Raw genomic sequence first — 72,089 nt, 5'->3', positions numbered from 1 at the left:
TACAGATACAAGATAGCCTGAGCTGCCAGCCAATTGCAAGTGAAAAATACTGTAACCATGAACTAAATATAATTATAAATTGAAATCTTCTCTTTTAATTCTTACCTTCTGTCTTGGAATCAATACTGTGTCATTTCCAAGAAAGAAGAGCCACAAAGGCTAGGCAATAGAAGTTAAGTGACTTGTCCAGGGTCACCTAGCTAGGAAGTGTCTGAGATCGGATTTGAACCCAGGACCTGCTATCTGCAAGTCTGGCTCTCTATCCACCAAGCTACCTAGATGCCCCTAAATTGAGGTTTTATCTGGCTCAATGATCCATCTAAAGAATGATCTGATATTCTCCTGTTGAAGTATATTCCCCTCTTCCTGCTCCTATCATTTTTGTTATTGTTGCCCTATAAGCTTGGGGAACCTTTACTAGATAATGGGTCTAACTTTTGATCTATACTTACACTTTTGTGGCAAGGCACCTGCCCCAACAAAATACTTTATCTGTAAAGCTAGTACTAATGAGGACACGAGCTCTTTGGGTGTTAGAAGCTAAGAGTACGATGAACAGTTTTGCTCCATTTGGGATGTACTTGGGAGCTAGTTTCCTTGTTCCTCTTTCTAGATCCAACCTAGGGAGCCTAACTTTTCCAGATACATTTCCTTCTGACCTTATTTGTTCCTTCTGATCTTATTTGAGACCGGTATTTTCCTTTAAGCTTCCTCCAACTTCTTTCCTAGATCAATTCAATTTGACAATCATTCATTAAGCACCAACAACACTGTGCAATGTAATACAATAGAATGCTACAGATTTCCCTAATAACAATAGGGGAAAGGAATAAGCATTTGTTAAAAGCACCTACTATGTGCCAGGCATATGACCTCATTTGATGCTCACAAGAACTCTAAGATGTAAATAATATTATGATCCCCATTTTACTGTTGAGAAGACCAGGCTAGACAGAGAAGTTAAGTAACTTGCCCAGAGTCACACAGCTAGTTGTATAAGTGGAGATTTTGTACCTTTGAGCTAAGTACCCCAGAATTCCTTAGTATTTCCCAGAATTTCTTTTGATCTCTCCACCACATTGCCTGGTCACATTTTGTATATAGTTTGCTCTAAGCGCTTCCTCTTCCTCTTTTTTCTAATGACCGTGGCTGGGTTAGCTAGCTTTGTTTTTTACTTTAGTTATTATTGATACATTTAATAAAATAGAGTAGTTATTATATATTAATTTTAATCTTAACATAGTAAATGTCTAGGGCCAAATTTTAACTCAGGTCTTCCCGACTCTAAAAATCTATCCACTGAACCATCTAAGTGCCCAAAAATAATAGTAGCACCTCTTTTCATAATATTTTGCAACCACATGTTTCTTTCTGTTTTTTAAAGACTGGGCCTAGGGGCAGCTAGGTAGCACAGCATATGGAGCATCAGGGCTGGAGTCAGGAAGACCTGGGTTCAAATTGACCTCAGCTACTAACTCGGTGTATGACCCTAAGCAAGTCACTTACCCCGTTTGCCTAGCCCTGGCCCTTCTGTCTTAGACTTGTTACAAAGATAGAAAGTAAGGATTTTTTCAAAAGGAAAAAAAAGGCTGGTGTCCCTGTTTCATGCAGGGTCGGCCTGCTCCCTCTCTGATAAACACAAGAGCTCTGACGTGTTCCATTTTCAACGTGGGCCAGTTCCCTGCTTCTTAGGAATCCTGGTGGCTCCCAGCTCTAAAGGCTCACAGTATTCATGCCAAATAGCGCAGGCTTCCCATCAGCACAGCTCAGGGCAGCTCAGAGCACTCAACCCCAAGAGATCAGCCAGCCTCAGCCTCCCAGGTAGGAGTGATTACAGAGAGGAGCCACCACACCTGTCTGCAATTACATGGCATTTTACATATTGCACAGTATTTTATCCGACCATCACAACAACCCTGAGGAACGGGAAATTTGAAAAGATAAGACTAATTCCCCAGAAGGTGGAGAGAACAGTTTCCGCACCATTACTAGGGGGCCTACTGTCTGCAGGTTTGGAAAACTGGGAAATTATTCCTCACTTTGGGCTGCAGGGCATAGTTTCCTCCAGAGCAGTTTGAGAATTCCTGTCAAGACTCACAAGGGAGGACAGCCAAGGTGAAACAGAATGATAGTGAACATGCCAACACAGTAATAAGCACATTCATGTGAGTGGCAATCTGAACAACGATGAACAGAGGGTGCCAGATCATTGAGAGTTCTCCTAGCTGGTGAAGCTCTCTTTTCCTTCCTTCTTCCACTTTTGTCAGAAAGCGGAGCTTTTTTAGAAAACATATTCTAGGGGAAGTTGGGTAGCTCAGTGGATTGAGAGCCAGGCCTAGAGATGAGAGGTCCTGGGTTCAAATCTGGCCTCAGACACTTCCTAGCTGTGTGACCCTGAGCAAGTCACTTAACCCCCATTGCCTAGAGAGCCTACTGTAGCTCTTCTGCCTTGAAACCAATACATAGTATTGATTCTAAGATGGAAGATAAGTGTTTAAAAAAAGAAAGAAAACATATTCTATATTGTGTTTCAGCTGTTTATTTGCTCTCTTCAATAGTATTTTAAAACCAGCTATTTCTAATTAAAAATAAGACCAATCTTAATTTTTTTTTACCTTTATATTCTGTCTTAGAATCTATATTAAGTATCCATTCCAAGGCAGAAGAGCAGTAAGGACTAGGCAATTAGGATTAGATGACTTGCCCAGGGTCACATAGCTAGTGTGTGGAGTGAGAAATTAGTGTTATTCTCAAGTTATTAATTATTAAAATCTCAAAGTAAGATTAAGTTAGTAAAAAGCTCTCCCTCTCCATCAAGCTCCCTTCAAGACAAGGTTACCCGGCCCCCTATAAATATGGGTTGGGTCTTTTGGAGTTTGTTTGGGAATTTGCCTGGGGCAGGAGTCCTAGGCTTTTTGGGGGGAGAGGGGGGTGAGGCTGGAGATTAACCCTTGGTCTAGGGAGGGAGCCCTTTCAAGAATGACAGGCTCTGGTGGAAACTCTTTAAAGATAGATTTATTTAGGTTGAATGGTCGAGAAGCAATTTGCAGGACCAACTGCCTCCCTGAACAGAGCAAAGTTCTGGGTTTTTATATCCTAAAGGGATGGGGAGGTGGATAAGTGGAAGGATGGGGAGGTGGATAAGCAAAGAGAACAAATAAGTGGGGCAAACAGGAGAGAATAGGTCATAGAATCTGAGGGCTTAAATATAAGCACACATCCTTTATGGCATCCTGATCAAGTTACCCATCTTGAGAAACCTGGGGATGTTTAGGAGATGTAGGGATCCTAACAGCGGGTAAATTATCTGGAGGAACCTAATGTGTCTGAGATGGAAACACGAGGTATGCCCTCATGCTCAGACCCTTATCTTAAGGCCAGTGTAAATAACATCCAAAGCTTGAGGTAGAGGATCCTATGTTTGTTCAGCTTCCAGCCCTACAAGGTGAATTCCTCATGTGATCTTTGACCTGTGGTGTGTCTGAGAATTTGGGGTGTACTGTTGGATCCTGGTGCCCACCACAGGCTGATAGTCTTAGACCCTGAAGTAACCAGGATCAAATCTTAAGTGCCAAGTGCCCTTTTGTCTTGGAAGTCTCTCTTAGTGTGTCTGAAGCTTCTTCCAGGAGGTCAAGCCCAATGACTGGGCTGATCCTCACATCAGCCCCTCCCAGATAATCCAGTCCTGAACTACTCCCCTCTTTGTATCTATCTCCAACTTCTGATCATTCCTTAAACTGCTTGAATGTAAAACATCTCCAACTTCTTGAAGATGTTAATAAGCTTGAATGTGTCCATTGTAAAGCTATTCAACATTCTGTCTCCAGTCATAAAATTTTATAAAACCCTTCCAGGAGGCTTGATTGTACCAGATTCTCCTATAAATAAGGGATATTTCTGTGCATTTGGGGGCAGTTGTCTTAGGTCCATGACTTGAAGCACAGCCTCCACTTCTCTCTCCCTCTCAATAAAGCATTATATTTTAAGTGATGGATTTCCCCTGTCAAATTTTTTAATAGTGGTTAAAGAGAATGTACAGTACTTTGGAATTTTCAAGGTCCCCTCAGTTTCCACTTCACATAGCCAGGAAGTGTCTGATTCATGTAAAACCCAGTAGAATTGCGAGTTGGCTATGGGAGGGGATGGAAAGAAGGGAGGGAAAAAACATGAATCATGGAATCATGGAAAAATTTTCTTAATTAATCACTTAAAAAATAAAAAATAGGGGGCAGCTGGGTAGCTCAGTGGATTGAGAGCCAGGCCCAGAGACAGGAGGTCCTGGGTTCAAACCCGGCCTCAGCCACTTCCCAGCTGTGTGACCCTGGGCAAGTCACTTGACCCCCATTGCCTACCCTTACCAATCTTCCACCTATAAGTCAATACACAGAAGTTAAGGGTTTAAAATTAAAAAATAAATAAATGAATGAATGAATGAATGAATAAATAGGAAGCATTGGAAGCCACATTTGAACCCAGGACATCCCATTTCCAAGCTTGGCTCTAACCACTAAGCCACCTAGCTTCCCCCAATCTTAATTTTTTTGAGTCATGAATATCTTTAGTTGCACATAAAAAGTACAAATGAAGAAGAGTAGGAGTGACTAGCTTGAATATTCATAATTTGAAGAGGTCAAAGATCTAAATCTCTGGCCAAATGTCAGGAAGTTCCCTGAGGACTGGATGAGCTATGTGGATATGAGACGGTGAGGATTATTTAAAACTTGAACTCTCGAACTCCCAAAAGCTCAGAGAAGGGGATTTCACAATCCCCAGGCTTTAGCCTGTTAGTATCTGTTAGTATCAGAGTGAGTGTCTATAGACTCATTGCCCCTCAGAACTCCAGCCTTGGAAGGAAAAGGTGATCTACAGTAATCTATAATATGCCCCAATCCTAGGCAAAAACCTTGAGCTCCTAGTTTACTTTTTGAGGTCACTTTAAATAAAGGAGCCTCAGAACAAAGCATCAACCTCCAATAAAAAGGGAGCAAGGAAGAAGGCAGTGATAAAAAAAAAAAAAAAAAAAAAAAAAAAAAAAAAAAAAAAAAAAAAGACAAGCCTCAGAGTAAACCCAATAGAAAGAAAAAGAAAAGGAAAGACACACTCAGGGAGGAATCATCACACCTTCTAGTCAAAGTGGACTCCACAGTGACACCTGCTGGTTACAAATGAGAATCTCATCCTGGATTTTTTGGGTTTTTTTGATATTTGAGTTTATTTTTTTCTGCTTGAAACCTTAAATACTATTATAATTCTTCACTTCATTTCATTAATTTTAAAGCAGAGTTTCCCATATTATTGATGAATGCATTGTAATCCTTTGTGAACTTTTAATTTTGTTTACATTTTAGGCTAATTGTTTACATGTTGAGTCCTTAAATTTCACCCACCCTGACTACATTTGAGGAAAATTGTTATTAAATTTTCTTCTTCATTTCAAATTTTAATTTCATTTTTTAAATGTTTCTTTAAATTTCTTCAATTCTGATATGCAATCTCATTTTTTTTTCACCTATAGAACAGTTGAATTTGTTTCTAGGAAAATCCCTTTGTCTATTAATGGATGAATTCAAAGACCATCTCACTAACCTGTTGGTTAACAGCATCACCACAGAGACCAAGGCTTGGATTGTCTTTTAAGCAGCCAGTGATTCTCAGCATTGATCTAGCTATTACTAGAACTGGTCCTTATGGACTCAGAGTGGGGAGGGAGAACTGGGTCAATTATCAATTAACTATTCCCAGTAAATTAATTGTCCAGATTGATTTCACTATTTTGAGTGAATATTCTAAGGTATCTCTAGGGAACTTCCCATTTTCCAGACTGATGAAAAATGTAGTTCAAAGGACTATTCCATTAGACTGTGAGCTTCTTGAGGGCAGATACTATTTATTAATTTCATGCCTAAAAGCATACAGTACGCATTTAATAAATAGTAGTTGTATTATATATTATATTGTATTGTATTAGACAATGGCCTGAAGCCATGTTGGCAGACCTATGATATGTGTCCTGGAGCATAGGGAAGGGGGCTGTTCCCTTCCCCCCTCTCCACCAGTGCCTGAGGAAATTTCTCACACAGTGGGAGTGCTTCCTTCCTCCCCGATCTGGGGCAAGGAGGGGGGGAGCACACATGCAATGTGAGGGTTGTAGTTTGGGCACATAGTCTCTAAAAGGTTTGCCATCACTGGTCAAAAGCTTTCAATTGACAAGTATTGGTATTTTACAGCCTCTGTCAAACATGTGGGTTACACAATATTGCTACAAGTTATGAGTACTGACCCTCCAAGATAGATTATTGGATTGAAATGAATGCCTCATATATGTGGAGCAACTAAAGAAGAAGGACCAATACCATTTCTACCTTCAGAAAGTCCTTAGTCTGATGGGGAAGATACATATGTGAAATGTATTAATCTATGCATGAAATATATATGAAAAGAAATAGAAAAAATAATATTTAAAGCGCATAACAAGTCAAAAGTGGAAAGTCTTTTATAGATGTTAGCTCCTCTTTAAGAAAAAGCACCATTTTTAAAAGTTCAAAATTATAAAATAAATAAAATCTTTTTGACAAAATGATTTTTTATTTTACAAATAATTCTGTACAGAAGGAACTCCCACTTTGCATGGAAACTATGATTTGATTAACAAAAATTTTAAATATTGTGAGATTTAAAATTAATAGACAAATATATTTTATAGGATTTATTTATAATAACTAAAGTAAAAAACTAGAGTAAAAAGGCTGCTAACCAAGTTGTGGTTGCGGGGGGAAAAAAAAGAGAGGACATGGCTTACGGCAAACTTATAAACAACACATGAAGACGAAAACGTAGGGGCGCAAGGAAAGGGATGCTAGGAGATGAAAAAGAATTCTGGGAGATGGATTCCAAGAGTTCAGGAATTCCTAATTTTCTAATATGTACATTATATACTTTTAGCAACACATATACTATTTAAAGCAAAAACATATTTATTTGGATACATGACCTAAATGTAAAACATCATATCAAAAATTAGAAGAGCATTAAAGGAAGTACTTTTCACAACTATGGATAGAAGGATTCTTACTAGCAAACGAAGGGCAAAGAGGATCATAGGAGATAAAAGACACAATGTTGACCACATAAAATTGAAGTGCTTTTGTACAAAATCAATGTAGTTAAAATAAGGAAAAATAGTTAACTGGAAAAATGTTTATAAGTTTCTCTGAAAAGGGTATGATATCCAAGATATATAAGGAACCAGTTCAAATAGATAAGAACAAGAGTCATTCTCCAATAAATAAATGATCAACAGATATGAAAAGGCAATTTTTAGAAAAAAGGAAAGCAAGAGATCAACAACCATATGGAAAAAAAAGCTATGAATCACTAATAGTTAGAGAAGTGTAAATTTAAACAAATCTGACATTTCATTTCACACCCATCAGATTGGCAAAAACAATAAAAAAAAAGGAAACTAATTATTAGAGAAAATGTGTTGGGACAGGCCCACTAATACTGTGTTGGTGGAACTATAAATTGGAATGTAAGAGCCATTATGGAAAACAATTTAGAACTTTACCCTAAAGACACTAGATTATGTATACCCTTTGATTCAGCAATATCACTATTAGATACAGATATAGATATATATTCCAAAGATGTCAGAGAAAGAAGGAAAGAACCCATATGTACAAATATATGCACAGCAACATTCTTTGTTGTAGAAAAACCTGGAAATAAGGAAGTGTGCATCAACTGAGTAATGGCTAAACATATTGTATTATATGCCTGCAATGGAATTTTATTGCAACATAAGAAATGATGAAAGGAAGAGATCCAGAGAAACCTGAGAAGATGTAGTGAACAAATGCAGGTTGAAGAGAACAGAAATGGAGGAACAATTTTTACAACCTTGTAAAGACAAAAATCTTTGAAAGACTTAAGAGCTTTGATCAGTGATCAATCATATTTCCAGAGGCCTGGGCATGAGGTATGCTTTCCACTTCTTGACAAAGAGGTAGTGAATGGGAGGTACAGAATGATACATATACAGTCAAGCATGGCCAATAAGTGGCTCTATTGTGTGTAACTATGCCAATTTGATGCAAAAATAAGATTTTCAGTTCATTTGCTTTTTTTTTAATTGGTGGAAAGAGAATATTGAAGGAAAGAGAGAGTCAGTCTGTCAGTCAATCTATAAATGAAACATTTTAAAACTACACAGAAGGGAACAGAAAGTTTATAAGGAAGTGGACAAAGTAGGTCAGCTTGTGTAACTGCTGAATTTAGTATGTACTTAAAAAAAAAACAAGCTGTACACAATGAATGATATTTGCAGTTCCATGTACAATACTCTTTTTCTCTTCTTTGTATGTTGAAATGTTCAGATTTATTGTTGTCTATCATGTTCAGAATAAGAAAAAAATTCAATTAAAAAAAGAACAAGTGAGGAGCTATAAGAATGGAAAAAACCAAATATGAATTTTTTAAAAAGGGAAGAGGGTGGAGTTTATCAACTACAGGTCAATGAGAATGCCTTTAATTCTTGGAAAAAGTCTACAATGTATTATTAAAGAGATGATTTGTGAGCAAGAGAACAGGTCTAGCAGACTAACTTCATTGTCTCTTCTTGACAGGTTATTAGACTGGTTGTTCCAGGGGATGCCACACACAAAGGTTTACCTACATTTCAGAAAAACATTTGATAGACTCATCCATGCTATCCTTATGGATAAAATGGAAAGATGTCAGATGGATGATGGGTCTGGAATCAGTTAAATGCTACCCAAATAGTAAGCATTAGTAGTATTGATGATGTTAAAGGCTACAGAGGACAAGAGGTTAAAAAGAGTGAGAATTGAGAAATGGCCATTGGATTTGATAATTAAGAGATGATGGGTAATTTTGGGAAGAGCAGTTTCAATTGAATGATAAGGTTGGATTTTCTTTACCTTCATTCAAAAGCACAGGTATACAAGGAAAGGAAATGGGTGGTGAGAATAAACCAGTGATTCCCAAAGTGGGCGATACTGCCCCCTGGTGGGTGCTGCAGTGATTCAGGGAGCGGTGATGGCCACTGGTGCATTTATCTTTCCTATTAATTGCTATTAAAATTTTTTAAAAATTAATTTCCAGGGGGCTAAGTAACATTTTTTCTGGAAAGGGGAAGGTAGGCCAAAAAAGTTTGGGAACCACTGGAATAAACCAAGGTTGGGACTTGGTAGGGCAAAATCAATAACAAGATAAAGAGGAAAAGGACTTGAATGAAGAGGACAGAGTAGAGTTCAATTGGTTCACCAAAGGATGAGATTGAGAAAGAGAGGAGAGTGTTTTCAGGACAAAGGTGATAGGCTGGGAAAGAACTAAGGGATAAGGGGTTTGGAGCACATACTGAAAAGAAACAATATGGTTGGAGATTCTAAGACAAAGGGAAAGAAGAAATAATTTTTTAAAAACATGATCTGATAAAAAAATTTCAGAGTTTATGAACATGGAAATGGAACACTTGTGGGTAATGGCAAGATCAAAATTATAACAATCTCTGTGACTCTAAGGTGAAGTGGAGGAATAAGGTATGGAAAATGAGTAAATTGAGAAACCAGGAAGTTTGAGTATTTAAGGAATATCATTGAGTATGTTCATGTTCCTAATATAAAGGCAGGAGTTAAGGGGGGAAAACTGTGAGCTAGACCCTGAACTTGTAAAAGAAATAATTATAATAATGATATAATAATATTTATATACTTATATATAAATTTATATATTTATTTATATAGCATATATTTTGTACCAGGCATTCTGCTAAGCACTTAAAAAATAGATATTATCTCACTTGATCCTCATAACAATCCAAAGAGGTAAGTGCTATCATTATCCTCATTTTACCATTGAAGAAACTGAGGCAAACAGAGTTTAAGTGACTTTTCCAGAGTCACCAGATAGGAAGTATACAAGGCTAGATTGGAACACAAGTCTTCCTGACTCCAGGTTTGGTGGTATATCCATATGCCACCTCAGAAGAAAAGTGTCCTGGAGGTTAGTAGATAATAACTACCACAATCTTGACTGGTTGGTCTTGTTTAATAACATGGATTGAATGAGCCTTGAAGAAGAAAAGGTTACTGAATAATGGTGGTACAGAGACTGGAAGCAGCAATAGGGAATAAGGAATATACCAGTATGTCCATATATAACCTGTGAGGGAAAGGAAGGTTGGAATCCAGATCTCTCAGTCAGTTCAAGAAAGATGGCAGGAGTGAGAAAGGAAAAGATTTAAAGTGAAAGCAAGTCACATAACTTTAGAGCAGTCATTCCAAAGAATATGGTGGATTGAGGAAAGATAGCTCAGTATTCAGAAACACTGAAATGATCAGCGTTTGATGAGGTGGGAATGTGTTTGTCATTGAAGAATGCATCAGAGCAGACTATAGTCCCCAGTGGGCAAGGGAGCCAGTGTGGAAATGAAGCAAACCAGTAGTAGAGAGTAAGCAGTGTGGCTGAGCCTTATCATGTAGAGGTTCCAGTTAGGGACTCACTAATAATTGAGTGACAGGCTCAAGGTGAATTCCTCCCAGGAGGCTAGTAGGCTAGTATCTAGATGGAGCAGGCTAAAAGGTAAGCTAGTAGTGGAAAGTGAGAATAAAGAGACAAATATTCCTAGGTTGAAAATGAGCAATTAGAAAAATGATTGGGCTCTTGACAGAATTTGAAACTTAAAAGGAGGGGTTATTTCATTGGGAAAGATCATGAGTTTTGAAAATGCTGAATCTGCCATATCTGTAGGTCACCAAGATGTTCAACCAGCAGCTGGAGATCCCCGAGGAGCGCTCAGGAGAGAAATAAGGATTGGGTATTCTCATTTGGGAGCCATATGCATGGAGATGACAGTTAAATTTATGGAAATGGTGATAAGAAAGGGAGAAAGAAAGAGAGAGAGAGAGAGAGAGAGAGAAGGGTGTAGGGGAAGGAGGAGGAGGACAGAGCACCGAGTTTTACCCATACATAGGTGGGGTAGAATATGAGTGATAAACCTGCAAAAAGAGGTAGAAATACCTATAGAAGGACATTGGTTAGTCTGGTTCTTTGCACCTCTTTCTCTCTTGCCCAGAGCACAAAATCATTTCATTTCAGAGCAGAAGGTATTGGAATTAGTAGATAACAAAGAGAGGAAGGGTCTCCTGTGGCAGCTAAATCTTGGAGGGAGTGGAGGTTGCCACAAATTCAGTGCTCTTCAAGTTCAAGGTCTCAATCTTGATGGTGCAAAAAGAACTAGATTTTCTGTCAAAAAGACTGGTTTAAATTCTGCTTTCTGACTTAGTATGTGACTCGCTAAAGGCTCAGATGATAATAAAATTTTGTTTTTCATTAAAATTTTGTAAATTCATTAAAATTCATTAAAAATTTGTAAATTAAAGTATTACATTTTTTAGATTGTACACTTAATAGACTACAGTATAGTGTGAACAAAACTTTTATATGCACTGGGAAACCAGAAAATTCAGCCAACTCACTTTATTGAGATATTAGCTTTATTTGGATGGTCTGATATCTCTGAGGTATGTCTGTACTCATAGGATTCTAATATTAATCCTGTAGTTTGCTACAGCTCCAAATACTTGCTCACAAGGCCCTCACCATTAGGGGCATTACTTTTAATCAGTAAACAGACTCAGTTCCTTAGTAAAGGCATTTATTCAAATGTCCAAAACTATTCTCATTTTACATCTGAATAAATGGAGGCAGGCAGAGGTTAAGTGACTTGCCCAGGGTCACACAACTAGCAAGTATCTGAGACTAGAAGTAGCAAGAAAAGTGCTACCAGCTCATTCTGTATATATGCGGTATATACAGCAAACCTTTGGAACTTGTTAGCACTGACTCTTATCTCTGGGAAGAGATAACAAAAATGTAAGTTTCACCTTAGTGGTCACCAATCATTTCACCAAATATGCACAGGCTTACCCAAAAAAAGAAACCAGAAAGCTTCCATGATCACTAAAGTATTGGAAAGTTTTTCTTACAATATGGAATCCCCATCAAAATCCATTCTGAGAAAGGCAGAGACTTTGAAAGCAAGCTACTCAAAGAAATGTTAGCTTTGGCCTGGATCAAGAAATCTTTTTAAGTACAACTTAACCATCTCTAAGGAGATGATACAGTGGGGTTGGTGTAGCTATCCCTGAGCACATCGTTTGATATTAATTCTAGCCTCATGGCAGAGGACAACCTGCTTCCTTGATAAACACAAAGTACTGATTTATACTAAGAAACAAGTTTTTCAAAGACCAGAATTCTTGTATTGGTCAGTACGTGTTCTTCCCAGGAGGATAATCTACCTTGAAGATGAAAAAAACATGTTAGTCACCCAAACTCCCAGAGCTGGAAGGGCCCTTAAGTAGCCCACAGTCCACAAATAGTCATCCTGCTCTCTAGCCTTCTAACTAGGGAAATCTATCATGAAAAGTGAAACATTGCACTTTTCAGTAGTGCCAACTCTGGGGACATTTTCTTACTTTTCCTTATAGTTTTCTCATAATTTCAACACAAGACCACAAGTCCCACTGGACAGCCCCAGAGATATAATTACAACAGGCCAGGTTGGTCACTTCTATCTGGATTTGGAAAATCACAGACTTTTTGTACCCAAACTGGACAGTTTTGTAAGCCCGTCAGGAGCAGCTCAGAGGAAATAACCCTCCACTTATCCACACAACCCAGCTGCCTACCCAAAAAATATCCTCAAGAAGCAGGAGTCTCATTAGTGTGCAGTCTCATGAAATAGCTTTAGGCAGCATGTCCTAAGGCGGCATCCAAGGTGTTGGCAGAGTAAGGGGCTTGGAGTGCCAACTGGGAAGGATAGGGCACCTCTTCATAATTCTGGAGACAGTCCTCTGGAACCTAGTTGCTCCATCTGGAATAGTTCCTGTTTTTTTTCATCCCGTCTCATACCCCTGTGACATTATTCTACACAAATGGCCTTTGACCATCCCAAGCTAACCCCTTCATGTGGACCCTTGATCCTATCTCCTCCTTACTTCTCCAGAATATATCCCTCACTGCTATTTGCAAATGTTATTATGCTGATTTCATCAAACCCCAAAACATTAGAAGGCCACTTAGTGAATCCCATAATTATCCTGACACTGCTAGAAAGGATCACTATCCTAGAGTTGGAAGGAACCTTAGAGACCTTCTAGGTCACAGCCTTCGTTTTACATATGAGAAAATTGAGTCCAAGGGAGGTTAAGTGGTTTGCCCAAGATCATGCAGGTGATGCAGTGTTTGAATCCAAGTATACCCACACTGTTCACCTCTGCACTGCTACTCCCTAGAGAAATCAGCTTAACGTCAGTCAGAAAAGGCTAAATGAAGGAAAAATACCTAACAACCAGACTATGATATGGAGCTGGAGGCCAATCTGTTGGGTTAGTACATCAGTTCCTGAATTTGGGATAGAGGCTCCAGATGGACAGTGAATCATGCTTAGAATTGAATAGAAGGAAAAATAATGATGGTGGTTTGCATTTGGATAAAAGCATTAGAAGTCCTTTAATTATCTCCAGTTGCTCAAGATAATACAGACCCATCTTTTTCAATACAAATGTTCTCCTGGTGATGGTTTGGGGTGAGAACAATGGTACTATTGTCTCTAGGAATCTAATTTGGAGGCATCATCAAAGGGCTATGGAAAGACACATGGAAAGGAAATACATTAACAGCATATGTCCATTGGTGATGGGGGTACCACTAAATGACATCAGCAAAGAAGGTGGGCCAGTCATGTAGCAAAAACAAAGAATAACAAATGGATGGCTAGAGTATTACATTGGTATTCACAAGATAGAAAAAAGATCAAAAGGGAGGTCTTCAGCATGCTGGGTGAACCTCTGGGGAGGAGCATGAGCAAGAATCACACGGGAAGAGAAGGCCTGGATGGGTTGTGATCTGTCTTTCATGCTTAAAGTGTTCTCTTGACTCAATCCCTGACCTTTTCCAAGACTTGGTTCAAAAGCTACCTTCTGCCAGAGATCTTTCCAAATCCTTCTCATTGTCAGAGCTTTCCCTTCTAATGTTACACTTACTTCCATGTACTCTTTTTTTTTTTTTTTAAACCCTTGTACTTCGGTGTATTGTCTCATAGGTGGAAGATTGGTAAGGGTGGGCAATGGGGGTCAAGTGACTTGCCCAGGGTCACACAGCTGGGAAGTGGCTGAGGCCGGGTTTGAACCTAGGACCTCCTGTCTCTAGGCCTGACTCTCACTCCACAGAGCTACCCAGCTGCCCCCTTCCATGTACTCTTAATGGATATGGTCTATCCCTATTTCTAGACATGTTTTCTCCCCTCATTAAAGACTATGGTAAATGCTTAATAAAAGCTTGTTGTTTGATTAGTAACAGCAATGAGAAGGAATGCCCATGCTGATGAGATCACAGATCCATTGAATTATTTGAGAATATATATTAACTTGAGCATGCATTCTTGCTCCAGTAATGTGTCTTAGAGAAGGTATTCTTTCCCAGCTTAACTTCAAGTTCACCACTATCAACTATCCCCCTGGCTTATGAGAGATAGAGACAGAAACAGAGAGACAGAGAAAGAAAAAGACAGAGTCAGAGAGACAGACAGACAGAGAAAGAGACAAAGACAGGGAGAGAGACTTAATTCTGCTGAAAATTTATTCTCTTGAATGTATGTATGTGGATATAATATAAGTATGTAGCCCTCTTTCCTTTTTAGAAGAAAAGTTCTAAAAATGCATTTTGGCTTCACCTCCACCCTTTGATTAGGTAAAGAACAAAGGCCTAAGGTTTATCTGTGTAAGGAGGATGTCTCATGGCTCCCTAGCATCCCAGAAGACACTAGCCTCTTGTTCCATATGACTCCTGGTATCTGGAAGACTGGCCTCCAACCTGGACTGAGGTTGAGTCTGTCCAGCCAGGAAGACCCAGAAAAAGTAACATCACCAGAGGTAGAAGTCATGTATTTGGAGAAATATACTTTCTCTTTCCTAGTTGTAGAGTGAGAAATTAGTGTGTTGTTACCAAGTTATTAATTATTAAAATCTCAAGGTAATAGTGTAAGTCAAATAGAGCTAGTTCTCCACCCCCAACTCCATTAAATTCCCTTCAAAACAAGATTACCCCACCCTATAGAGAGCCAGCTCTATATTAACAGGGATTCGAATGGCTCTAATGGTGTCAGTTGATAAGAACAAAACAGAAATTGAGAACCACCAGGTTAATACATTAGCTCATGACTGCTCCAATAGTTGTCTCTGAGCTTGTGGTTTATTTTATACATTTTTTTCAAGAACAGCTTTTTCTACAAAGTACATTTGAAATCAAAAGTTGTACAGAAACACCCAAGGTTAAAGAATTACATCACAGCTGGCATATAGCCTACAAATTTTTTCTCATGTAGATTATACCTGAACAAGACAGTGTCCAAGGTTAAAGAATGAGTCTTATTTTATCTAAGTTTTATTTTAGTAAAAGCTTCCATACTTCAAAAGATATGTTAAAGAATAAGCCTTTAAGATTGTGAGGTACAGCTCAGTGTGGGAAGGTACTAAAGTGAGAATGGAATTTGCTTGGAGTTGCCATGCAGTGTCCTTGGGACGTCTGAAGCAGAGAAAAAAAAGATACAAGCAGCTTCTGCTATTTTCTGCTATTCTTGGCTGAGGGAAAGGGCTGTTAACTCATTAAATGCTGGTTTATTTATACAGTACTGTAATGGATAAAAGAGGGGATACACTAAAGTTGGGGGAGGGTTCTCCTTCCCTTGCTGAGTGGCAGAGGGGTAAAAGGTGATTGAGGTAATAGGAGAGGAATGAAAGGGATGGTTGGGTTTAGGGAGGAACGGACAAGGAGGTATTAGGATGCTAAGGGTACAGGTGAGGTATTCAGGAGAGGCAGCTAACACAGACTAGACTCCCAAGCTAGAGACAGAGGATATTGGGGTAATAGGCTGAACCCTTCCAGGCAGGAAAGGTACTTTTACAGACACAAGGAATAGGGCCAGACAGAAGTGGTTTAAATCTGACTTGAGGGCTTTCTTGTCAGTTTCTCAAGTCTTCCAAAGGAGGAATCACAAGGCTCCTCCCTGTCAGTGAAATTGAAAGGATTCAGGAGGAAGTGCTGGGCAACTACTTCCTCCCAAGATGGATGCCTCCAGTTTCCCTCAGAATATAAAAGAGAATTATTCCTTCCTCTTCACTCTTGCTTAATTTCTTCAACACAAAGATTCTCCAGAGGGTTTGATTAGGTAACCAAGGGTTTATTAATGTTTCAGGGTTGGTTTGGAAGGAGAGAGGGGTTTGGAGTTCCTGACAGCCGCTAGGGAGAAACTCAAGATGGGGGAGGGTCTCAGGAATGGGTTAGACTGAGAGAGAAGCTGCTCTCTCAGCCTGGGAAGATTTGACTGCTTTTAGGGTAGAGGGTATACTAAAGGAATAGTTTGAATTCAAGGATGTTCTACTTGCCTATTGGGGAAAACTAAACACACAAAGTCTTTTCACTAAAACCCAAAAGCCACCCTGCCTCCCAGAGCCCCGGGAAAACAGGCAGGGAAAAAGGAAAATAATATGGAGAAGGTCAGGGAAAGGTCCAGAGAAATTAGCTAGGTTCAAATTGTCCAAAGAAAAGGCACAGGCCAAAGCAAACCAAAAGCCAAAATAGAGCTCTGGTTGATCCCTCCACTCTGTTCAAGCTTTAGGGACCAACTCATCTTTCTCTCAGAATTCTAAGGCTTAACTGCCAGAAGTTTTCAGTTGGCCCCCTGCAAGAGCAAAATCCACTCTTGCATCTTTTGCATTACAGTACTTAGGGGTTTTCTATGGGACTTGAGACTATCCTAAAAAACTAGATTATAATGCTTTCAATAATAAAAAGAGTTAATCAGAAGGGAGTCACAGAGAGGGGTCAGATTTTTCAGATAAGCTATCCATCCTCTGGCCCAATTTTTCAGGCCACCAGAATCAATACAGGGCTTTGCCAGCTGTATTGACCTTGATGGGATCCAGATAAAAGATCCTATTAAAGACCCTATTTCTCTGAGTGGCTCAGCACCACCCCACCCTTCTCCCTGAAAGACAAAAGACACTTGCCTTAGGGAGATTCCAGAACTTGACCTTAGACCCTTTTGTCTTAGGAGTTTCTCTCAGGAAGTCAAGCCCTATAGCTGGAATGATAACATCCAGATAATCCAATCCAGAACTTTTTGTAACTGTCTCCAACATCCCCAATCATTTTTTTTTAATGTTAAAATGCTTGAATGTGTCCACTGTAAAGCTATTCAACATTTCCATCTCCAACCATTGTAAAAGTATCATAATCCCTTTGGGAAGTCTTGATTGCATCAGGATTCTCCGATAAGTAAGGGATTTTTCTGTAAATTTGGGGGCATTTGTCTTAGGTCAGTGGCTTGAGATAGTGCCTCTCATTTCTCTCTCTCTCTCTCTCTCTCTCTCTCTCTCTCTCTCTCTCTCTCTCTCTCAATAAAGCATTATATTTTAAGTGATGGTTTTTACTGGTCCATAATTTTTTTTTTTTTTTACCCTTGTTCTTCGGTGTATTGTCTCATAGGTGGAAGATTGGCAAGGGTGGGCAATGGGGGTCAAGTGACTTGCCCAGGGTCACACAGCTGGGAAGTGGCTGAGGTTAGATTTGAACCTAGGACCTCCTGTCTCCAGGCCTGACTCTCACTCCACTGAGCTACCCAGCTGCCCCGGGTCCATAATTTTTTAATAGTGGTTAAAGAGGGTGTACTTTGAAACTTTCAAGGTCCTCTCAATTTCCACTTCATACACTAGGAAGCAAATGGAGACAGAAGGTGAGTGGCCAGCTCAGCTTAGCTAAGCAATTGGTCATGTAATTATGTGCCTTTTCTCTCTCCAACCAACTTTCATTATTTAATAAATAAGTATAAATCAATATATAGTCTCAGAGAATTTAATCATAACGGTCTGAAGTGAGAGTAACATAACATGAAGTAGGAGTCCAAACTCCTTTTTCTTGTCTTTTTCAAAGGTTTTTCTTGTCATGTAAGAGTGACTTACATGTAGTATAGAAAAATGTTTATATAAGCCCCAGGTTCCTAAGAAACTGAAATTGTCAAGGAGAAACTCTGGATAACATGACTGGCTCTCATGTGTATTTGCCAATTATTTTTGTCTCTCATTAATTGGGTGTGTTAGAAAAATGCAAGAGCAGTGAAGTTAGCAAGATAACTAGACACTGAAGTTAGAAAAGTGAAAGGTGTTAAAGATAACAGGAATAAGAAAGAGATGGCCTTCAGTTTTCTCTTTACCTTTCTTTAATTCTCATTTTAAAAAGAAAAGAAAAACCACAAATTAAACTGCATTTAGGGGAATCAACAGAAACATGTGGCCTCTAAGGAGAGATCTAAGGTAGAGATTCCAGCAGTAACAGTTTCTAAATCTTTTCTGGAGGGGGCTTGTTCATTTGGGGTTTAAAAATGGGAAATATTCATAGTAAGAATCCTATCACAAGGGGAACTCCTCCTATCATGGGAACAAGGACTACTGCCAAAGAAGCCAGGAATGATAAAAAAAAAAAAAAAAAAAAAAAAATAAGCCATTAGGCTTTATAAGAAATAGCTTAAGACTATAACTACCCCAAAAGGGGGACCCTATTGTCCCCATTTGGGGGCTTTGGATTTTAAGACATTAAAAAGAGTTCAAATTAGCTATTGGAAATAAAAACCCCAAAGAATTAGGTTGCTGTTTCACTAGGGCCATACTCCTTGATGAATTTACAAAGGTTCAATCAAGTAGCCAAATTTTAAACCAGTTTTCCCCTGTTTTTTTCAGTTGTTCCTTCCTCTCTGGATTCTCTACCACTTTCTCAGCCTGTCCCTCTGTGTGGACTGGAAACTGAGGGGACCTTGAAAGTTTCAAAGTATACCCTCTTTAACCACTCTTAAAAAAATATGGCCAGGGAAACCACTTAAAGGGTAATGCTTTATTGAGAGAGAGAGAGAGAGAGAGAGAGAGAGAGAGAGAGAGAGAGAATGGGGGGGTGCGGGGGGGGGGGGGGAAGGGAAGAGTTGTCTCAAGTCATTGACCTAAGATAAATGCTGCCCCACCCCCCCAACCCCCCAGGGATTACAGAGAAAATGTGGGGCACTGCCTCAAGTCATTGACCTAAGACTAAGACAACTCCCCCAACATTCACAGAAATATCCCTTATTTTTCGGAGAATCCTAATATAATCAAGCCTCCCTGAAGGGTTTATAATTTGCTCCTAAGGGCATATTTCTCTGAGGGAAGTCGTTGCACATGACTAGAGGAAACTTGGTGATGTTAAGAAATTATGTCCTATTCTCTCCCTCAGGTCTCAACACGTGGGTAAAGAACGTGCCCAACTTTGATTGTGAATCTCTCATAGTTCTCAGAAAGTTTGAGGCCATTTGTCCAGGTTTTAAACTAAACTGGGATGACATAATGGATCTAACGCATGCTTTATTGAGAGAGAAAGATAGGTAATTGTTGAGGTCACCAATAACTCTCAAAATGAGGAGGCGAAATATTGGCCATTACAGGACCCACAAAGGGACCCCAATAATCCTGTAGACTGTGTGAAGTTATATAATACCAAGAAGGCACTATTTAAAGGAATGAGGGACTTATCTACTGGCCTAGAAAATTGGCAAAAATTTGACTATGTTAATCAGAAAGAAAATGAGTGGCCTGACCAATTTTATGATCAAGTATGTGCAGCAGCTAAAAACTATGCAGGCTTAGATCCCAGTAAGCCCACTGAGGCTCATACCATACAGCATTATACTGTGAACCACTCCTACTGACTGACCATTTGTCCACCTTTGACTTGTGTGTTAAAAGAGGTAAGGGACCACTGAGTAGTCGATATATGGGTGACAGTGTGAAGTGCACCCTCACTATTCCATCCCCTACCACAACATGTATCTGTGCTAAAACACAGCTCAAGAGAATAAAGGATAGGTACATGGCCAGTCATGCTTGTCAATAGAAAATGAAGAAACCTCCTGTACTCTGCAGGATATGTGTGCAGTATTCAGTTGGGTTAATAAGACTTTAATAGAATGGAAATAACCAAAGAATTGACTCCTTTGCCCTGTTAATCTGCTACCACTCATCCCTTTCCAAACATCAACCCTAGATCACACTCATTTTCTGCCTTCATACTTGATCAAGGGTTGGTGAATACTCTTAGAGGGAATCACAACTCTATTAACTAGGTCCATTACACATTTACTATTCAGGTTCAGATGGGCTCTTGCTACTTCACCACCATCCTCTTACTCTTCCCTGATTGATTCTTCCTATACTTCTCCCTTACCAAAACTATTGTTTTAAATGTCTCCTCTTCTTAAACCACGTGTAGTAGCCTCTCCCCCTTCCCTCTCAGCAGAGGACTTCACTGAAGCTAACAATTTACACCACATACTGTCCTAAATCCAAAATAGTACAGAACATAAATATTAAAGCTCATACCATAAAAAATTAAAAGTTTTTTGCAATTTAATTTCTTAGAATTTAAAATGATAATATTAAAGCTCATACCACAAACAACAACAACAACAACAACAAAAACAGATCGCAGCTTTGCTAGAGGTAGTTTACTCAAACAAAAGTTAGATAGAGGTGATTGCAAAAGGAAAAATACATGGAACTGAATACCTTTAATGCAGCTAGGATAAGAAGTATTTACATGCAAAAAAAATCTTTGTATCAATTATTTCTGATAAGGGCCTCATATCCAAGATATATAGGCAACTAACAAAGGATATGAACAAACTATCCATAAGAAGATTGCAAAAAATTAACAATAGGAAATCCTGCTCTTGATAATTAATAATGTGAGATGCAAATCAAAATTTCTGGAGTTACCTTACATCAATCTAAAATATATTTTGTACTTACTTATATATATATATTATACACATGCATCCATATGTGTACATTCCCCCAATAGACTATAAGCTCTTTGAGGGAAGGTTCTGCTTCATTTTATTTTTCTTTGTATTCCCTCTATCAGGCCCAGGAACATTATTCCTAATCTGACAAATACAATGAGTACAATACAATACAATGAAACTTCGAAAGAGTTGCCTTAGAAACAGACTGACAGATGAGCATTTCCTTTCCTTTGGCCCCCTCTTTAAAAAGTTTGCCCATCACTGCCCTAGAGTCTGTTATTATCCAGCTCACAAGAGATGCATAGTAAATACTTCTTATTTTTTATTTTTTAAACCCTTATCTTCCATCTTAGAATCAATACTGGATATTGCTTCTAAGACAGAAGAGTGGTAAGGGCTAGGCAATGGGGGTTAAGTGACTTGCCCAGGGTCACACAGCTGGGAAGTGTCTGAGGCCGGATTTGAAACTAGGACCTCCTGTCTCTAGGGCTGGCTCTCAATCCACTGAGCCACCCAGCTATCCCCAATACTTCCTGATTAATAAGACAATCTTCTGAAGATGCCCTCCCAAAATTAAATAAGATCATTAATAATTATAGTTTTGAATTGACTTAATTATACCATTGTCCAGTTCACATCTTTCCATTTACCACAATAATAACATGATTTTGTTAAATGCTTTGCTTAAGTCCAGGCAAACTATATCTATAGCACTCTCCTATAGACCAGTTCCTGTCAAATAAAAAAGTAAGGCTTATCTGGCATAATTTGATCTTGATGAAGCCAGGCTGATTCTTTAGGATCATTATATCCTTTTTTATATGTTCACTAACCATTCCTTTAATAACGTTCTAGAATTCTGCAAGCAATAAAAGTCAAATTTACTAATCTATAGGTTTTACCTAGGTTTAGTGGATCCTGTTTTCTTTCTTCTTTTGAAAATCAAACACATTTGCCTTTCTCCAACCATCATTACCTTTCCAATTCTCCATGACCTTTCAAAGACTAGTAACAATGAAAACCTTAATGAAAGTCAGAGTAAAGTCAGATGGATAATCTTAATGGGTAGAACAATCAGGCCATGACATCTGGTACATTCATCTCCTCTACAAGACAGAACTTCCAAACAGTTTGGAATATTCTTATCATACTCTTCCCTGAACAGTGATGATTCATTTAGATCTAGAAGGCACATTAGAGATCATCTAGTCCCTTTGTTTTACAGGTAAAGAGTTTGAAGCACAGGAGGATTATGTGGCTTATTAACATTTATATATTAGATATATTTAAATATGTTCATGTTAACTCTACTGATTCAAAAAAATTCTTTGAAAGAAAGCATTGTAAGGGGCAGCTAGGTGGCTCAGTGGGGCCAGGCCTGGAGATGGGAAGTCCTGTGTTCAAATCTGTCCTCAGACACTTCCTAGCTGTGTGACCCTAGGCAAGTCATTTAATCCCAATTGCCTAGCTCTTATTAAAGCTCTTCTGCCTTGGAACCAATACTTGGAAGGAAAGAAAGAAGGAAGGAAGGGAGGAATAAAGGAAGGAAGGAAGGAAGGAAGCATTTCATTTTTGCCTTTTCATCTCTAGACATAGTTGGCACTTAATAACATCCTTCCTCAAAGAATTGGAAATTAAAGAGATGTCCATCAATTGAGAAATGGCTGAACAAATTGTGGTATATGATGGTGATGGAATAATATTGCGCTGTAAAGAATGATGAATAGGATGATTTCAGAAAGAAATGGAAAGACCTATGAAATAAGCAGAACCAGGAAAACAATGTACACAATAACAGCAATATTGTGGAATGATCAACTGTAATAGACTTATCTGTTATCAGCAATACAATGATCCAGGACAATTCTGAAGGACTTGTGACAAAGAATGTGCTCCACCTCCAGAGAAAGAACTGTTGGAATCAGAATGCAGATGAAAGCATACAATTTTTCAATTGTTTATTTGGGTTTATATTTTAGGATTAAATGTCTGTCTTCTTACAAAAGTGAACAATGTAGAAATATCTTTTGCATGATAATACATATATAACACCACCCCTCCAAAAAAAAAAAAGAACTACTTTTCTCTTACTCCTTCTCTATTGTAACATCTAGGGAGGTGCCCTTTGAGTTGAACCCATCATGATGTAATTTTTTTTGTATTGTTATTTTTTTGCCACTCAGGATACACCTCTTCAAAAGATTGTTAGCACTTCCAAACCCAACCTAATTTGTTCTTGAAACAACTTATATAATACTAATAAGCTGCTCCTGGTATTCTCTCATATTTCCTCCACACCTCATCCCTTTTGTCTTAGTAAGACTCCACCTTAAAATAAAAAAGTAAATCTTTTGCAAAGATCTTAGCTAAAATATAAATCAGATTTCCTTTGAGTGGTCTTAAGAATACATTTCCTTGAAAACATGAAATCCTTCTATGCATTTGTTGCTTCTGTTTATGCACTGAAAATCTTGTGGTCAATAAAGGATAGGATTGAATCCTATCTCAACAGAAGGTGATGCTAATGACACTAAGTATATCTCAACAGTAAGTAGCAGGGTCAAGATGTGAACCCAGATCTCTTGACAGTAAGAGCAAGGTTATAAACACTGGCATCTTTTTTTTACCCATTGGTTTTCCTTTTTTCTAGTCTCCCACTTCTATATACTTTTTTTTAATTCATATGTATGCTCAGAGAGCAATAGGTGCAGGAGTTAGCCACTGAACAGGCTATTACACCATCTTCTCCTCTTAAGGCTCTTGTCTGTGTTAGAGGGAACCACATAGACATTGCCTGAAGTAGCAGTAATAGTTCTGACTAAAGTGGAGAGATATAGCTAGTGCTTCTAGCTCAAGAAAGCACAAGGACAGCCAAGGGGATGAGTGACAGTGCACAATGGCCATGGAAATCATTAATCCACATTCTTTTATCTCCATCAATCAATCAACTAACCAACCAATCAGCAAACATTTATTAAGCTCATGTGAGTCAGGCACTTGACAGGTATTGGGAATACAAAAACGGGAATTAAAGTCTCTGCTCTCAAGGAACTCACAGTTTAGCTGAAGTAAATGACATGTACGTATATAGTTATATACAAAATAAATACAAAGTAATGGTGGAGAGATCATAAGGGAAACACTAGCAGATGGGAGAGAAGGAAAGGTCTACAAGGAAGTAACATTGAGCTCAATGTGCTTGGTACTTGGACTTGACTTTGATTTAGCCCAAGCTAAGTAGATTTGTTGGCTGCCTCAAACCAAAAGGGGTAAGTCTATCTCTTCTTAGGACATTGGGTTTTGACCTTCGGTCTGGATAAAGACAAATCATAGCTTCACAGATTAAGATTTAGAAGGGAAGGTGGCAGTCATTTAGTCTAATTCTTTCATGTCATAAATGAGGAAACTAAGGCTTAAAAAGGTTAGGTGACTTGCCAAGTGGAACAGAAGTAATTAATGAAAAGAGCTACCCTGGCTGTCTACTTCCACACATCCAAGACTTTTCCCACTATGTCAAACTGTACTTTATAAATCTCTGCTCCAGCTGCTCCCATCCATCATACATCTACAGGAAGACCCTGCCATGAAGAGAAGCCAGTTCTCCTGCCCTAACCCAGGGTGGTGCCAACTGAGACAGGCTAGACCACGACTTACAGATAACTCCTTCATTATTAGTGGGCGTTTTCACCTCTCCCCTCACTGACTAGAAACCCAATTACCATAATTATTGGGATGAATTCCAGGTTTCCTAAGTACTCTCCTTACTATCCAAAACAATTGGGTTTAGCACCATGTCCAGGTATTACTTTCTTTTGTTTCTTTTCTTTTTTAAACCCTTACCTTCTGTGTTACAATGGATTCTAAGTATTGGTGGAAAGGGCTAACCAACAGAGGTTAAATGACTTGCCCAGGACCACAAAACTAGGACGTGTCTGAGGCCTGTTGTGAGGAAGATTACTAAATTATTATTTAGGAGACCTAGCAAGCAGGGCTGGAGAATTCTAAATGGAATGGGGAAGCAGGAAGTGTGGTTTCTCTCTCTGAGACAGACTCCATGGTGGTTGGCACAAGTTGTAACTAATCCTGGGAGACCTCAGAGGAAGTGGAGTTTGCACCCAGATTTCTTGATATCCAGAAGGAAGACTGTCATCCATTTGTGGGAGATTTTGGTAGAGACTATTAATCCCAACCTGAGTTGCAGGTTAACTTGGGCTGGGTTAGCTCCCAGATCTACCTACCTGAAGGAGTACAGACTGTGGACCTGGAAGAGCTGCAACATCGCTGGAGTATGTCAGGACTCTGCTGTGAGGATATCCACTTCGGTCCTGCTATTCTTTGGGCCCTGTCTTACTTTAGTTCTCAGTTCAGTGTAGATAAGTCCCTCCCCATACCCTGTGGTTTGCCCATAGTCTGAAAGTGTAGAAACCCCTATTCCTATCCTTTAGACCATTGTTCCCTTAATCAAATTTGTTACAAATACTCTTGTCATTTGCTTGCTGGTTTTCACAGACCCCTTGTCTAGGTGGGGCAGGGTGACAGTTAGGTCCTAACTGTCACTTCTGTCATCAGTCATTTCCCTTAACAGCTAAACCCAGTTTCCCTAACTTGTTTGGTCCCACCTATTGTCCATTCCTGTCTCCTACTCACCCTTCTGAACCCACATATAATATTTAAGTTAACTCCCCTGGTTTTCCCCATAAGAGGCCATATTTGAACCCAGGTCCTCCCATCTCCAAGTCTGGTATTTTATTCACTATAACACATCTAGCTTCCCCTTTGGTCTTTTTTCCCCCAAATTCAACAAACTAAATTAAACAAAAATGTATCGAGGTACTGGGGATACAAAGCTAAACACTGAAATAGTCCCTGTACTCAAGGAGTATACATTATATTTATTAGATACAACATGGACACAGATAAGAGAGTACAATGAAAAGTAAAGAGAAATCAATCACTAACTAAGGGTTTGAGGAAAGAGTCAACACTTGAGTTAAGAAGTTTCTGAGGGCTGAAGATGAAAGGGAGTATATTCCAGGGATGGGCAGAGGTTCATGAGAATGAACAGAGGCGAGAAATTTTGTATCCAGCTTAGGCATAAAAGAAATCTTTGTACCTCTGTTCTCAAGATTATTCATTTTGATTGGGAGAGTGAGGAAGATTTGGGGCATCCTTGTGGCTGTACTAAATCTCAGAATTGACTCCAAAGCATAAAAAGAAATTTCATTTATACTGTTGGCCAGGAGTGAGGGCTCCCCAGAATTATCATTTGCAATAATTTATTCAAAGCTTCCTCCTGTTCTAATTCCTGTCCAATGGCCCCAATTGTTCAAATGCAACATTGTTGAAAATCAAAATTTTAGGAAGTAGATATCTCTAATTAGATATTTCTTCTGGAGACCTAGGATCAGTTGCTCAAATTGTCTCATGTTCAAACCTCTTGGCCAAGGAAAATCATTTATTGTCTTCCCTATACTCTATTGGATAGCTATCATTTTTCATTATTTCAGAAAGGACAAATGACATCAAGGGGTGGTGTCTTGACGAGTTTGTGAACTGGACTTTTTTTTTAAACCCTTAGAATCCCATCTTGGAATCAATACTCTATATTGGTTCCAGGGTAGAAGAGTGGTAAGGGCTAGGCAATGGGGGTTAAGTGACTTGCTCAGGGTCACACAGCTAGGAAGTATCTGAGGCCAGATTTGAACCTAGGACCTCCCATCTCTAAGTCTGGCTCTTAATCCACTGAGCCACTTAGCTGCCCCCTGAACTGGATTTAAGTGAGGTAGAATTGTACAAAGGCATCAACCTCATTCTCTCTTCCAAAGTCATTGAAGCCCAATGGCAAGACAAAAGTCAGGGACTTGTGATGACCTTGGTTGTAGAGAATGACCTTGGAATCTTCCATCTGTAAGCACTCTAAGCACTCCATAGAGTCTGCTTCAGCTGCCTCCATGGCCACTGGATGAAATCGTTCTCCTCTACCGATTCCCCTCAAGGTAGACACCAAAGGTAGAAGAGCAGCCCTGAAAAAGGCTCAGCTGCCCTTGGACCAGAGGTGCTAGTCTTTCCTGGACCTTCCATACATCCCTCCATTGGGCAATAGAATTTACCTGTCAGCTTTCCAGTGAGAAGTAAAAGCTCCTTGGAATTAATCTCTTCAACAATTATAACTCGATCAGTCCGGTTCCGTTTTGGGGAAGACTTTACAGCAACCTAAATACTATTTTTCTCTTTTCTTTGGTGGCTCTCATCATCTTACTAGTTAAACTGTGAACTCTAGAAGTTTTGACATAATAGCAACAGGAAGAACCATAGAATTAGAGGTGAAAGATACCTTAAAGATCACCTAATCCAACTCCTAAATGACTAGAAATCCCTTCTATGACATCTTCTACAAGGTTGACTAGAAGATCTCTCTTGAAATAAAACTGATTATTTCTTCTGTTTCACTGAGAAGACCAAAATAGAAAAGTACAGGAGTATATTTTTTCCTATGAATTGAGACTACTGATGTCCAAAATGGTACTTAATATAGTACATACTATTACCTCAATCAGACTCAATCACAGTAAACCTACAGTTTGTTTTTCATAGCAAAGGAGCTCCAGGGTGGGATACAAAGGGATTTCCTGCCTGCTAACCTTGAACTAAAGGTTTAGGATAAAATATAAATTCCCATAGTATTTAAAACTCCTCACTATGATTCCATCCTATCTTTCTATACTGACTTTACGATACAGTGATCCCTCACCTATCATGGGAGTTACTTTCCAGAGACCCCCATGATAGGTGAAAATCTGTGGAATAGCAGTGTTATATTTATTTTGTCATATAAATATACATATATATTATAAATTATAAAATTATAAATATATATATATACATATATATATATTTAAGACTTTATAAACCCTTCCCACTCTCCTATAAACTTTTCCCACACTTTTATAAACACTGAGCCAATAAACGCCCAGGATACAGAACACAGTGCCTTTTGCTGTGTTGTCAGCCTTTTGTTCCATCAGCCAATACGGAAATGCCTGCTTTGCGCTCAGCCATGTACAATCATCTCACATTGACAAAATGTAGTGGCATGCTACATTTCCATTGTTACAGCACAGTACTCATCTGCAAAATCCCACAATATAGTGAAAACTCCACAATACAGAATTGGATATATATTATTAAAACCCGAGATACAGTGAAGCTGCAATAAGTGAATTGTGATATAGGGAGGGACGATTGTATTTCTTATCATGAATTCTACTTTCTAACCAAAATGGCTACTTGCTGTTCACCATATAGGGTAGCTGTTGTGATTTCAATTATCTGACTCTTCATGACTCCATCTGGGGTTTTCTTGGCAAAGATAATGGGGTGATTTGCCATTTACTTCTCTAGCTCATTTTATAGATGAGGAAACTGAGGCAAACAAGATTAAGTGACTTGCCCAGGGTCCCACAACTAGCAAGTGCCTGAGACTGGATTTGAACTCAAGAAGATGAGTAGACCTGACTTCAGATTTGGTTCTCTATGCACTATGGCACCACCTAGCTGCCCTACCATATATGACATTCCATCTTCTGTGACCATAACTTTGCATAAGTTATCCCCCAAACCAGGAATGTTCTCCCTCCTCACCACTGCCTCCCTGAACCTCTGACTCCCTTCATGGCTTAGATCAAGTGCTGCATTCGATGAGAGATTTTTCCCGATTCTCCCAGCTGTTAATGCACTCCGGCTCTCTCTGAAATTACTTTGAACTTATTTTTATATAACGAGTGAACTAGCTAATAAGAGCTGAATCCTTAGAGCTTATGTAATATTTGCCTGCAACAATCCAAATGGAGTTTTTTGCTTCTAGAAATTCACAAGAGCCCCCTACCCTCTCTGATACAGTGCATGCCTAAGTGCAGACTGTTCTTGTTTCATGTAAATTAGCATTACACAAATTTGACTAAAAGAATTCTGAAAGAAATTCACACACACAAAAAAAAATACCTGAGACAACTTTACTGTGCAGTGCTATGCTCTCTCTGTCTCTCCTCACTCCTGGCTGCTCAGCCAGGCACTCAGCAACCTCCTACCCCACACCAAAAAAACAAACAAACAAACAAAAGCCCTCCAAGCAAAAGTAAGATGAACTGGCACCACCACCACTGCCAAATTGGGGGAATGACTTGAGTCTTCCAGCAATGAGAGAGGGCCTCCTCTTGCCCACTCACATGAGTGTTGGACACCCTTTTGTCTGTCTTCCATCCATTCATGCTCAGGTACTGTCTATCCCAGGCCCCTCTAATCAGCTGTCCTCTGTTCTCTATGTGTCGGCTCCCCACATATTCTTCCTCTCAGTTCTGGTCAGGCCCCCACGTGAGTGGCTGATCTTACTTCTCTGTCCCTAGTCTCTATGTGTCCTTGAACCCCGTGTTGGCCCCCTCCCTCCACTGGACAGGCACTCAGACCCCTTCCTAAATTCCTCCCATCCCCACATCATATTACATAAAAATCACTTTACATAGAGGTCTATGGAATGGTCTACTTATAAAAAACTAGACAAAAGCTGAATTTTTTCTTGTCAGTTTATTAAGTGATGGTGAAGAGTCTTTTAATTGGCTACTGAGCTGGAAATCTACATGTGCATATAAATGACTATAACACATGAAGTCTCTCTTTTTCTGGTAGTTAGAACTGCCATGGACATCTGATGGAGAAAGTAGCTTGGGACCTCTCTCTCATTTAGCCAATATGGCCAGTGAACATATGGTGCCTCTATTTCTATCTCTCTTGGGTCTTATTTCCTGATCTTAGGGGAATGAGTACTGAATACTAAAGAGATCTTGTTAAGTCTTGAAAAATCAGAAGAGCTATCAGAAGTCCAGCAATGGAAGTCCAGAGCAAAATTGTCAGCAGCTCTGATGAAGAGCTAGTTCTGAGCAAAGACTCTCATGAACCAAGAAACCATGTCCTGAAAGGGAGCTGCTTATCTACCAGCTATGGTACCTTTGTGGAGGGAATATTTGTGACCACCCCTCTTAGTCTGAGTCCAATCTCCTCAGACACTGAGTTGGGAGAAGAAAGTGTGTTCCAACTTTGGGAGGCTTTTGGATTTCTATTCTTGTTATATCTTCTCAGTAATTCTTTCAGTTAAAAATGATTTCTCCCTTTTTATATTTCTTATAACACACTGACCCTATTATGTTTTTACTTCTTTTCACACTATGTACATGTTTTTTCCCCTCCCCAGACCATGTTTGGTAGAAAGAATCAATCTTGCCCCCTATCCATATACATGAATACATATAAGCATACAGAGTGCCCCAAATGCCCCCCAAAAGGTACTTCTTTTTTATTTTATTTTTTATTACATACTAAGTAACCATCAACAACAGAAAACATAAACAAAAGCAAAAAAATTATGTGCAAACCCACCAACTCCATATTGTTTACAATTTGTTTAAAAATATGTGAATTATATATTTGTGCTATTATAAACATCTGCTTTTGAGTTCCTTTTGGATTTGTTTTACTTTGATGCTTTTTTCTCTTGAGTTTGTGACTATTTTAATGTAATCATAGTAGGTATTATTCTTATTCTCTTTTCATCTCCTCAGAAGGTACTTCTCTGTACATGAATGTGGGTAATGCTCATATGGCTACTAAATTGCTCCCTTGGAAGTACCCTGGGAGAGCTTGGATCTGATCTCACCTCATTTTATATTCCTAACTTCTATTTTTATGCCATGATGGCACTAAGCGAATGAGAGTGAGTGACATTTTGCTTTGCCTCTAACACATGAAGACCAAAGATTCTGAAGTAGGTCCAATGGAGAGATAAATAGCTAACTCAAAGATTTATGTGAGCAGGAAAGAAAATCATCACTACACATTCCATTTTATAGATTTAAAATCACCAATTTTATTAATTAATGCAAATCATGTTAGACCTAGACACCTTGTTTGAATCAGTTAATCAAAAGTATAACATGAACATGAAAAAGTCCTTAATCAATTTGAAAGGAAGAAAGGACTTTGGGATCACTGGGTGAAAGGAAGTATCCTGTGACTGGTTGAGAAGACCAATTCATATATCTTGAAATACATATTAAAGCAAGAGAATTCAGAATTAATCACTCAAGTGGAAGAAGTCTCTAAATTTGAAAGTTAAGGATTTCAGTACCCTGGGAATCACCATGTGAGGAAGAAGGTGAAAAGAGAATGTCTCCTTTCTCCTCTCCTCCACTGACTATATTACCAGAGGGACTGAACTAGTAAGAGAGACAATTGCTCTAGCTGGGAGTAGAGAGAGACAGCCTAAGAGCAAAGGGAAGAAGGGAAGTTTACTGGAAAAAAACAATGCACAAATCACAGGTGAAAATTATCAGTTATGACTTTGTGAACTTCTAAAACTCAGACAGCCTTGGAGATCCCTTTGGTACCAATAGCAGGATCCACCAAAGTCAGTAGTAGCATCACTAGAGAAGCAATAGTCAATGGCAGCATTGACACTGGGAGCTAAGAAACACAATGAAGACAAACTAGAGACACTGAGGAAAGGCAGCTTCAGGATCTCACAACCCAAAAGAGAATAACCTCTAAGGAGAATAATTTATGGTTTCTAAAAAAAGGACAAATGAACTCCCAGTAAGCATGAGTTGTGAACCCTTTCACATGTGTCCTCAATACATGTGTGTTCCAACCATTTTATTATAAATTTGAGCCCAATCTTTCCTGGGATCTTATGTGTGCAAGGGGAGAGCATGCCACTAGATGAGGGGGGGAAGACAAAGGAGGAGAATGTTTTTGTAACAACTGTTCTTGTTCTACCTCTTAGTGTGAAAAGAAATTCTTGAATCTCTTTGTCTATTCTGAGTTTACACTTGTGAAAAGGGAATCCTTTATTCTCTTCATCTAGTAGGAGTTAAAACTTTGGTTAACAATAACTTAAGTACCCCTACTTAGTACCTCACTAGATTGTGAGGACAGGATTAACTCTCCTTTGTCTACCTTTTGATTGAATCAACAAAAGCTTGAACTAGGGAGAGGAGTTCACAAACCACTTAGTGAATTCACAAACTACTTAGTGCTAGGTGAGAAGCTAGTAAGATATTTAGAGAGCTCCACCCTTTTTTTCTAACTCAAACAGCCAGAAACTTTTGAATTCTTTTAAGAGTTCACACACTGAATCCAAAGGTGACAGCTCAGAAATGTGTGAATCCTAGAAAGAGAGTTAAACCTTTAGAGGTGAGAAGTCAATCCCACAGATATTGCCCTTGGGCATTTTTCTAAAAGTTTATTAAATTTAGCTGATAATCAATGGGAAGCACACTGTAGGGGGCTCATAAGTAACACTATCATAAACCCTAAGCCTTAGAGCTACCCCTAAAATCACGAGGAGAGAAGTAGTCAACTAATCTCTATTCTGCCTACCAATATGAGTGGGAATTGGGGAAGTAACTCCAAAGAGGGTAAAATACTGATAGCATGATACCATGCTCAAAATAGTTTCTACTCTGCCCCTAAAATTAGGGAATGGAAAAAGTGCTGGATAAGGAGTCTGGAAAACTTGGTTTAAAATCGACCTCTTGTTGCTCGCTTACCCCTGTGATCCTGGGCAAGTCAGTTCCCTCTCTGGGCCTCAGACATCACCCCTTGACATCATTGGTCCTCTTCAAAAATGAAGGATGAACAACAATAATATTTCAGTCAAGGCTCTGCCCAGAGACTTTGACTAATTGGGTTTAATAAAGTCAGGGATTAGACATAAAATGATATCATTCAATAATATATCCCTATCTATTCTTCCAACCTCAAGGTCAATGCTTCCATCTAGGAATGGCTACTGGCAGGTAGGGTGTATGCTAAAGGCTAGGATTGTTATGCAATTAGTCGTTGAGTGGAGGTTAAGGGAGAAAATCTACTAATTTCCAGATTGCCTTCTCTAGAAAAGATTATAGATCCTCCATGCACCAGACATTATTTGGGTGGAAAATACATTTTGAAGACAAGGCAACAGACTAAATGAGCCTAGGGAGGACTCTGTTTGACTGAGGGATTTGCCAATTCAACATACTGGTTCTGGCAAGGTAGAGAAATTTTAAAAGGCAGGGAACCTCATCATAGCTGCCGCCTCCCTCAACCATTTCCATTTCTCACATCCCAACAATCCCCACCTTCTTCCCTGCCCATTTCCCCTCTCTACCCCTGGCATAATTGGCTTAGCTCCTCTTGACCTCCTACTTTCCAGTCACTATTCTGCATCGTAATGGAGTCCTTGGATAAGTCCAAAAGTCACAGGGCCATGGGATCCTTAGTTAGAAGGTTATGTAGCCCAATCATCTCATTTTGCAGATGAAGAAACAGAAGGTCAGAAAATAATCCTATATAGGATCATAGATTTAGAAAGGCCTTAAAGGTTACCTAATCCAACCTTCTCTCACTTTACAAAGTAGGGAAGTGAAGCTCAAAAACATTACCTCAAGATCCCATAGGAAGTAAAGAGCAGAGTCAAGATTTCAATCCAGGTCCTTCTGGCCTTACAGTTTGTCAATTAGCAACAAAACTTGATGAGGAAGAGAGTAATCTCTCCTCTCTCAGCTATATTTCTTTTTTTTTTTTTTTTTAATTTTTTTATTTTGGTCCTCTTTCATTAGTCATTTTGACTTGAGCTGTATTAATTTTTTTTAAGTCAGCGACCACATTCTCTTATATTTATTTGTTTATTTGTTTGTTTGTTTATTTATTTATTTGTTAAGCCCTTACCTTCTGTCTTGAAGTCAATACTGTGTATTGGCTCCAAGGCAGAAGAGTGGTAAGGGTAGGCAATGGGGGTCAAGTGACTTGCCCAGGGTCACACAGCTGGGAAGTGTTTGAGGCCAGATTTGAACCTAGGACCTCCTGTCTCTAGGCCTGGCTCTCAATCCACTGAGCTACCCAGCTTTCCCCTCTCAGCTATATTTCAATCTTGACCCAGACTTCTCTCTTAACCTAGGGTATGGATTATGCTAAAGTTCTCAAGTGGGGACTACCACACTGACACTGGCAGTAAGATTCTCTGCTCCTTACTGTCAGCTCCCTCTTCTCCTTTTAAAATCTAACTCTAAACATCTTGTGGGAAGTCTTCTTACCTTACCTAGCCATAGTCCCTCTATTCCTCTGCATCCCTACAATATTCACAGGCCCTTATGTTAGATGGTAAACTTTTATATGGCTCTAAAACTGGAGAGATAAGCAACCCCGACTTGATCCACAGCGAAATATATTTCCCCACTCCATCATTTTAGTTCTGGCCTGAAGACTCAGTGAAGCTTTAGCTACACAACAGGGCTAGGTGAGAAACCCCCAATGGGAAGCTGAGCTTCAAGGACAGCAAATTGTTAGGAAGATTGTTCCTGGATGATTCACAGTTTGGGCCTTTGTTATCCCCTGTTTGTAGCCTGGTACAGGGTGAGGTGCCCTCATTAAAATGAAAAAGCAAATGGTGAGCAATAGGTAGATCTCTGACTCAGAGTCTCTGGCTGTGTGATCTCTAGAAGGTGACTTAGCCTCTCTGTTCCCCTGTTCCCCTTACTTGTGACTGAGATAAAAGGAGACCCAAACCCATGAGGCATTATTAGCTGGATGTGGGAGGGCTCCTGACTATGTGTCAGGGGTTGGCTGAGGATATGGTATTGGATGCAAACCATTAACTCTAAACAACTTGCATAAGGTCTGTGCTACTGGCTGAGCAAAATCATCTTCAACAACTCCTACCAAGGCCCAACTCCAGCTAGGAACTATAATAATCCACTAGGTTGAATAGAATTTTGGGAATTTATCTGCTCTGACATATCTAATTCCATTGCTTGTCCTTGAAAATGTCTCTCTTTATGTATGGATCTAGTTGGCCTTGACCTCCTCACAGATTGTCTAATCCCACTGTGCTACTAGATCCTAAGAAGGAAACTAGGAGAAAGTGGACAGAGAAAAGCAAGTCATCCCTACACTCATCAGCTCTCTGGTCTCTGAATGGAAAAGAAGTTCTGTAAGATGAGCTGGGCTAATAACAAAGTTTGTACTTGGATTTCCCATTCCCATGTAATAGGGTGAATTGGATGGAATAGGGCCTTAGGCTGGAGGTCAGGGGAAGTGGAAAAAGACCCCAGTTGACCAAATGTGAGGCATGGGTGGATGGAACCATCACTGTTATTGGTCATCCTCACAATGTTCCCTTTGTTCTTGGCAATGCTTGAGTTTAGTAGAAGGTAAAACCAGGGGGAGAGAGAGAACACACCACGAAGCTTATAGGATGTTTAATATGGGTTAGCATGTCCTCCTCCATACAGCATACAGGTAAGAAGATTTCTGTGCCAATATTTATATACTTAATATCATCCAAGACCAAGAGCAGCAAGATGGATACTGAACAACAAAACAGATGATACTTTTTCTGGCCTAGATGAGTTTTCCAACTAGCACAAAGGATGGTGTTTCTTAAGGAGCTAAACAATATGAATATTTGGACAATCATCCCCATGTCACACCTTGGGGCCTTATGATGGCTGCATTGCTGTTAGGCTAGAGAGTGTATTTAGGAGACTACAGTAAAGAAACTCATTAGGCTAAACTCAGAGCCTTCAGGCTAGCATCTGTCAGGGAAGTTGGAATTCTAATGAGACTAACACTGGGCTGACCCAGCTGACTTTCTATGAACCTGGGTCAAATCACTCAATCTTTCAAGTTATTTCCTCATCAGTATCTTGGAGAGCTTGTGGCTAATCAATGGAAACATAGGGGAGAGAATCATAAATACCTTGGAAATGGAAGCATAAGGGTAGAGAGGTACATTGTGAAAATGTTCTGAAACATGAATTTACTGGAGGAAAACAAAGAGCCACAGAGGTCTCTGTGGTCCAGCCACACCCTGACTCCCTCCTGATAACAGGCCTGACTCCCAGGTGTGAGAGCTGGAAGTGTGGTTGCATCACTCAGGATTTGAGGATTAATGACTGGGAGTGGACTAGATCTGGGTACTTAACTTCAGAGAAGAGCTTGAGACAGCAGAGGAAAGGTTTCAGATCTGAGACTACCACTTTCCTCCTCCTCCACCACCTCTTCCTTGGTGTCCTCTTCCCCTCTCATCTTCACTCTTGCTACTAGGATGAAGCCTCCACCCATCAAGCTTTTCCTTTGCCTCCTAGGTAAGTGACTCTCTCTTCCCCAAACCCCTTGGGAGGGAGAGTTGGGGGGTTCTCAACATCCACTGCCCTCAATCCCTTGGAGAACCCAAAGCTCCCTCACTAGTTCACCAAAGGAAAATTCAGCCATTATGCCACAGAGCTAGCAGGAAGGAGTCAGTATATAGTACTATAGAAGGTCTTATATTCAGTCACAAGACCTGGATTCTAGTGTAGCTCTACAACTAACTGTGATTTTGAATAATACATGCTCCTTCCTCAGGCCCATTTCCCATCTATAAAATGAGGGGTTTGTACTAGATGGCATCTAAAGTCTCTTCTAGTTCTGTTCACTTCCAGCTCTAACTAATGCTTTCCAATTAGATTATCTCTATGACTCCCCTCAGTTCTAACCTCTTTTGAATCTACAAGCCAGGATGTAAAGAGATGAGAACTTCCACATGTTGTCACCCCACCATAAAGAGTTGAAAAGGCCCCCAAAGACACCTTTTCTTCTTGAGATCTGAAGCCACTTTTTCTAGGCTTGGACTCAATCATCAGGGGTGGGAAGCAACATAAAATCAGGACTCTACAACAGATCTGTTCTTTTGTGCCAATGGTGAAGGTCAGATTAAATTGGGGAGGGAAAGTAGCCTACATCCCTGTGGATGGGTACTGACATGGAACTCTAAACCTATTGTTAGCATCAATTTTTGCTTCATTCACCCCCACTTTCTCCCCACCTCACTCTAATATTTGGTGGGGGGGAAGTATGTGAAAAGCAGTTTGAGGAGAGGATGGGCAGTGATGGGGTAAATAGTGAAGTATATACTTTGGGAAAAGATTTGGGGAAAATGATAGATTTGGGAATAGTATTAGATGAAATGATTAAGGACATGTTGAGGATGGCAACTGAGGAGACTGAATAACATTTCAGAGGAGATTTGAAGATCATAGTTAAGGAAATGATCATGGAGACACTGGGATGGCATATGAAAATGGGAGTGGTATCTAGGGACAGATGGCCAGAAGTGATATTGGGGAAAAAATATCACTGAGGTCATATTCGGGGAGATGATTAGTGAAATGTGAGTTCGATAATTCTAAAGAGATATTTGTACTCTGCCCATTAGAGTTCAAATGCATGACCTGATTTTGAAGAATAAGTATTGTTAGGGCCACTAGGGGACTGAATGGATAAAAAGCCAGACCTGGAGACAGGTCTTGGGTTCATATCTGGCTTCAGACACTTCCTAGCTGTGTGACCCTGGGCAAGTCACTTAACCCAGTTGCCTAACCCTTACTACCCTTTTGACTTAGAACTAAAACTTAGTATCAATTCTAAGACAGAAGGTAAAAAAAAAAAGAAAAGAAGAAGATGGCTCAGTTCTAGGACTGGGGCTCCTCAGACAGGACAGCTGGGTGGGAATCTATGGCAGTTTCAGCTGTCCTCAGCTTTCCCTCCCCAGCGGTGTCCCTGGCTGGTGGGAACCTACTACAGTTTGGGTTCATGATTGAGAGGCTGACGGGGAAGTCGGCACTGGACTACAATGACTACGGCTGCTACTGTGGCATCGGTGGTTCCAAATGGCCTGTGGATGAGACAGACTGGTAAGGACACAGGCATGAGAAGGTCTGGGAAGAAAAAACTAGATTTCCCCCCTCTTCTTACCAGAATCCCTTCAACTCCCTTGATCAGTCCCTCTCTTTCCTCTCAATAGCCTCTCAATAACTGGAAGTTTGTCTGAGCCAGTATCTCCTGAGAAGATCCCTGGTCCCAGACATTCCCCCTAAGTCGGTGCTATCCCCACCAGGTGCTGCCACGCTCATGACTGCTGCTATGGAAGGATGAATAAGCTAGGCTGTGACCCCAAAATCGAAAAGTACAACTTCTCTATTACCGAAAACAGCATCACCTGCGGTAGGTGGAGGAAAGAGAGAAGGCTAGGGAGTCAGTAGGGAGCCTTCTACAACAGCAGGCAGATCCTTTTTCTAGTCACTAGGGTGATTAGGTGACAGCCTAAGGGTGTCAGGTCTTCACTCCCTTCTGTGGCTCTCACCCTTTCCCTTTCAGGGGGAAGAACTGCCTGCCAAAGGTTGACTTGTGAGTGTGACAAGAATGCCACACTGTGCTTCCGAGACAACCTCAGCACCTACAACCCCAAGTATGCTCACTACCCCAACAAGCTGTGCACGGGCCCCACGCCACCATGCTGAAATCTTGGGCAGCCTCCAGTGGAGTCCAAGCCACCTCTGACTCCTCAGACTCTGCTTTCTTGCCACAAAATCCTCTTCTTGTCCCTCTAGACATTCAAGGGACACCTGACCAGAATTTCCTCTCAAATAATAAATACTAATTTGGCTATATTTGGAGTCTTCCTTTCTGGGTATCAGGTTCCTCTTGGGGAAGCTTTGGGGTCCAATGGCTTTACTAATAAATGTCAGTTGTTCTGGCTCCAGTCATCCTCTCTTGTTTCTTTGAAGTACTAGCCAAATCATTATCCTAAGATAATCAGTTCCTTTTATCTCAGACTAACTGAATAATAATAGTAGTAGCTTATAATGTGCCAGGCCTCTGTGCTAATTAAGAACTTTACAATTATTATCTCATTTTATCCTCTTCACAAACCTAGGAGGTAGGTGCTTTTTTTAATCCCCATTTTACAGATGAGGGAACTGAGGCACACAGAGGTTAAGTGCTACCTTGTCTAAGGTCACACAGCTAGTCAATGTCTGAAGCTAGACTTGAACTATCCACTGTACCACCTAGCTGCCCCTAATTCTGCTTGAATTAGAAGACATTTGAGCACAGAATGTCAGAGCTGGAAAGGACTTTGTTAAAATTAAAATAAATAATAACATTTCTATGGTACTTTAAGTTGGCAAAACATTTACATTGTCTCATTTGATCCTCACAACAACTCTATGAGTAAGTGCTATTGTTATCCCAATTTTACAGATGAAGAAATTGAGGGTGAGAGTCTCAGCAACTTACCTAAAGTTCCACATAGCTATTAAGGGTCTTAGAATGGATTCTAACCCAAATTTCCAAACTCTGAGTTCAGAACTACTTTAGAAATAATAATAGTAATAATAATAACAGCTAACAAATGGCATTTTAAGGATTTTAAAATGCTTTACAACTGTTATCTCATTTTATCTTCACAACAACCCTGTAAGGTGCTATTATTCTCACTATACAGACAGGAAACTGAGGCAGAGATCAAGTGACTTGTCCAGGGTCACACAGCTAATATCTGAGGTAAGCGTTGAACTCAGATCTTTCTGACTCCCAAGTTTAGCCCTGACCAAGATGCTCTCAAATGTTGAGCTGGAAATAGCCTTAGAACTGAGAATTTCAGAGGTGGGAAGGACCTTACAGAGCTGATATTTAGGGCTCATAATCTAAAGAGCTAGAGATTGAGACTGACAGTCTATTTTGAATTTATCTTGGTATAGGGCAGTGATGGGCAATCTTTTGAGCTTGGTGTGTCAAAATTCACCAAAAAAAAAAAACCAAAACAACCATAACTTGGGTGGTGTGTCGCTTCAAGAAAAAAACCATAATTTTATGATATTTATAGTTTAAATAACAAAAATGTATAATTGTAATATATAGCTGTATTTAATAAACCAAAATAGATAAATTAATATAGGTAGAATTGTCATCTATAGTGCACAGAGTGTCTACACTACAGCAAACGTTTCATTCTTGGCATGCGGCCCCAGACTTCTCTGCATATGGCTACATGCAGCCGCATGTCATCAAAAATGGCTACGCATGTCATCCATTGCCAGTACAGGGTGTAAGATGTTGATCTCAACCTGATTTTCCCCATACTACTTTCCAATTTCCCCAGTAGTTTTTGTCAAATAGTGAGTTCTTGTCCCAAAAGCTGGGATCTTTGGGTTTATCGAATACTAGCTTGCTGAGGTCATTTACCCCAACTCTATTCCATTGATCTACCCTTCTGTCTCTTAGCCAGTACCATATTGTTTTGTTTTGTTTTTAACCCTTATCTTCCATCTTGGAGTCAATAGTGTGTATTGGCTCCAAGGCAGAAGAGTGATAAGGGCTAAGCAATGGGGGTTAAGTGACTTGCCCAGGGTCACACAGCTGGGAAGTGTCTGGGGTCAGATTTGAACCCAGGACTTCCCACCTCTAGGCCTGGCTCTCAATCCACTGAGCTACCCAGCTGCCCTCCAGTACCATATTGTTTTGATGACCACTGGACAGACAGTCTACAGCATGGAAAGAATTGGCTATTTACATAAGAAGAGGTGGTACAAAAAGTCCCTCTGCCTAAATATGTATTTTCTACCAGCTGGAATCTAAAATCTCTACCATTACAGAATCATATTCCCGAAGGGACCTCAGAGATCATAAAAGTCCTCATTTTACAGATTAAATTCAACAGATATTTAAGGGCCTGCTATCCATAACACAGACAAGAATTACATAGGATAAGAAGTCCTGGAGCTCTCTATGGTAGAATAGAATATTCTGGATTTAGGGTCAGAGGACCTGGATTTAAGTCAGAAATGTGCTGGAGCCAGCTCAGACCTGGTTACAAGAGCCCATTGTTAAATTTTCAGTGTGAGCATTGAAGCTTCCCAAACCTACAAAAGATATAAATCAGAGCTGGATTTATTACGTTGATTATCTAGACTTAAGAAAGTGATGAATAAAAATGTTAATAGTGCAAATTAAACTTGTGGGTGGTAAGTTTTCAGAGAGATAGTTGTTCAGTACTTATTGGGACATCCCTGGTTCAAGTCCAAATTCTAATATTTGTTTCACCAGGTGACTCTTAATCTCTTTAAACCCCAGCTCCTTTGGAGATTAGAAAACATACACCTCCTCACTTTATAGGGTTTAAGAAGAGCAGAACCTCTTCACACATTAAAGTAAAATACGGTCAATACATCAAGGATTCTATGTCATCAATAGGCATGTTTCCTCCACTGACACATATCACAACGCTTTTCTATTTTGGTAGATAGTCTTCAAGAGTTACTGTGGCTCAAAAATTCATTGCCCTACAAACCAACACCAAGCCTCTCCCCAAACTCCCCAAAGAGTCAAGCCAATCCTCAAGCATCAGGCCTATCACAAGGACCAGACTTAGCATGCATTATTAAATTTTTTTTCTTTTTGGCCCTCAATGAACAAAGTATCAATGCTAACACAGAAAGCCCTCAATAAGAGCTTGTGGCCTAACTACCTGCCTTAAAGGAAAGAAGGATTTCAACAGTCTAGATGGAGTAGGGGAGAGGGAAGAATAAAATCATGGGATACTGAATAGTAGTTTGATTAGAGGGTAAAATAGTTAATAGGTAACTTTTATATCTTGCTTAAAGCTTTGTGAGGACTTGACATATTATTACATGTGAGCTTCATGATAACCCTGTGAAGTTGCTGCTATTATAATCCTCATTTTAAAGATGAAGGAAAAGAGGCTCAGAGAGGTTATCACACCCATCTAAATAAATTAAAAGGGGACTCAGACTTTGGTCCAACTGACTTCAAGTTAAATACTCTTTCTACACCACCACACTACATAAAGGGAAGAATGAAATACTGCCAGAAAGGGAGGTTGGATGCCTGCCCTTTGATCCAGCCATACCATTGTTGGGTTTGTACCCCAAAGAGATCATAGATAAACAGATGTACGAAAATATTTATAGCTGCGCTTTTTGTGGTGGCAAAAAACTGGAAAAGGAGGATATGTCCTTCAATTGGGGAATGGCTGAACAAACTGTGGTATATGCGGGTGATGGAATACTATTGTGCTCAAAGGAATAATAAACTGGAGGAGTTCCAGGTGAACTGGAAAGACCTGCATGTATTGATGCAGAGTGAGAGAAGCAGAGCCAGAAGAACATTGTACACAGAGACTGATATACTATGGTAAAATCGAATGTAATGGACTTCTGTACTAGCAGCAATGCAATGACACAGGATAGTTCTGAAGGATTTACGGTAAAGAACACTATCCACATTCAGAGGAAGGATTGCAGGAGAGGAAACAGAAGAAAAGCAACTGCTTGAACGCATGGGTCGGGGTGGACATGATTGGGGATGTAGACTCGAAACTACCACACCAATGCAACTATCAACAATTTGGAAATAGGTCTTGATCAATGACACATGATAAAACCAGTGGAAATGGGTGTCGGCATGGGTGGGGGGGTGTGAGGGGTGAAGGGGAAAGTAGGAGCATGAATCATGTAACCATATTAAAAACGAATATTAATAAATGTTTTAAAAAAAAAAAAGAAAGGGAGGTTGGAGCCATGCTGGGGAAGACCTTGAAAACCAAGCTAGGCTCAGAAACTTAATAATACATAAAGAAACTAATAACCATGAAGCAAAATACATATCCAAGGGCATAAAGCCCACTGTAAGATACTAGAAGGGACTGTAAGAGAAAGCCCAGATCAATTACCTTACAAGAAAGGTGGAGATGACTTTTCCAGGGTGACAAAGGTAATTAAGTTGAGAGGTGGGATTTAAATCCAGAGCCTCTGCCTCCAACTATTGTACTCTTTTCGTTGAACCACATTGCTTCAAATTTTCTCAATTTCCTGGTACACAATCCAAGGTCTTCTCCATTATACAATGCAAGATTCAAATCCAGATGGATAGAATAAATAGATACCCTTTCATCTATCTCTCTTCTCTAAGATGAAAGGTGATAAGAGGTGGATGTATGCCTCTTCTCAAGGCTAACCAAGGTCTGAAGTCACCACTGTTGAGGATTAGGACCAGGTGTTCCCATAACCATCTGGACTTTCTCTTGCTGCCCTCCCTTAGCTGTCCTGGGCAGTGAATTCAAGACCAGCACACCAGGTGCTCCTTGTTTCCTGATGTGAATGGTAAGACGAAGAAACTAGACTGGAAATTAAATTCTATGTAAACTGGTATGACAATGTATATAGTTCCTTATTGGTTTCAAATTTACACACACACACACGCACACACGCACACACAGAGTCCATCTACTGAGAAAGTCAAATAGTTCTAATAAAAGGAGTTAGAAGGGAATTAGATTTGCAAAAAGGACTGCTGGCTGTTAAATGGACAACCCTGCCTTCATTTACCTTCATCCTTTCATAGACTGGGGCTAAAATAAAAGGTCGGAGAATATGTTCCCAGGCTTTAACTCTGACTTTTTTTGTGGAAGGAAAACAACAACAAAAAAATCATAATGCTTAGTCAAAACATGCATGTGGGATCCTGATGTAAAAATGTGATCAGTGGGTCCCATCCTCAAAAAGAAATCAGTGGGTACCTGGGAGACTCCTAAAATGATGACTACCACCCGCTTGCCTCTTCAACAGTCCTACTCAGGCGAATCTTCAAGGAATAGGTTGAGCTCTACCAACATAACCTGAAGATTTCCTGGAGACAATTCCAAACCAGATATCACTACATTTCTTTCCACTCTCAAGAGGCAATTTCTTCTTCTGCCCAACCATCCATGTCAGAAGATAAAGGAGACCTGAACTTGAATCATGAGGCCAAAGTTCCGGGATATGCCTTGGTAGCCTCATGACCATGGACCCTTACCTCTCAAAATTGTTTCCTTATTAGTCACATGAGAATCCCAGAACCAGAATTCCAGGATTTTAAAGTCAGTAGGAATCTCCATGTCCAACTAGTCCAAATCATACCCAAGGCACCTAGTGAACGATCAGACTCTAATTAAAGACTTTGAAGGATGGGGAGCCCATGTCCTTTCTTTCTTTCTTTCTTTCTTTCTTTCTTTCTTTCTTTCTTTCTTTCTTTCTTTCTTTCTTTCTTTCTTTCTTTCTTTCTTTCTTTTAAACCATTACATTCTGTCTTGGAAGTGACACCAATTATCAGTTCCAAAGCAAAAGAACAGTAAGGGCTAGACAACTGGAGTCAAGTGACTTTTCCAGGATCACAGAGCTAGGAAGTGAATGAAGCCAGATTTGAAACCAAGATCTCCCCTCTCCAAGCCTAGCTCTCTATCCACTTAGTCGCTTACCCCAGTCCCCTCACCCCCGTTCCCTTTCAAGGCAACTCATTCCTTGTGGGTAGGTTTAAAGACCAAGAAGTTCTTCCTTATATCAAGCCTAATTTTACCCCTTGGTAGTTTCCTTTCATGGATCTTGATTCTGCTCTCTGGCACTCACCAGAACAAGGTTCATTCCTCCCCCACAGAACCATCTTTCAAAAGCAAGTATATTGGGGCAGCTGGGTAGCTCAGTGGGTTGAGAGCCAGGCCTAGAGACAGGAGGTCCTAGGTTCAAATCCGGCCTCAGACACTTCCCAGCTGTGTGACCCTGGACAAGTCACTTGACCCCTATTGCCTACCCTTACCACTCTTCCACCTATAAGTCAATACACAGAAGTTAAGGGTTTAAAAAAAAAAAAGCAAGTATATTCCATTTAAAACTTTTCTTTTCCAGGCTAAACATTGACAACTGGTTCTTAGATTGTCCTAATCTTGGGCTTTTCATTATCCTGATTGCTCTCCTCTGGACTCTCAATATTGTTTCTAAACTGTGGTGCCCAGAACTGAACACAATACTCCAAATGTGGTCACCAAGAACAGAGAACAAAAGGTTTATTGTCTCCTTATTCCTGGCTATATGTGAAAGCTATGTCTCTCAATGCAGCCCAAGAGTACTTTAGCTTTTCAAGATGTCCCATCGTAAATTCTAGCATCACAATGGCAAACCTATGGCATGGGTTCCAGAGAGGGCACATAGAGCACTCTCTGTGGGCATGCATGCCATCACCCACCAGAGTTCATTACTAGAAAGGCAGAGGGACTTGGGTGGAGCTGCTTCCTTCCATGCCTGACAACATTTTTTCTCATCACCCGCCTCTCTTCCCAGCAGCCCAATGGGAGTGCTTTCTCCCTCCCCTGTGTGGGGTAAGGGAGGGCAGAGCAGGAGTGGGGCATGGCACAAAGTCTCTGGCAGGGGGCAGAGGGTGAGGGCACAGTATGCAGTCTCTAAAAGGTTCACTATCACTGTTCTAGCATGGTACAATAACAGAATACTGGCTCTATATTAACTTCCTCAGGCCTGTTTCCCCATCTTAAAATGAGAGGATTGGTCTCAGTGGTCTCTCAGGTCTATTCTAGCTTTAGATCTGTGAGCTTATTTATGAGTTATGTGTTGATGAAGATATGGTCCTCTGCAGACTACTGCTCATAAAGCCTTGCTTGTTCCCCATTAATGTCTTTCATCAAAGATGCCCTTGATGAGTGTATAGATGACTCTCATAGTGATTCTGTTTAGGTAGCAGGATAGGCATATGGGATGGCAACAGATGATGTTCTTAGTCACCATTTTTCATTATTAATAACATATCATATTTTTTCCATGCCTTTAGAATCTTTCCCTCTTTTGGATACTTTGTGAATCAACCCCTCAGCATTCTACAAATTGTGTCACCTCCAGCACAGATGTTGTCTAAGAAAACTTGGCCTAAGTTGGTCCCTTTTTTTTTTTTGTTTCTTTTCCCTTTAGTGCCATTCATATCTATTCCATGAATATGACCAGGACTGTGATACTAAAATCCAAAGGAAGGAGTTGTACTACTCTTGATAGTTCAAAGCATTTGCTTTAAAAATCTTTGCAAAATCATCCATTATTCTGCTTGTTTCCCTCCTTCCATTTTATCTTTAAATGCCCTCAAGATGACCTGGCTTAGATAGGGCTCTGATTTTATCCTTCTCCAGTTCTTTCTGTTAAGGAAATCATTCTTCTTTGTAAGACTTTACAGATATACAAGATAAGTTTGTATTCTAAATCAGTGTTGTCTGGCAATAAATGTCTCTCTCTCTCTCTCTCTCTCTCACACACACACACACACACACACACACACACACACACACACACACACACTACATATACTACACACACACTCTCCCCTAGAAAGGTGAACTAGGAATTTTTAAAGACTTTTTTTGGTTTCCTTGTTATGGCAACTGATTTACATAAGTTAAATATTAAAATAAGTATAGATATCATTTTTGCTTTTTGTTAATTACTCTTAAAATATGCTTTAAATATACTTAAACATACTTTTTCATTATATTTCTTTAAAAATACTTGTTCAACTATCCCCAAAGAGCTAGAAAACTCTTTGATCTAGCAATCCCACTACTAGGTAAGTATCCCAAAGAGATTTTTTTAAAAAGGAAAAGGACCTATCTGCACAAAAAATTTTATATCAGCTCCTTTTGTGGTGCAAAAAATTGGAAATGGAGAAGATGTTTATGAATTGGGAAATGACTGAAGTTGTGGAATATGACTGCGATAAAATATTATTATAGGGGGCAGCTGGGTAGCTCAGTGGATTGAGAGCCAGGCCTAGAGACAGGAGGTCCTAGGTTCAAATCCGGCCTCAGACACTTCCCAGCTGTGTGACCCTGGGCAAGTCACTTGACCCCCATTGCCTACCCTTTCCACTCTTCCACCTATAAGTCAATACACAGAAGTTAAGGGTTTAAAATTTAAAAAAAAAAATATTATTATAACCTGGCAAGACACATGAACTGATACTTAGTGAATGAGCAGAACCAGAACATTGTACACAATAGCAACAATACTGTACAATGATCAACTATAAATGACTTAGCATTTCTCAGCAATATAGTGATCCAAGATAATTCTGAAGGACTCATGATGAAAAATGCTATCCACCTCCAGAGAAAGAACTGATCAAGTCTGAATACAGATCAAAGCAAACTTTTTTTTAAACTTTATTTTTCTTGTTCAGTATTCTTTTTTTTGGTTAGAGTTTTCTTTTACAACATGACTAATATGGAAATGTGTTGGGCATGACTGCACATGGAGAACTGATATCAAATTGTCTGCCTTCTCCAGGAGGGAGTGGGGGAGAGAGAGAATTTGGAACTCAAAATTTGTTTTAAATGAAAATTAAAGTTGTTTTATATCTAACTGGAAAAATAAAATACTAATTAAGGAACAAAAATAAAAATACTTGTTCAAGATTGAGTTGCTTCAAATGGTATCTGGGTCAAGCTTCTCACTCAGGCCTTACTCAGTGATTCAGGCAAATTGGAACATAATAAAATGTTCATAGGTCATAACATTCAATAAAAATAACTATGTAAAATAGGATTAAAAGGATACAATTCATTAAAAACAACTGTTGCAATCTTTTGCCTCTACATTCTGCCTTATAGGATAATGGGAACTGTTTCAAATAAAACAATATGGCACTTTAAGGTTTGCAAAGCACTTTACATGTTATCTCATTAAATCCTCAACAACTCTGTGAGGCAGATACTATTGTTATCCCCATTTTACATGTGAGGAAACTGAGGCTTAGAGAGGTTAAAGTGAATTTATCCCTTAAGAACAACCTAGAGAATGTTATCCATCAGAAATAGTATAAAGAGATGAATTGTGGGGAAGAGTCAAAATGGCAGAATGAGAGGTCAACGATTTCATTTCAGCTTCCCCAAAATGTCTTCCGCAATGACAGCAGAGCAGAAAAGCCAACAAAAAATCAGAATGAATCATTTCCCCATTTCAGGAAGTCAGATGGAGAGAACATGGAGTTGAGAACTGACCAGGAACACAGCATTCAAACTACCAACAGTGGTAGGAAGCAGCTCAGCAGACAGGATGAGTAAGGAATACCTGGGTAGAAAGGGATTTCAGGGGACCCCTATACTAGCACTGGGATCAAGAAAAGGTCTCATTTGGAAGCTCTGTCTCCCATTCCCCATTCAAATCCAGGGCAGAGGGAAATGGTTATAGTCACAAGGGAACAGAGACCATACCTGCAAAAGGACCACAACACAGACCAGAAGAACAGTGACCAAACCTCTCCATGGATCAAATCACTTGGTTGGGTTTTTCCTTAATTCATTTAATTATTCGTTCATTTATTTATTTGTTTGTTTGTTTATTCATTCATTCATTTATATGTTTATTTGTTACCAATTACATGTTATAACAAATTTCCACACAAGTATTCCTAAGTTATATAATCAAACTTATCTTCCTTCTTCCCTTATCTTTCCCCTTCCCGTGCTGGACGGCATATTATATTGTATTATCATGTAAAGCATATTTCCATACTGTTCATTTTTTGTGAGTAATCTCATAAAATCAAAACCCCAAAACATAAACCAAAATAAACAATTGAAAAATCATATGCTTTCATCTGCATTTTGACTCCACGAATTCTTTCCTTGAAGGTAAACAGCATTCTTCATCATAAGTCCCGCAGAATGCCCTGGATCATTGTATTGCTAAGAATAGCCAAGTCTATTGCACTGAACAAACCACTTTGGAAGTATCACAAATTTAAAGGTCTCTAAATTGAGCTGTGAAAGCAGCAGATGGGAATCTCCCCCATATGTAACCAGTGCCCAACACTAACATAAAGTCCAAAGTCAAGAAATAGGCGAAAAATGAGCAAATAAATGAACAAACAAAAACTCACCAAAAGATCTACTATGATGGCATGGAAGCTCAAGACTTAAACACAAGAAAAAACTATGACTTGAAAACACAAAGAAGTAACATCTCAAAGAAAAAGACAGCATGGACACAAACCTAACAAGAATTCATAGAGGAGCTAAAGAAATATTTTAATAGAGCAAAAAGGTTATTTTTACAATCAAATTAGAGCTGGAGAGGAAAAATGGGGGGAGAAAATGAGAGTTTTGCAAGGAAATTATGAGAATAAAACTAAGAGCTTGGTAAAAAAGACACGAAACTTCACTAAAGAAAAGAATTCCTTAAAAGTCAGTATTTGTCAGATGGAAAGGAATGATTCCATGAGACATCAAGAAACAATAAAACAAATTCAAAAATCTAAAAAATAGAAAAAATGTGAACTATTTCATAGAGGAAAAAACTGACCTAGAAAATAGACTGAGTAGAGATCACTTAAGAATTATTGGACTGCCTGAAAGCTATGAATTTTAAAAATGCCTAGGTATTATATTTTAGAAATTATAAAGAAAAATTGTTCAGATATCCTAGAACCCAAAGGCAATGTGGAAGTTGAAAGAAGTGACCACTCACCTCCTAAAGAAATCCTAAAATGAAAATTCTCAGGAATATTCAAACCAGAATGCAGAGCTACTACATCAAGAAGAAACTACTTCAAGCAACTGGAAAGAATGAAATATTGAAACACCACAGTCAGGATTACACTAAAGTTGGTAACTACCAAATACAGAGGAATGGAGGGTCTGGAATAAGATATTCCAGAAGTTAAAGGAGCTAGGATATTAAGAATAAATATAAGAGAATAGACTGAAGGCAAAAACACAGTTAGCAACCAGAACTATGAATGTGAATGGGATGAATTCTCCCATAAAATGGAAGAGGATAGCAGAAGGGATTAAAAACCAAAATCCAAGTATCTATTGCTTACAAGAAGCATACTTGAAAAATATGAAAGATACAAACAGAATTTAAAATTAGAGACTGAAACAGAATCTATTATGGTTCAGGGTTAGTAAAAAAGACAGAGGTAGCAATCATGATTTCAGATAAAACAAAAGCAAATGTATACCTAATTAAAAGAGCTAATTAGGGAAACTACATTTTAATAAAAGGCACCAAAATGATAGTATCTTTTCTAATCTAATCTAATATCTTTTCTAAACACATATGTGCCAAATGTTATGGCATCCAAAATTTTGAAGGATAAGTTATTGTTATAGAAGGAAAGAGATAGTTAAGGCTATACTAGTGGGAAGGGGATCTTAATTTGCCCCTCTTGGGCAAGAAGGTCATTAAGTAAATGAATATAATTTTTTAAGTTAGATAGCATAGATTTCCGGTGAATGCTGAAAGGAATATACCTACTCCTCAGATGTGCATGACACCTTCACAAAAAATGATCATGCATTTGGGCATAAAAACCTCACTAAGAAATACAGAAAACAGAAGTATTAAATATACCTTTTTTACCATAATGCAAAAAAATACATTCAATAAAGAGTCTTGGAAGCATAGATTAAAAATTAGTTGGAGGGGGCAGCTGGGTAGCTCAGTGGATTGAGAGCCAGGCCTAGAGAAGGGAGGTCCTAAGTTCAAATCTGGCCTCGGACACTTCCCAGCTGTGTGACCTTGGGCAAGTCACTTGACCCCCATTGCCTACCCTTACCACTCTTCCGCCTATAAGTCAATATACAGAAGTTAAGGGTTTAAAATAAAAACAAATTAGTTGGAAACTAAACAACTAATTCTAAAGAATGAGTAGGCTGAAGAACAAATCATAGAAATAAAAAGTAATTTCATGAAAGATAATGAATAATGAGACAGCATACTAAAATTTGTATGATATAGGCAAAGTGGTACTTAGTGGAAATTTTACATCTCTAAATGTTTATGTCAATGAAAGAATTAAAAAGCAACTCCCAGAATTGAGCACACAATTAATAGAACTAGAAAAACAACAATTAAAAAACCCCAATTAGACATGTTATGCTCAGAATTAAACAGAAGGAAAGTAGGCTGAACTTCCTTCAGGAAATTTCAAAGATCCTTGGATGATCTCAAACTCCTCTCAGGAACAAAGGCTAATCTTTTTCTCACAAATCTTTTTAATATCAATGTTCTACCACTGTTGTTGAATGGCTACAAGACATGGGATACAACTGTCTGTGACAAACTGACACAATTAATATTGCACAAGACAATGAAAAATCTCATGATTGTTTGAGCAAACTGCTCCATATAATCAATGAGTAACTTTGAAGAACAACAAGCAGTAAAAGATGCCATCAATGTGTGATAGCAAGAGAAAATGAGATGATATTAAGTGGCAAGGGTATGATTGGTCAGTTTAAGTGCTCTATTAGAAGAAAAATACTTATTTGCTCCACTGGTATCAAAAACATAAAAGAGAAAAAGAACAGGCCAATGAATTGGACTCACAACTAAAAAAACTAAAAAGAGTAGGCATGGATAGATTGCAATATGCAGTTTTGGAGAAAATATTCAGATTAATGAGATCTTAAATACATTTGAGTATTTGCATATCATATCTATTGAATCACAGGTCTTTTTTAAACTGCTGTCTAACCCTACCCTCACCCATCTTGTGTATTTGTTGGTTTTTTAACTCCAAGTGTAAGACCATACTTAAGTTCATTTTAATGAATACAACCTGTCAAGATCCTTTTAGATCCTAGCACTGTCATCCCATGTGCCATCTCAGAATATGAAAAGTATTTCATCTATCCAAGTAACTTGTAAAAACAGTAAATACCACAGGACAAAGCTTATATCCATGGGACATTCCTATGGAGAATTCCTTACACGTTGACATAAAAAACGTCACCGACTACCCTTTGGGCCCAGCAATTCAATCAATTCTGAATTCATCTAATTGTACTATTATCTAGCACATATTTCTCCATCTTTTCTACAAGAATAGCATGAAATACTTTGTCAACTCTTTGCTAAAGTCTAAGCAAATTCTATATTACCCTGACCTGATCTACTAGTTTAGGGTTTTTGTTATTGTTTTTACCTGACCTGTAATTTCATCAGTAAAGGGAGTTCCCAATGGTGAATTTCCTCTACCAGGGTAGATGAGCACCTTCTCTGCAATATATAATCTTAAGACAATTGCTTGGAGCACTGAGAGCTTAAGTGATTTGCTCAGAATCACACATTCAGTATGTGTCAGAAGGAAGAATTGAGCTCAGGTATTTGTTGATTCTAAGGCCAGCTCTTTATCTATTATACCAAGATGCCTCTTAATAGTTTGACAGCCATGTAAAAAAAGTTAGTTAGACTTGTTCTTGATGAGGCCATCTTGGTTTTTTGTATTTATTGTTTTCCTTTTCTAGATGTTCACTAACTGACTATTCATCTGTTTTAAAAATCTTGCCTGAAATCAAAGTCAAATTCTTAGTCTATAACACAGAGACTGTTCTTTTCCCTTTTCTGAAAAGTGGGATATGTCTTTCTCCAATCCTATGTTCTTTCTCTGATCTTTCATTATCTTTCAAATATCACTAACAGTGATTTAGCACTTACGTTTGCCAATTCATTCAATACTCAAAGACAGATATAGACAAATAGATATGTAAATATATACACATACACTCCCATCTATCTATATCTATATCTAATATAGATATCTGGGATTAGGTGACTTGCATTCAACAGGGACAAGTACCTGCTCTCTTAATTGCTTCCTTACTCACCTTTGATATAAATTCCCTACTAGTCATTTTTGTGACTTTTTTTCAAATCCTCTCAAACTCAAAGGTCACTCCCCTTCGAAGGAAGATTAGAAATAGAATACAAACTTGGCATAACTACCTCTAACCCTGTTGTCACTTATCACCACCCCATCCATACACAGTAATTTTATGCCTTCTTTGATCTTCCAGGTCCCCAAATACAACTTTAAAAACCTTAAAAAAAAAAATTGTCCTTGGCTTTCCTCTTCACCTAAATTCATTCTGAGATTTGGCTCTCCAATCACTGTTTTGAGTGTATGTATATGTACATGTTGTTCTTTTTTAAAGATTTTAAATGAATGAATGCAATGAAACAATGAAGCAATTAAATAGGACCACTAGTTAGGTGTTGGTTTAGAAATGAACAATTGAATCCAACTCTCTGAGGGAAGGGGGACAGATTGAATACCAATAGCTATAAATAGGGGAAAAGCCATAAATGAGGTAAATAAAGACTGTGACTTAAGATTGTGGATACCTGGAAATTCATTCTCAAGAAGCATCCTTTTTTCTTTTTTCTGTAAAATATTTATTATTATTGTTATTAAATTGCATTGTTTGAGACAAAATTATATCCTTTAATATCACCTTCACTTCCAAATATATCTCTCTTCTACTCCAAAAGCCATCCCTTGAAAAGGAAAAAGGGGAGGGGGGGAAGCAGGAAAACCAATCAACACATCAGTTGAGTTTGATGGTATAATGGTAATTGCTCGATCTCTTTAAAGACAGAATAAAGGAGAATTTTCTCCTCTCTTCCTTGAGACTGAACAGTGTTCAGTTAGGGAGTTTTGTTCTTTGTAGTTACACAGTTGCAGTCATATATATATTTATACACACACACACACATATGTGTATGTGTTGTTTTCTTGACTCTGCTTACTTCTCTATCAATCAGTGCAAAGAAATTTTCCCATGTTTCTCTGTATTCTTCATATTCATTTTCTTATGACAAGGTAATATATTTCATTACATTCATATATTACAATTTGTTTAAGCATTCCCCAGCCAACTGATATCTACTTTGTTTATAATTCTTTGCTATTACAAAAAGTGTTGCTATAAATATTTTGGCACTCATAGCCCCATCAGCAGTCTATAAATTTGCCTATCTTTCCACAACACCTCCAAAATTGACTATTCTCATAATTTGATATTCTTTTTAAAGGAAAAGATCATGTATTTTGATTCATTAGCCTTTATCTTGTAAGAGTTAAATTTAGGAGTCCTTAGGATTTTATAAAGTTTATTAGAGTTACTTGGATAGGTAAAGGCAGAGAGTTAACAAGAAAAGCCTATTCTAGCTAAACTCGTAGATGCTTCCTCAGCCACCTTCTTCTTGGTTGGTCACCGCAGATAGCCAGCACTTCCTCGTTTGAGTCTTTTCAACTTCTCCTTTCATATCTGGTTCAAATTCAGTCATTTCCAGGTCTTTGATCCACTGACATAAGTAGGTGTCTAGCCTAGGTGACATATGACATAGCTCTAGGAGCACAGGGATACAGGTAGGACCCCATGTGTGATCCTGGGAGAGGGTTCCCTTCATACAATTCTTCCTTTGATTCTTTGGGAGACCAGCATGTTAAATCTCCTCATTCAGGTTTTTTAGGAGATTAACATGTCAGGTCTCCCCAATGAATCATTCCACAAATGTAACCTATATCTCTAAAGATTCTCTTTCTAGAGGTGTATAAAATGTTGCACTTTACATAGAAGGAATTACAACAATTTGGGGATAAGAGGGAAAGAAAGGAAAAGGGGGAATGAAAACAAAAAATGATTGATAGATGCATTGACAAAAAGCCAATTGGGGGCACTCCCCTTTGGCATAAGATTTTACATTCAGAAGAAATGACAGTTTCAACCCTCTGCAGTTCAGTTCATTATATCTCAAAGTTCACGCTGGATTTTTTGATCTATAGTGTGTGATTTCTGTAGGCATCCTTAAGACATCTTCTCCAGAAGATCCATTTTTTTGATGAGATGTTGGCGAGTTTCTCTTCCTAAAATTGCTTTAAAAGATCTTAAATCTTGGATTTTAGGATAATTATGCAATCCCCACTTAGGAGGGTGTTGACCAGCACTAGAATTACCCTGGGATACATGGCTGAGTTATGAGGTATATGAATCAATTCTCAATAGAAAACCAAAAACCTAAAAACCAAATAGAAGTGAAAAAATTAAATTTTAGATAAAAATACACATCAAAATCCTATGTGTATAAAATTATGAGTAAAAATAAAACCATAACAGGTCCTTGAATCACCAGCAAGGCCCAATTAAAGTGGCTTACGTCCTACAAGCATGTAGGATAATTGCGGCTATTGCATTTACTCATTGGCAACCCAGACTATGGAAAATTAGCATAATATAAAAGAGAAGGGGACAAAAGTCTGAGGCAAATGGTCTTATTTTACCTTCAATCTCAGAGAAAGAGGAGCCAAAAAGAAAGCCAAATGAAGGTACTTATAGAAATCTGGCCCAAGGAAGTCCAACATCTAAATTTGTCAAACAGTTGTTTCCTAGAACCTCAAAACAAGTCCTCATCAATCCAATAGGGATTGTTGGTATCCTTGACTTTGTGCTTCTTTGCCCTGTACAGTGGCTCCTTAGTAATCCCTTCTTCTGAAATCAGACACAATCATTAGTTAGAGTCCCATAATACTTAACAATCAATGGCGGGTTTCTGTAGTCTAAAGCTTTAGGGTATACACTGGTATTAGAGCTAATAGATATTGTAAACATCCTTCAGAATCAAAAACATTAATACTGATTCCCTGTACTAGAGTACAAAAAATAATAAGAAAAAAATCAAATGTCCTATTTAAAATATAGAGAAAAATAATCATTAAAAAAAACCCAGAAATTTACATTGCACATCCCATTTGACAAAGGGTCAGCCAAATAGAGGCATAACACAAAGGGTTCTCACTCAAAAGCGAACTCTGTTTCCTCTCTAACTTGGCCATGATCCATGGTGCAAGTGTACATAATTTTTTCACCAGGTAAAAGCTTGTTATAGACAGAGGTACAACAGCTAATATAGATTATAAGAAATACCATAATTCCCAAAATTACAAGAGCCTGTTTGATGACAATAGCAAACAAACTAGTTCCCTGCAGTCATGAGAGGTTCCACCATTTACCATCAGGAGTCCCATCAGCCTCTATAGTCACTTGTTATGTGTCATTTAAAATCCTTTGAAGCTCATGGATATTTGTCACAATTTCTCCTGATCTATTTATGTAAGAACAACAAGACTAATAAAGGTACATGGATCTTCTGATGTGGCTGTGAGCATGTCAAGGGTCAGCCAATTTTGTAGAACTGTTTTTGCTAAGAAGTCAATCTCTTCCTGTAGGAAAGAGATGGCCTTAGTAGTTCGTGAGATGGCTTGAGCTGTATATTGAGCCAATCTTTCAACCTCAACTGAAATATTTCTAATAGAGTCTATCACTGCCATCATTCCAAAGTTTGGCAGGAGTGCCCAGAAAAAACCTCTGTACTGCTGATGAAGATGCTACTGAATTTGGTCTTGACCTCCTGGGTCTAGAATGCCACCAAGGACCTAGATTTCTGGCCATGGACTTGTCTATTTGGCCAATATAGTGATCATACACAGATACAGGTGGAATAACAGAAGCCAAAGCCAAACCACAAGTACCATACCATCCTGGGGGAAGGGTTTCTGCTTCCAAATTTTGCTCCTTTTTTTTAAAAAAATGCAAACCGGCTGGTGAGTTCTTGGTACATCCACATCAATCTCTTCAGATAAATCTCATTTTTCCTCTCCAGAATTATTTCCTTTGCATGGATATCTGGACTACTTATTTTACAAGGTGATTGTAAGGAATTCAACAAACATTTATTAAATGCTTACCAGGTGCAACGTAATAGCAATGATAATAATAAAGTGATAATAACTACCACTTATATAGGACTTCAAAGTTTACAAAGCATTTTACAAATATTATCTTATTTTAACCTCACAACAACCCTAGAAGAAAGGTGCTGCTGTTATCTCCATTTTATAGATAGGAGTCTACAAGATCCCCATTCTAACATGAACAAAACTGAAACAGACAGTAGTTAAGTGACTTGTTCAAGATCACATGCTAGTAAGTATATGAGGTAGGATTTCAGCTCAGGTCTTCCTCACTCCAGGCCCAGAATTCTAACCACTACACCATCTAGCTATCTCTATGTACTATACAAAGATGAAAAATAAGTTTCTGTCTTTGTGGGGCTTATGGTCTAAGGAAGAATGATAAGTATACAAATAAGCAAAATACAACATGTGGGGAGCCATGTTTCATTCACATGGAGAAAGGAATAGATACCTCTATACCATCTCCTGCCTACGAACTTCTCCAAGAAAGACTTTAATTCCTGTGAACAGGGAAAGCAAGAATTTGAGAGCCTCTGCTCTTCTCAGAAAGAGGAGGTACCAGATTCAATTTATCTGATCCCTATGTGACCCTGGGCAAGTCACTTAACCCCTGCTTATCTCAGTTCTTCATCTGTAAAATGAGGACACAATGGAGAAGGAAGTGGCAAACTACTCCAGTATCTTTGCCAAAAAAAAAATTCCTAAGCATATAGTTCATAGAGTTCATGAAGAGTTAAACACAACTGAACAACCAAACAACAAAAGAAGTAATTTTAAAATTCAAGCTAAACTATCGGTTGCTGTTCCTTAAGAGGGAAAAGGAGGCCCCCAAACTCTATATCCAAGACTCGACTCTCTTCTCATAAAATGCTCATTCCACAAAGAACACAACAGGTAGAAAAGAAAACAATTTATCCAAGCCAATAGCCAAACAGATATCAGAGAATGAATACACAGGAGAATATATACCAGATAAAACCGAGTTAAGGAGCTCCCCCATTGGGAGCATCTCAGATAACACTCAAAGGAAAATTTCCCAAAGTCTCTAGTATTGTAAGCTGAGAATAAGAATATAGCCCAAGTTCTACACTTGAGGAAATCTGGTCTGCATTCACATAGTTAACAGGTATCTGACATTCACTAGCTGTGTGACCCTGAGCTAGTCTCTTAACCTTATTTGTCTCAATTTTCTCATCTATAAAATGAGCAGGATAAGGAAATGGCAAACCTCTACAGTATCTTTTCCAAGAAAACCCTAAATGAGATAATTAACAGTCAGATGTGACCAAAATGACCAAACAACAACAAATTTTACTAATTACTTATACTCAGGTACATCACTGTCAGCTCCCCTAATTCTACCTTCAGATCTCAAGGTTTCAGGAAAGTCATAAACAATTCGAAAATCCTCACTCTGGTCCATCTAATTATCTCAATGTGATTAAAAAGAAGAGACAGGGTATCTATCACAAATTGACTGAGGAAGGAGGATATGGAAAAGAATCACTTCTGTCCCATCAATTTTACCTCCAGTTTTGGTTCTGGCTTCACACTAGGAGAAGGAAGTTTCAGCAACTCTGTCTGTAGGAAAGAGTCTTGGTCCCACATTGGACAAATGGTTGTGGGCACATCTCATCTTCATGCTTTAGACATCATCCCTTGGGCTCTGTATTCTGTATTATAGAGAAATATGGGCCATCTCCCTCTAAGCTTCTAATTCAATGGAAAGAAAATGACAATACCCCCTCCAAAAAAAAACCCCAAAAACAAATATTTTCATTTGCTAATAAGCCTCTACTAAAGCCTTTTTCCAATGCCTCAATGTGGCATGAAGGCTATGCAGCAGAATACCATCTCTGGCAAGTTCTACAAAGCTGAAAAGGCTTTGAATAAGATCTAAAGGTTTATCATGTGAAGGTCAACCAATCTCAACAGCAGAAAGAGAACTGGACTTGAACACAAAAAGCTGTTAATTCTGGCCCACCTGCTACTTGTGTGACTTTATGCTTAGCTACTTTGGGTCTCACCTATAAAATAAAGGGTTGGACTAAATTACCTCCAATCAAAATAGAAAGAGCCTCATGATCCTAGAGTAGATGATAAAGCATTTATTAAGTATTTATTATGTGCCAGGCTCTGTACTGAGTATCAATACAAGCAAGACATTCCCTTCCCTTAAGGCATTATACTCCCAGAAACTATATAGACAAGCAAGACATTCCCTGATCTCAAGAAGATTCTCAATGGGGATAGACAACATACAAAAGGGATCTGAAAAGTATGGGGCATGGAAGGCAGACTGGAAGGAGGTATTCACATTGGGGAAAGTTTCAAAAGGAGTCTGAGGGGTCACTGGGCTGAACCAGGTTCAGAGTAAGCACAGATAGCATGATTGCTTCCTCAAACAGGGGTTCGAGAGAGGACAGTAAAGGTGTTGCTAGTATGAAAGTGGCCACTGGGGTGGAGGTCTAGGAATTCTGGATGTTGTGGGCTGAAATGGATGTGGAATCAGCAAGGCTGGCATGAGTGCTTGCTTAAATGAAGGTTCAGGAATGAACTCACCAAGCAAGGGAGGAAAGTGTAGAGATGGAGCTACTCATGTTGGCTCGAGGATGATGAAAACAGTTCACTAAAAGTAGAAAAGCATTGAGATCTATGTCCATGGATGAATTATTCAGTCATTATTATGGGCTTGGGGTCATGCTATGCATATAGCTCCTCACTAGCAGCATTCTCACCTCAGAGATGCCTCCTCCCTCTAACCTTCTCAACTCACCAATGAGTCCCTGGCCCAAATCATTTCACTAGGCTTCATTCTAATGAATGAATCTAAGAATACTTCATTCTAAGCTCTCCTTATTCATTATTCTCCAGGTTCCTCCACTTCCCCACCAGCAACATTGCCTCAGAGAGGATATTTCCCCTTGCAGTTAAGCTCCCCCATTAGAATGTATATATGCATCTTTAGAGATTAGATTTTTTGTTTGTATTTCTATCTCTAGTGCAGTGTTCATAGAACAGTGCCTGGCACTGTATGCACTTAATAACTACTCTACCTGGAGGGCCTATGGACTCCGTACAGATTAAAGCATATTTTCTTTTCTTTCTTCCTCTTTTGTTTATGGAGATGGTGAATTCACGAATTTGTTTTGCATGACTATATGCGTTTGTCATGGCCTTTGTTTTTCTAGCCTTTTCAAGGGTGAGGAAGGAGGAGGGGAAGAGAGAAAATTTGGAACTAAAAATAAAGTTGAATCCAAAGAAGAAAAAAGAGAAAATTTTGCCACTAAAAATGAAACAAACCTAAATGATCATTAAAAATTGTCCTGTCTATCTCTCTGAATTTCAAACATCCTCTCAACATCCCCATAGCCTTGGCCTTAGTTGCACTAATTCTAGCCTACTACCCTATCTCCCAAATCATCTGTCATCTACCGTCTATTACAACAGGGATGATCATGAACAAGAACTTTGGTTTTGGATTCAATAAACCAGGTTTTGAAGTTGTAGGAGGCTGAGAAGTAATAGAAGCATGATGTAGTACAAAAAAAAGATCTGTGGAAGAATAGCCTGCCTCTCTTCAACTTTCTTTTCTATTAGTCTCTATAGCATGTCTGACCACAGAAAAGCTAACAATTGAGGTAGAAAAGTCAGTCCAGGATGGACCAATAGCAATGTCCAAGAATCAATGGTCAAGAAAAAGTCATCAGTAAACATGATGCATATCATAAAAAACTGTAGCAAAGCACGCCTCATATAGGAATATATGCCTCTAGTACTATTCTCATCACGGGAACCAATGAGATGTTTCCCAGAGTACGACATCCAGGCCTGAAAGTTTAAAAGCTACTTCATTGCAGCAGTTTAACATCCCTGGCAAATTCTAACAATTCTCCCTCTGTCACCTCATGTTACATAAATCCCACTGTCCTACAATGCCTAGAAGACAGAACTACCTCAGTTCAATTGATTTTATTATCCATGCCCATGTCAAGTATCCAGAAAAATAGTGAAGTAAACACCAGCATCTAGGAAAAACAGCTGGCAATACTGCTAGGCCCCTCCTTGCAAAGACACCACCCTAGTTAATACTGACAAAAATTCTACTTGCCTCATCCTGCAAGCTACGCCTTGAACAAGGATAGCTTGTTCTAAAACAGTTTCTTGGTAAAAGACATTTATCAACACCCTTTTTAGTTGACCACATTCTATCGGACACTTGTCAGCAGCCTGGCATTCTTCATGCCTGCTTCAGACACCTTCACAGTTCATTCTCAAGGAAGGTAGCTGGCAATCAGGACAAATAATGCAAAGGTTTGACCCTGAAGGCCAAGCTTCATCCAATCAGTGTATGCTCCACCACCCAATGGGATCCATTCCTTCCCAAAGAAGACCCCCCCCCCACAACATGTCACAACTCCTCTAGCAGGGATTCTTAATTTGGGGGCCCATGGATTTCTCAAGGTCTGTGGATAGATTTGGGGGGGTCCATGAACTTAGGAAAAAAATACATCTTTATTTTCACTAACTGCTAATTGAAATTTAGCATTTCCTTCAATTATTTTAAAATATTATGAGAAGGGGGTCTATAGGCTTTGCCAGACTACCAAAAAGGTCTATAATGAAAAAAAGATACCCTTTTATAAACAATTGGTGATCTAATAAGAGGTTCAGATATTTAACTTTGTTTTTCTAATGAATTGAAGTCCTCAGCCATGTCCCCAACTAAAAGGCCATGTCACATTTTGGACTCTAGTCAGCTGTGCAACCCTAAACAAAATCACTTTCTAGTTCTCAATTTCATCATCTGTAAAATAAAGAGTTGGCTGAGACAATCCCAAAGGTCCATTTCTCCTGAACACTGATGCAGAATGGAAGGAGTGGATGTAACTGTGGAGAAAATTAATCCTGAGGCTCCCTCTAGAGTTCTACAAAGGCTTCTTGTATATCAAAGCAAAGCAGTTATGTAGATGCTTACATCTAAAAGCAAAGACCACTTACTTCTTGGAGGGAGAACAAAAGAGAGAGAGCTGAAATGCCATGCAGGTACATCCGTGATTCCTCTGTTTTATCTTGCTAAAATAACACTTTCAGTCATGTTGCTCCCTTGGGCTAGAACTCACAAACCCAAATTCTTTTATGGTTCAGCATTCCAAGACTTCTATAATCCTGCAAGGGAGATCACTCAATTTCTCCATTTTCTGGTACTTCATTATCTACAGTCCCTTCTAAGTTAGGACAAGGTCTCTTCAATGTCTCATCTCCCAAGCCCACTAAACTACTTCACATAGCAACCAGTATATATAGAAAGCCAATGGAACCACCTAGTGGTTATCATTGAGAACTTTTTTTTTTTTTAATCCTGTCTTTGTATCAAATCTAAGACCAAAGAGCTGTAAGGGTTAGGCAATAGGGGTTAAGTGACTTGGCCAGGATCACACAGCTAGGAAGTTATCTGAGGCCATATTTGAACCAGATCTTCTTGACTCCAGGCCTACTACTCTATTCATTGTGCTACCTAGTTGTCCTTGGCACTGAGAATTAAGCCCAGTCTTTCCTATCACTCCCTTTCTTCTCCTCAGGAAAGCAATATACACATTGTTTTCCCATTTTTTTCTCTATTTTTACCCTTGCAGCTCAGTTAGTTTTATTCTACCGTAATTCCTGTTTTGAATTGAATACACATCTTCTCTTCCAATACTTGTCCATTTGCCTTAAGAAAATCTATCTTGATCTTTTTTCTCTCTTTTCTTTTGTTCTATGTAAGAACTAAATAAACCATCCAAATCAGGGGTTAAAAGTACAAATTTAGCATTTGACAAACAAATTTATCAAGGGAAAAAGTAAAGTCCCAAATCTTGAAGTAAAGTTCAACACAATAAATAGTGCTATGTTCCTGTAAAGTCCCTAAAAGTTTCCCGAATTCCCCACTAGACCCTCCCCAAGTTTTCATCTATCTTTTCAATCTCTTCCAATTAAGTATGCTTTTCCTCAAGCATTCTTATTCAATATAACTATGTGTTATGGTAGAAAGTGCATTGAATTTAGCTTCAGAGACCCTGGTGAAAGACCTCATTCTATTACTTTTAGTGTAACTATAAGCAAGTCAGTTAACTTCTCTGAGCCTCAATTTGTTCGCCTGTCCAAAGGACAGGATTTGGTGATCTCTGGGGCCTCTTTCAGCTCTGCTTCCTATGATCCTACTTATTCAACTTTAGGCTTTCTGCTTTAACTACTATAATTTCCGCAATTACTATTTTCCATTGCAGATGTGCAGCATCATGGCTATATTTTGGATTAAATATGACTTTATGAAACAGACTGAGAACTCACAGTGAGAGCGCACAAGCAGACATTGATACAAGCAAGAAAGGTTTGGTGGGGAGAGTGGCTGACATGAGACTCATTCATCTGAACTGGTCAAAAGAAGGAATGCACACACGCACATGTATGCAGAGTTGGGTACAGAAATGTTTTATTCAACAAGAAAACAGGAGAGAAAGGAGCAAAGAGGGAGAGGGAATTAGAGAGAGGGCAACTGAACTATCAAGTACATCACCACTGTCTCAATGGGAAAATGTAGCCCAGGATCCAAGTAACTGCTTTATATACTAACATCTTGAATACAATTCATTTATTAGTTGAGGACTGCCTATATTGTCTGTTACTGTTATTAAGACCAACATAAAATGCAAGCAAAAAGGGATATTAGAGCTCACTTAGTGTAACCATATTTTACAGATAAGGAACCTAAGTCCTAAAGAAAATAAGGTTCCACCTTATTTTTTTGTCTGGAACTCTGGTGTTGTTGGGTTGTTTATTTGTTTTTTTTATCACACCTTGTTGCCTTCTTTTTCTGGGGTCTTCTCACAGACTAGATGTTAAGCTCCTGGAGGGCAGAGGCCATTTATTACATTTATTTGTATCCCCCTCAGTGCTAGCATAGCAATGACATCCTTTTTAGAGATGAATTGGGGGAAAAAGATATGAACTGGACTAGATGATCCTGTGGTCCCTTCCAACTCTAAAATTCTATAGTTTTGTAAAGGAATGAATAAATGGGAAAACATTTATTAAGTACTGGTAATATGCTAGACACAGCTATGTAGTTACAAACACAAGAGCAAGACAAGCACTGGCCTTGGGGAGTTCACTTTCTAATGAGAGAAAACAGTAGGACATGCAAGGGAGGAGTGGGCAAGGAGAGGTGTTGCAGCCTGAGAAGAAACAGACAGTGAGTTAAAAAACGGGGAAGTTAACTGACAAATCCTTTCCAGGAATGGTAGGTCAGAGCTAGAGGTAGAAATGGGGACAGCAGGAGGGACTCATGGAATAAGGATGGCTTACTAAAGTCTGCTCAAGCTAAATATGGAGAACTCTTCCCCAATCAGGATCCCAAGGTCCCAGGATGAAAGAGTTCAAGGTAGAGGATAGAAAAAGGCAGCAGAGCAGGATCTTAACAGTTACATAGCCAGAGTAATTCAATAAATATTATTGAAAATAGGAATGAGAGACAGCTAGGAAGCACAGCAAATAGAGCACAAAGTCTGGAGTTGGGAATTCGTAGGTTCAAATTTGGCCTCAGACACTTCTTAGCTATGTGACCCTGGGCAAGTCGCTTAACCCTCATTTCCTAGTTCTTACCTTTCTTGTCTTAGAATGGATACTGCGACAGAATATAAGAGGTTTGGGGTTTTTTTTTTTAAGCCTTAAGAGAGAGAGAAAGAATTAAAATTTTAAATTAATCTTAGAGGCTTTATACTAAATTTATAAGTATTTATTAGTAAAGAGAAAAAAAGAGAGAAATAAGGTTTCCAGTTTTCCTAACTGAAAGTAGAATCAGGTCCTGGATTCCAGCCCAGCGAGGTTCCCTCCATGCCACCACCTGCAGAAGGAAGGAGAAGGGAGTGAGAGAAGAAGGGAGGAAAGGAGGAAGAGAAGGGAGGGAGGAAGGACAAGAGGAAGGAGGAAAAGAAAGTTGTGCTTACATTTCTGGTTCCTTTGTGTTACTCTGAGAATTTGGTTCTGATTTCACAGAAGCATTTTTCTATTCTTTTATATTATTTTGCAAAAATGCTACTCAAAGACGTCCTTCAGTTTTATGTGTCATGAAGGATGGGAGTTGGGGAGAAGGGAGAGAGTAGGGGGTTAAGATTTATTGATATTCAACTATTAAAATTATTTTTATAGCATGTTGTGCTATTTCTGATAAGAGATATAATTTATATGAATAATAAGAGTTCATATTTACATAGCGCTTCAAAATTTACAAAGCATTTTCTTCACAACTATCTTGAATAGTTTATTATTGTAGTGTATCTATACCACCATTTTGTTGTTTAAAGGGGCAAAGACCTTTTCTTTGGTCATGCAACTATTATGTAACAGAGTTGGGCTTCAAACCCAGTTATCCTGATTCTAAATCCAGCATTCTTTCCACTACACCATGCTGCTTCCCAGAAATAGATCCATGGCTCAAAACTGCCTGAATTAAGTTCATTTATCTTCTACAGGCAAGTGTTGGAAAATCATTAACCTTCAGTCCCCTGAACAGGTCCTCCCCAGCAACTGAGAGAAGTAAAATTGGCTAGAGAAGGAACATGCAGAATTTTTTCCTTAAGAGTTGTTTACTGTCGTGTGTTGCAAGGTCAAAATGCAGACACTGCCAAAACTCAAAAACCGATTGAAAAGAGATCAAAGCCAGGGAAGGATGTGAGGGAAATATATTCTGTGAAAAAAACAAAAAGATAACAATGAAAACTTATTTTAAAAAGAAATCGAGGTAGCCTAAATACACTTAATCTTTGAAATTCACCTGGTAAATCCTCTAAGACCATTATAGAAGCAGAAGCCACAAACTAAATAGCATTTGAAGAAATTCTTCTCCAGCTAATACAACCAGAAATTATGTATCCTGAATAAACCCTGTAGTTGAGAACTGACTTAAAGAGTCATGGTTGCAGGAACCATGTTTTTCTCCCATAGGCTGTCAGAATTTTTCTAAGGAGATAGATATTCTTCCTGCAATGTGAATGTGTGTAGCTCAAATTCCAGAGAGGGGAAGGGAAGAGCAGGGACAGAAAGGGCATCATACTGCAGTGAATACATTGGTCTGAAGGACAGATCAATCAGTTTTTAAAAATTCAATCGGCATCTACCAAGTGACATGCACTGTGCTAGCCACTGGAAAATATGAGAAGACCAAAAAATTAAACAATCCCTGCTTTAATCAAGTTTCTAGAATCAAGGACCCTGGGTACTAGTGAGGCTATTGAGCCACCAGGATTACTCCCATTTAATCTCCAAAATGGTCCAATTCCTAATCCAGGGACAGAATCTCAAAATAACTATAGGCCCAGCACAAGCCTCCCCAAACTATGCCAGTTTACCCATCATTGGTGGTCCTCCAAACATCCACTTCAACTAGTACAGTTGGGAGCTGTCTCCAAAGGCATATTAAAAGTTGTAAAGATTCTTTTTCAACCCTTATCTTTTGTCAGAATTAATACTGTGCCATGGTTCTAAGGCAGAAGAGCAATGTAGGTTAAATGACTTGCCTAGGGTCACAAAGCTAGGCAGAATCTAAGGCTGGATTTGAACCCAGGACCTCCCAACTCCAGGCCTAACTTTCTATCCACTGAGCCACCTAGCTGCCCCAAGATTGAAAAGATTTAACAACTCAAAGTTGACTCCTCAGATAGACTGCAGGATTGTTTGACACTTAACAAATTTTCCACTCTGAGTTCCCATAAAAACTCAGCATTAGAATAGACCTGAAGAGGCAGCTAGGTAGCACAGTGGACAAAGCATCAGGCCTAGAATTAGGAAGTCCTAGATTCAAATCTGGTTTCAGACACTTCTTAGCTATGTGACCCTGGGTAAGTCACAGCCCAAATGCCTATCCCTTGGTACTTTTCTATCTTAGAACTGACACTCAGTAGGTAAAGAAGAAGAGGCCTGAGTGGTCATCTAGTATAACCTACACCCAAATAGGAATTTCTTTTACAACAACCCTGACTGGTGATTATCTAGGCTCCATCTGAAGATCTCCAATAATAGGGAATCTAATATCTCCTGAAACAACCAAATTCACTTTTGGACAGAGCTAACTGCTGGGAAGCTTCTCCTTAGATCAATCCCAAACCTTCTGTTAATGAAAAGAACATTTGATTTGTGAGTCAGAATACTGATGTTCAGAGCCCAGTTCAGTCATTTGCTATGTGGCCTTGGGCTAATGCCTCTTTGTAAATTCCTTGAGAGCAAAGATTATTCATTTTATCTCTGTATCTCTTCTGTCTAGCACATCAAATGTTGAATGTTCTCTCTGGGACTGCATCCACAGGTTTCTCAGTTTCCCACTTATAATCCTCTAAATCCTCTGACTGTGCTTTGCCTACCACCCTCCTCCCTGAATCTTCCTATCTCCAGACTGAAGTTCTCATTTGAATGTCTTCAACTGATCCTCAAATGGAGTTTGATCACCAATACCCTCATCCTGGTCATCTTTTCTTGAACATGCTCCAGTTGCTCAATGTCTTCCCTAAAACACAACACCCAGAATTGGTTGCAATACTCTAAATGTGTAGACTCATCAAGGTGAAGAGCAGTATAACTATCAGTATGGCTACAGACAAAATTCTCACCCATGGCATAGGAGTGAAGTTGATAACTAGTGAATCAATCAATGAGTATTTGCTAAATACCTGCTATGGGCCAAGTGCAGAGCACTCGGGATATAAATATAACTAGGTACAATTAGTGTGAATAATGAAACCCTTGAAGTGAATAATAATTATGCTAATGTATGGTCACTGGTTTTAGACTAGTGGAAATAAGCAATGTGAATTTGGGGAAGTTCATTATATGTACTAATCAGGACTTGGTTATATAAAAAAGAGAGTATTTGTTCTCAAATGGTTTATATTCCCCTAGATGGAGAAATGTTCACGGAGAAGTAAACAATATACCAAATAAATATACAATGACTTGGGAAGGACTAACAATTCCTAGAATCAGAAAAGGCCTCATGAAGGGAGTGGCACTTAAATTGAGCATCAAATAGAATTGAACCTCAAACAGGTTTAAAGAGGCAGAAAAGGGGGGCAGCTGGGTAGCTCAGTGGATTGAGAGCTAGGCCTAGAGATGGGAAGTCCTAGGTTCAAATCTGGCCTCAGACACTTCCTAGCTGTGAGACCCTGGGCAAGTCACTTGACCCCCATTGCCTACCCTTACCACTCTTCTGCCTTGGAGCCAATACACAGTATTGACTCCAAGATGGAAGATAAGGGTTTTAAAAAATAATAAAATAAAATAAATAAAATAAAATAAAATAAAGATGCAGAAAAGAAATGGGAAAGCATTCCAGACATCATAGAGACCAATGGGAGATGGAATGTCGTGTCTGGAGGAAAGTAAGCAGGACAGTTTGACCCAGGTGTATATAATATATGAGAGACAGCAGTGTACAATGAGTCTGGAAAGTCTGCAGCCAGGCTGTGACAGGCTTCAAAATATATTTGTGTTTGTCTTTTATCTGAAAGGCAATGAGGAAACACTGAATCTTCTAGAAGAGTAGATCTATGTCAGATCTATGCTTTAAGAATAATAATTTGGTGGCTATGGAGAATGAACTGGAAAGAGGAAATATTTGAATGCAGAGAAATCAATTAGGAGGCTACAGTAATATTCTAGGTGAGGGAATAAGGGATTAGAATACCATGGTTATGGTATGAATAGAGAAAAGGACAAATATGAGATGAGAAATAGCATGAACAAGATTTAATTGGATTGGGGGGAGTGATATTTGTAATGACATTGTGCAATGCAATATGAAAAGCAAAATGATTGACAGCTGTTTAGAACTTAGAATGAGCTGAGCTAGGCAGAGCCCAGCAGGTGCAAATTCAGTTGATGGAAAAAGTATAAAAGGAGGATTTGAACTGAGACAGAGATCTCAATTTTGAGATAGGGCTTAACGTGGGAGGTTGGCTGGGCTTGGGTAGACAAAAGGTCAAATTAAGATACTAGCAACCAGGACTGATCACTTCCATAGTCTCAAATCCTGTGTTATTCTATACTGAACTTTCTGATTTAATTCACTCATCAAGAAGAAGCAACATCATTATCATCAAATAACATGATTCAGGTTGAAGCAGTCTGGCTCTGCCAGGCTGGAAACTGGCAAACTAACTGTCAACAATGAACAAACTTGAATATCCTGATTCCCTTCAATTCATATACCATCTTGTCATCAATAGCTTAGGTCAAGGCTCTCCTGTACCCCTCTTCTCATTATTTCCCTGCTTCCCTCCCTAAGCCTGTTGTTATTAAATCTTTAAACCCACCTAAAGTGAATGTCATCTTTACCTTAGGGATTAGTGAACATATTCTTGGGCATTTGAGGAAGAGGAGATTCCTTTCAACTGTAAAAGTTTAAATCATAGTCAACCAGCATTATCCATATTGAGCCAGGATAGAAGGTTAGAAGCAGCTGTGTGTTCTTAACCACAAATTCTTCGTTTGACTCTCTGTTCTGGGACACTGTTATACTGAAGTTGGGTGTAGCAGATTCACTACAAATATTCCTGTGGAGTCCTTTGTGTTTCACTACCATAACTTACGTGTTACACTTAGGGATCTTCCACACTCATTCAACTTCAGCTTCTCATAAAATTCAAAAATAAGCACAAGTATTGGTGATAGCCTCAAAAGTAAAAGGGGGAGCAGCTAGGATACTCAGTGGATAGAGTGCCAAGCCTAGAGATAGCAAGTCCTTCATTCAAATCTAATTTCAGACATTACCTAACTGTGTGCCCCTGGACAAATCATTTAATTCCAATTACTTAGCTCTTATATCTCTTCTGCTTTAGAACTGATACTAAGTATCAATTCAAAGACAGGAGTTTTTAAAAAGTAAAAGGAAAGTTAGGAGGTGGAGTGAATTTAGGAGCAAAGTTCTGTTTTATAAATCTTAAATCTAGTTGAAGATTTTTGAACAAATAAATGAGAAATATAGGACTGGGATTCAGGAGAAAGGTTAGGGCTAGATATGAAAATCTGGAAGTCATCTGCATAGAGATACATACATCTAATTAATGAGAGTTGATAAGATCACAAAGAATATATAAAGACAAATAAGATGGCCCAGAAAAGAACTCTGGGTATATCCATGCAAAGGAGGCAAGATATGATGAACCTACAAAAAAGACCAAGAAAGATCCCCTCAATTTCCACTTCACACAATATCATTTTCTAGGAATTTGGCTGTGAATAGAATAGGATAATGGCTTGAAGAGATGACTTTTTTAGAGATGGGGACATCTGAGCCTATTTGTAGGCAAGGAATCAAAGGATAAAAAGATATTGAAAATGTGAAGGGAAAGGGAAGGACAATCTAGGGGGTGAGACTCTAAAAAAAGTCAGGAAGGGACCAGGGAACACAGAGAAGGATGGACAAGTAGGGCCAACCCATCATCCTAGAGTAATGGAGAGGAGAGAGGATGATGCTGAGATAATATGAGATGGGAATCTGGAGAATGGAGAAAGCTCAAAATAGCTTCACTTTTTACTTTCAAAATAAATTTTGTGGGGCAACTAGGTAACTCAGTGAATGGAGAGCTGGGCCAAATAACTGGAAGTCCTGGGTTAAATTCTGGCTTCAGATACTTCCTAGCTGTGTGACCCGGGCAAGTCACTTAACCATCATTGCCTACCCTTACCACTCTTCTGCCTTGGAACCAATACACAGTGTTGATTCTAAGACAGAAGGTGAAAGTTTTTTAAAAATTAAAAAAAAATGTATTAATCTTGTTTTTGAATACCTATATTTCCTAATGTATTTTTCACCTCTCCCTAAAGGCTGTAATAATTAAAAATAAGTTTGACAAATATAAGAATTTTTTTAAATTGCGGTTGCCATTTATAAAAATAATTAATTTAAGTCAAAATGACTGTTAGCAGCTTTTACATACAGCAAGGTAGAGATATTAAAGTGGGAAATATAGGAAAGAGGTAGAAAAAAATCACATAGCTACAAATACCCTAAATCCTAATCCTAGTGTCTCCAGATCATGAATGCAAATCCAGAGAGAATGCAAATCCACCAAGAACCAAGGAAGGAATGCATTCTTCTCCTCAATCTTGCCTTTTATAGCCCCTCTGCCGCCCTTTTTCCATGTCACTTCCTGTCTCTCTCCTACTTCATGGGAACCAATAACAGCCTCTCAATTTGCCTAGCACTGCCCAAGGGAGGCAGTGCTTGGGGCCTTTGTGGGTGTGAACTTTTTTTTTTCTAGTGACTTGTGAACTCTCTTACTTAGTGACTAAGTGTTAAGTAGGGGTGCTTTAAATTCTTGATTGATTAAAGGTTGCTGATTGATTACATCAAAAATAAACAAATAGAGTTTAATTCTCTCTTCACAGGCCATACCTTAACAGTTTTAAAAAAACCCCAGTTCAACAAATGTAGGGGACATATCAAAAAACGTCCAAATGTATATGCAGTGTTAAACATCAATATTACTCATGCTTTCTGCAAAGATGGGGATTGCAGGGTGGTGTCTTCTATCTCAATTGCTTTCTGGTGCTTGTTCTTTCCATTTACATGGCTATTGTCATCATGCATATTGTTTTCCTGGTTTTGCTTACTTCACTTTGCATCAGTTCATATACGTTTTCCTTACTTATGCTTCTCTGCACTCAGATTTTTTTCACAGCATGGTAATAATCCATTTCATTCATATTCCAGTGCATTTGCTTAGCCATTCCTCAAGTGATGAGTATCAACTTTGTTTCTGGTTCTTTTCTACTACAAAAAGTATTCTAGTGTATATGGGGCCCTTCTCTTGGTCACTGACCTCCCTCTAGATGTTTGGCAGTGGGATATGAATGTTTCTCTGGGATATGAATGATTTTGTCAATTTATTCAAATATTCCAAACTGCTTCCCAGTAAGACTAAATCAATGCACAGCTTCACCAGCAATGCATTAATGTAAACAACTTTCTATAACCTATGGTACATTAACTATTCCTATCTTTTGCCATTTTTGTCAGTTTGTTGTATATAAGGTAAAACTCCAGATTTGTTTTAATTTGGATCTATTATCTGGAGCATGACTGTTCATTTCTTTGCAATTCTTTTGAGGATGGTTTGTGCATATCCTTTTCTAATTGCCTACATATCTTGGATAGGAGTACCTTATCAAATACTCAATACAAAGATTTTTTCATCTATCATGTGAAAGGAAATTTTTGGTTCTCTTTGTTTATTTGGAGTTTATACTTGTGAAAAGGTAATCCTTTATTCTTTTTGCCTAGTTGGAGTTAAAACTTTGGTTAACAATAACTTAAGTACCCCTACTTAGTATCTCACTAGATTTTGAGGAAAGGATTAACTCTCCTTTGTCTACTTTTGAATTAATCAACAAAAGCAATACACTCATACTTAACCCTAAAGTAAGGGAAACTCTTACTAACAGAGGAGTTAAACCTCCAAAAGGATGACACTCCTTCTTAACCTTAAGTAGGGGGAAGTCTGCAACCCATTGCTAAACTGGGTGATAACTGAGAAACGTGTGAATCCTAGGAGAGTGTAATATAGGAATAATACTGCCATGTTTGCTTGGGACAACCTGTCAGTTGCTCTGGTTGGAATGTTGACTGAGGCATGAGCCACAGGGCAAGTACCAACTGCCAGATGGACCCAGGGTATATAAAGCCCTGGAGACCCATGGCTGGGTTCTGTTCTTTTCCCTACTTCTCCTCTTACCTTCACTTTTATCCCTTGGGGAGGGATCCAGGGTGGTCGAGGGAGGAGGAACGTGGGATATTAGTTTACCTAGGCCAGGCAGGTTTAGGAGATCTTTGCTGACTCAATAGGAACATCAATTAGATATACCCTAT

At 38.9% G+C, this 72,089-nt stretch overlaps 1 protein-coding gene across 1 annotated transcript; it reads left to right on the top strand.

The window, feature by feature from the left end:
* The first annotated feature begins 36,011 nt into the window (after positions 1-36,011).
* On the top strand, positions 36,012-38,277 carry LOC123243121 (group IIE secretory phospholipase A2-like). Its single transcript, XM_044671304.1, has 4 exons — positions 36,012-36,084; positions 37,530-37,671; positions 37,875-37,981; positions 38,135-38,277. The coding sequence occupies exons 1-4, from the start codon at positions 36,045-36,047 to the stop codon at positions 38,275-38,277; spliced, it is 432 nt and encodes a 143-aa protein (XP_044527239.1). The 5' UTR covers positions 36,012-36,044.
* Positions 38,278-72,089: the final 33,812 nt, after the last annotated feature.

The sequence above is a fragment of the Gracilinanus agilis genome, chromosome 3 (genome assembly GCF_016433145.1).
Source record: "Gracilinanus agilis isolate LMUSP501 chromosome 3, AgileGrace, whole genome shotgun sequence".
Taxonomy (NCBI): Eukaryota; Metazoa; Chordata; class Mammalia; order Didelphimorphia; family Didelphidae; genus Gracilinanus; species Gracilinanus agilis.
This window is presented reverse-complemented; position numbering and strand designations above follow the sequence as displayed.

Coding starts and splice junctions, on each gene's coding strand:
- LOC123243121 (XM_044671304.1), top strand. CDS start 36,045: ATGAAGCCTCCACCCATCAAGCTTTTCCTTTGCCTCCTAG. Junction 37,672..37,874: donor CCTGTGGATGAGACAGACTG/GTAAGGACACAG, acceptor TATCCCCACCAG/GTGCTGCCACGCTCATGACT. Junction 37,982..38,134: donor CGAAAACAGCATCACCTGCG/GTAGGTGGAGGA, acceptor TTTCCCTTTCAG/GGGGAAGAACTGCCTGCCAA.